This window comes from Cygnus atratus, chromosome 16, assembly GCF_013377495.2.
Source record: "Cygnus atratus isolate AKBS03 ecotype Queensland, Australia chromosome 16, CAtr_DNAZoo_HiC_assembly, whole genome shotgun sequence".
NCBI classification, from domain to species: Eukaryota; Metazoa; Chordata; class Aves; order Anseriformes; family Anatidae; genus Cygnus; species Cygnus atratus.
The window spans coordinates 1931190-1999346 of NC_066377.1; the positions used below are offsets into that span (position 1 = coordinate 1931190).

The following is a 68157-nucleotide window of genomic DNA, read 5'->3' on the forward strand; positions in this document are numbered from 1 at the left end:
CAGCCAAATCCTGCAGCCCTCCCTTGTGCACACCAGGAGGTGCCGATGGCAGGGCCGCCGGGCACCGGCTGCTCACCGGCAGCCCTGGGACAGAGGTGGGTGGAAGAGGAGGGCACGGAGCCTCTGGTGGGGCTGCTCTGCTGGAGAGGCACGGATGGAGCCTCCAATTTCTGGTGCATTAGGGGGACCTGTGCCACCAGCCGAGGTGTGGAGAAGTCCCTTGGCTCCCCAGAGGAGAAATCAGAAGATTCTGCATGTCAGAAATGCAAGCTACCATTTGGGCCAATTTCTCCAGATTTCCTAAATGTTTGGATGGAGAATTTTGGTTTCCAGGGTTAAATGTCCCCAGCATCAGGGCTAGACATCTGCAGCAAGGAGGGGACAAAAGGCAGGATCCCTGCCTCTAGTTTGGGGCTGGCACAAGCTCATGTCTAGGGGACTGGTTCCTCCATCTCTCTCCTCTTCCTCTCCCAAATGTGAGCTGCCCTGGGCTCGGGGAGGAATCACAGAGCCACTCTCTGCAGGGCACATTCCCAAAATCAGTGCTGTGTTGGTAAAGCCTCTAGCACCTGTTCCCATCTCCCCGCTGGTGCTCGCAGTGCTGGGTGAGGGCTTGGGATCTAACAGCTCCTTGCTGGGTGGTCATGACCCCAAGGCTGAGATCCCGCAGAGCCGGGAACACCTGAAGGAAGGGGTGTTCGGGGACAGGGCTTCCCTGCGGGTTTTGTAGGGGTAGGTGGGCATGGCTGGGCCCAGGAGGGGCTCATCTCCACCTTCTCCAAAAATGCATCAGACTGAGCCTCTGTGGGCTCTAACCAGATGGGGACACCATGGTCAGGAGCAATAGAAAAGGTGATTTTTGGCAGCTGATCTCCAAATGAGCGACGGTGACTTGAATCTAGAAGCAAGGAAAGCTCATCTGCCTTCAGCTGACCCACCCGCCAGGTCCGAAATCTGCTGAGAGTCACTCAGGAAATGCTGTAACCCAGTGGCAAAACCAGGTGAGGTATTGCAGGGTTTGCTTTTTGCAACAAATTCTTCCTCCGGGAGCCTGCAAGCGAGGCTCCACATGTGGAGACTCTCGGGGGACTCCCAGGCGTGCAGGGGTCAGCTCGAGCCCCCTCCCAGCCTCTCCCCCGAGCCCGGCTCCAGCGACAGGCTCGCCCCTGCTCTGTTTTTAGCGCATTGAAGTAGCTGCTTTCACAAGAGGTAAAGGAAAGTTCACGGATCCGTTGACAGATCAGCCCAAGCGGGAATTTCTCTGGGAATTCCTGCAATAGCAGGTTGGCTCCCGCGGAGGTGGAGTTTCCTCTGGATCTACCTCCACCCAGGCTCGGGGAGCGCTCCGGCCACCGGCTCGCGCTTGGAGGGCTGGGCTGAGCGACGCCACGCTGCTTCCCAGCCAAGGTCAGCCAGAAACCCTCCCCGCACCGCTAACGCCTGTCCTGTTAACCCTTGGGGAGAGCAGAGAGGAGGGTGGAAGGGTCAGGGCTCGGCTGCGGAGCTGGTCCGTGCCCTCCACGCGTGCGTTTTGCTCTCCCGCTCGGCGGGCAGAGGACGGGGCCGCCTGCATGCGAGCATTTCATGCAGTCGCATCCCTCCGGGCCCCGCTGCCATCAGGCAGCCGTGGAGGCTGGGTGAGGACGGCCACCGCGGTGGGAGGCCGGTGGGAGGCCGGTGTTTGCAGGCAGCAGGCTCCAGCGGGGTGACGGGCTTCTCGCTCCGAGGCGGGGAGCGACGGGGTGATGGCGCTCGGCGTGACTGAGCGCTCTGGAATCCGAGACACGTCCCGGGCCATACTTGTGGTCGGGAACCATGTTCGCCTTGCAGTGATACAAACCACATTTACAGTGGCAGCAGTGCCTCTCGAGTGCTCCGCTGACGCCAAGGACCGGCGTGACCCGACCTCACACAGGGGACAGGCAGCCGCCCGCTCCCAGGGACCTCCAGAGGGTCCCCTCGCCTCCTCCTCCCTAGCAGAGTTGGGCCTCTCCAAAATGGCACCCCCTCGCTCCGTGGCCAGACCCTGCCAAGGGATGGAGGCTTTCCAGATGCTGCAAAGGCTCCAGACTGTGGGTTGGAGCGCGTCTGCAAACATGGGGCCAAGCCAAGAAGTTTCAAGGTAGCGCCAAGCGTCACGCCAGGGAGAGGGCCTGTAGCTCAGGTTTGGTCCGGGGCCACCGCTGCTGGTTTGCGGACGAATCTAAACGTTCGTCTCGCACATCTGGGGAGCAGCTCTTGCTCGAGGGGCTCCCAGACATTTGTCCGACTCAGTGGGAGCTGCCATAAAGAACAGCAAAGCCAGTGGCTTTGGGTACCGAAAAGGCAGTTTTGGGGCACAGCCACCCAGCAGTTTTAGCACCAGCCTGTTCAGTGCTCCCCACCTTTGTGTGCTGACCTAAACTCCGTGACTTGCAGGGCTCAGGGAAGTGGTTGAGTCACCATCCCTGGAGCTTCTTTAAAAGACGTTTAGATGTAGAGCTTAGTGATATGGTTTAGTGGAGGACTCGTTAGGTCAGAGGTTGGACTCGGTGATCTTGGAGGTCTCTTCCAACCTAGATGATTCTGTGATTCTGTGGCTGGGGCTGAGCTCAGGGAGCCCTGGTTCCCAGCAGCTAATTCTGCAGTTTATGACCCTGTGGAACAAATATCTGTTCCTTTAGTCGATCCCAGCCAGCAGCTATTTACCAGTACAGGCAGCAGCAGGCAGGAACCGGCACCCAGCGCTCGCTGGGGCTCTTTGCATTGCTTCTCCTTTTTCCTTTCCCCTTGACCCCTCTCCAAAACCCCCTGCCCAGCTGTGCAGGAGGCAGGGAACTTCTCCTCCTGCCGGGAGCCGGCTGGGGACAGCGACAATGTTCTGCCGGCCCCAGGAGCCGGCTCCGCACCGCTCCCCCCGGGGCCACCCGGGCGCTGCGCAGCGTGCGAGTGCCACCTACAGGGGGGCTCCGGAGCCCGGCCTCGGCCCCCCCGGTGCCGTGCTGTGCCCTGAAGCCCCGAAATGTCTGTTTTTAAACATGGGATGGTGTTTACACGGCCCTGAGGGAGGGCAGCAGCGGGGTTTCAGCTTCGGGCGTTACTGGTGTGGTGGTGGAGGGGGTGACGGAGGGGGTGATGGAGGTGTAGGAGGTGTAGGACGTGGTGGTGGTGGAGGAGCTGTTGCCCACAGCCCCAAGGGACGCCTGAGGGCCGGGCCCACACCCGAGCCAGGCCAAGCGGCCGGCCCAGCCTGCGGCGCCCCCGACCCAAACGCGCTCGGTACCCGCCCGCTCGCTCAGCCCTGAAATGGCGGCGGGGGAGACACCGCGAGGCTCCCTCAGCTCCGGGACCTGCCTCAGCCCGCGGAGTGGGCGGACTACAACTCCCAGCGCGCCCCGCGCCCACCGCCCTGCGGGGGCATGCTGGGAGCTGTAGTCCCTTCGCACGGCCGCAAGCAGGGAAGAGGCGGGCGGGAGCCGCGAGGACTACAAGTCCCGGCGTACCCCGCGCGCCGCCCGCCCGCTCCGGACTGCGGTACCGGGGCTGAGGTGGGCACCGGGGCGCCGCCGCCAGCTCCCCCCCCCCCCCGCCCCCCGGTCCCCCCCCCCCCCCTCCCCGGTCCCGGCCGCCGCGGGGAGCGGAGCGATGGGCGGGGAGGAGGAGATCGTGCGCATCGCCCGGCGGCTGGACAAGATGGTGGCCAAGAAGAGCGCGGTGAGTGGAGGCGGCTGGCCCCGACCCTCAGCCTCGGGGAGGGGGCGCCTCCTCCCCCCCGCGGGTTTTGGGGCGGGGGGCGGCTGTCCTGAGGGGACCCCCCTCCACCCCGTCCCCGTTGCCTGAGGGCATCCCCCGTCCCCAACGGCCACGCCCCCGCTCGGTTTTGGGGGGCCATCCCTTTGCTGCGAGGCCCACGGTGATGATGGTGGGGGCACAGGCCCCCCCCTTACCCCATTACTATAGGGGCGCAGACCCCCCCCCATTACCCTGGGGGCACAGACCCGCTCCCACATTACCGTGGGGGTGCAGGACCCCCCTGTTACCCCATTACCATGGGGACGCAGACCCCTCCCCCCCATTACCCCATTACCCTGGGGGTGCAGATCCCCCCATTACCATAGGGGCACAGACCCCCCCCCCCCTCCTCGTTACCCCGTTACCCTGGGGGTGCAGGACCCCCCCCATTACCATAGGGATGCAGACCCCCCCATTCCCGTGGAGTTCCCCCTCCCCAGACTGGCTGCAGGGGGTGCCCCCCTCACCCCCATCTCTGCCACCGTGCTGTTCGCTGCCTGCTGCTGGGGGGGGGGGCTCCCTGCTCCCCCGTGCGGGGCTGTGGGAGCCCTTCGGCCCCACGTTGCACCCCCAGGTCTCGCCCACCCCCAGCTCAGCACCCTGGCGAGCATCCCCAGCCCTCCCTCCCCATCGCCTCGAGTGGGGGGGACCCTTGTGCATCCCCCCCCCCCCCCCTCCCCCCCCCTCCCGGGGCTCTTTGAGTTGTTCCCTGCAGGAAATCCCGAGATTTGGGATTAGGGAACGTGGTATTTGGGTTACGGGGCGCCGGGTGTGGCTGCGTTCAGGTGAGCTTCTGGATGCTGGGCTGCAGAGCAGGTGAGCAGTGGCACTTGAGTTGTAAGATCCCAGGGACACGTGCTGGGGCTCAAACACAGCCTGCGATGTCTGCTCCTGTCGATGGCTTCGCTGAGAAAGAGGCAGCTTCTTAAAACGAGCGGTATGCGATCTTTCCTCTTGGTTGGCATTTTATCTGGTGCCGAGCCACAGCGTGTTTACTGTCCGTCGGCTAATTTGCGAACTCTTCCTGCAGGACGGTTGCCTGGAGAACCCGTTTGTTGCTCTAGTTTTTGTGCGGACCCCCATTTGCTGCCGTTGGCCCAAGCGGCTCCGTTTCCGATAACGGGATCGGGAATCACCAGGTCGTTTTGGGCGTGAAGGGCTGGATTTAGTGCAGTCTGCCTCCTTCCTCTCGGGCAAAACTGAAAGGTGTGAAGCTGCCTGGGAGGGAAGCTCCTTGTTCTGGGTACTGTGCTGAGTGAGATGCTTGTGTGCACACCGACAGCTTTCCTTTTGCTTTGGCGTTCTCAGCCCTGCTCTGTAGGGTGGCTGGATGTCTTCCCCCAGTGAATTGGGAGCAGCCCTCCTGCGCAGGGAAGACAGTCTGGCTGTCAGTGGGGCTCCTTCGTGGCGCTACAGTCCCGGGCCCTGTAGGTCTTGTGCTGCAAACGGGCTTGGAGTGGTTGGCGTTTGAAATGAGCTGTTAAACGTGAACACTGGAAAGCCTTGTTTGATAGAAAGGGAACGAGGGGAAGGAGCCAGCTGCATGGAGACAGGCGTATTCCAGGCTGAACTGCTGCCGAAGGGAGTTTTGGCTGGTGGTTCTCTGCCGTTTGTCTCTGACTATCAATTTTAGGGATCCACAGATTGCCCGGTCGGGTACGTTCTGCATCTGGGTTCCTGGATGCAGAGCTGCTGCGAGGAAGCCTCGTGTGATGAGTTTCGAGTGAGCGGCTCCTTCGCTTTGCTGCTCGAGGGCTTTGCTCCCGGTATCACCTCTAGTGCTGAGCGGTGATCTATCAATATAACTACTAGGACGTGGCTACGCTGAGTTTTGTGTGGTAGAAAGAAGATTCCTGCTGCTCTGTCATGATTTTGAGGTTTAGGTGGGTTCTTGCAATTCTGCCCAACTGTTTTTGCAGACTGATATCATTAATCTAGGCCCACAAAGTAGTTTGTTAGTAGAATTGCTCGTGCAAACCAAGTGTGTGCTGAGGGGACGGCTCTGATTCGGAGTGTATTTTTCAGGTGTTAAAGAAAACAAACTTGTCGCGTAGAGGTAATGGCCTGATGCTCAGTAGTCTTGAAGGTGTTTTAAGGAAGGTTTTCTGGTTTTGCTTTGATTTCACCTTTCTGAATTTATTCCCATTGTGTTAAATTTCTTAATTAAAACCTGAGGCACTCATTCTCAGTATCTCTTTTCCTCTCCAGGATGGTGCAATGGATTTACTGAAAGAACTGAAAAGTATGCCCATGACTTTGGACTTGCTGCAGGTGAGTTGCACACTTAGGGTACAAAGCTGAAGTCTGTCTCTGGACAAGGACAGCATGCTGTTTACGTGGGCTTCCTAGATTTCCTCTGACTCTTTGCCTCTCTCAAAGCATCAAAATAAGCATTGCATCTAGAAAATAGTACTGAACCTGCGCTTTGGACTGGCAATTGAATAGCTTTGGGCCCCAACGTGCTGCCTGAATTTTGTGTGTAGTTGGTCAGACATGTGGGTAGCTGCTCAAATCCTTTCAGGGATCTCCAAAAGGGAAGATGAGATTAAAGTAGCAAACACAAAGGGCAGTCGGGGAAGTTCTGTAAGTCTTTGTGATGGTGATGTTCAGGACACTGGGGAGGTGTGAAGAGAATAACAATTCAGAGATTAAGATATGCATCTGGGATTTTTTCACTCTAAACTAGAATGCTACTTCCAGGTGTGTAGAGGAGGTATTTGTGAGTGATGCCTAGCTTGGGATCAGTTTTAGCAAGCCAGAGTCAGTCATCTTGTTCTTCCAGAGCTGCAAAGATCTAATCACTCTGGAAGTGCTCGGATGCTACATATCTCGGTCGTTGCTTTGACTATGTTATGGTTATTTCTGATTTCAGTTAGTAACAAATAACGAATCTGTTCTTGAATGATTCATCTGAATGTTCACTTGCAGTCCACCCGCATCGGCATGTCAGTAAATGCACTGAGAAAGCAGAGCACAGACGAAGAAGTGATAGCGCTTGCCAAATCGCTCATCAAGTCTTGGAAAAAACTTCTAGGTAAGAAAATCATCGTGTTCCTGTCAGATTCAACTTGCAGAGGCGCTGTTTTTCTCAGGAGAACTTATGGATTGATTTACATGGAACATTCTAGCAATTCAGCCTTTAGAATTGCACTGTCTTTTGAGTTTCACCTACAACCATGCATAGCTCTCGATTGCATTCCTGTTGTCAACCCAACGGCTAGCTTTTCCTGGAAAGAGCATTGAAAGCTTAGGGCTACCCTTAACGTGTACCTGATCATAATTAGAATTAGTTGTAGAAACAATGTCTGTACTCTGAACCCTCCACCCCGACTTGTGTGCTATGTGGTATTAGTGCAGCGTGCACTGTCAACCTCTGCATCAGCTTAGGAAGAGAAAAGCTGGAATGCGTTTTGGGTGATGAGTTGGGGAAGGATTTTAATTTTACAACTTGCAGACGAATTCACGTTGACTGTTCTCTGCAGAGGAGGCTTTCGTGGTGATTGACTCTGGTAAACAGAAGCTTGTAATTCTCTCTGAGTAATCCTGTGCTGATACGGCACCATATGTCAAAATTAGCGGTAGAGGGCTTACAATTATTGTCTTAATGATTACATTTGTGATAAAAGACTGAGGCATCGGCAGCGCTGAGTTTGGAAGGACAGCCATACATGTGTCCTGCTAGCAAAGCAATATTTTCCAGTCTATGCCAGTGGCAAAGTAGCCCGATGTGAAATTCAGACGCTCTTTACGCTGACTTCTTGGGCAGCAGTGTGTAACAGACACGTGATGAAGTGTTTGAGGCTAAGTGAAATGTATCTGCACCAGATAAAATGCTCCCCGTTTTAACAGACCGAATGAGTTAGCAGCAGTTTTCCTCTCCCGTCTGGGACTGTCCTTTCCACGCTGGGGCTGATGCATACTGCCTAGGCTGAGGCAGTTTACCTCTGCGTTGATCTTGTTCTGCAGTGTAATGGAAGTCCTCTCCAGGGCTGTGCTATTGGCAGCGCCTGAGACATGCGAGAAATTGTATTCCCAGAAGGACTAGCCCTTACTGGCCCTTCAGATGTCGTTGGCTTGAAACACTGCATTTAGTGACGCTTTGCAGAACTTGATCCAATACGTGCTCAGCAGCCAGGGTCTCTGAAAGGAACTTTTGTGATGAGGCATGTCTTGTGAGGAAGCTTATCTCTTAAGGAGGGAAGGTGATTGCTCGCTGCTCTCTGGTTTGATGGGGAACGCTTTTATTTGATTTAGTTTTCTACTTAGAGGCAAGTAAAAGGTCTGTCGGAAAGCATGGGAGGCCCTGAAGGCCTTCTCCTGATTCTTTTTGTAGATTAATAATTTACGTTAGGCCAGATCTGTGGTCTTAAGACACCGTTTAGTGCATGCGGGGTTGTGGGATAAAAAACGGTTCTGAACCCTTCAGCATCCGAGCTTGCTTTTTCTTTCTTTTGAATATAGATGCTTCTGAGGAGAAAAGTGAGGAGAAAAAGAAAAGCCTGTCCTTGCCAACTTCTTCCTCAAAGGACACTGGTAATTCAAAAGACCAAAGGTAAAGCTTCCCTTTAGCCAAAGATGATACCGTTACCTAACCTGAATTTTCTGTTGCCATCTTACATTAAGTTTTACTTTTAAGTGTCTGAGCTGGGGATTTTGTGTGTTCAAATTCCTGGTCAGAAGCGCCAGGAGTCTAGGCTGCTTCAGGGGTGAGCTGCATGGTGTTTTTAATAAACTGAACTGTAATGCAGAAATAAACATCAGAAAAGATGGTGGCTTTGGTGATTTTTTTTGCTTTTATTCATGACTTTTTGTTTTTCTATTGTTTTATGTTTATTTTTTATTAATAAAACATTTTTGTTGCATTTTTATATTTTTTTGCCTGTTTCTAACTTGGAGCTCTTTAGAATGAAGACTGTTTTTGGCCTTTGCAATATCAAGTGATGGATGGGATTGACTCATACATCGCTATTGTAAAACTTCCATTTCTTTGTCCTCTTCTCAGCAAGTCCCAGCAGAAGTCCTCTTTTCACTCTGGACTGGTGTCTGCCCCTCTTGCAGGTCTGCTGCATGCTTGTTCCTTGCCACGCGTTGAGTGTTGCATCCTGTTCCCACTGTCCTGTACATGCTAAGCTCTTGAGTGGAGGCCGTGTGATCAAAGGGGAGAGGGCAAATGCGATTTAAACCTTTGTCCTGGACCTCTTCCAGAGGCAAGAGGCTTCCCTCAGCCTCAGATCCCAGGAGGGTGGGTCCTTCGTAGGTTTGGCACTTAAAGATTTAGCTAGCTTCCTAAGTTTGCCAGAAGATTTAGAGTATTAAGGCTATAGTTTCTGGTTTGCAGACTTCCGTGTCTGCAGCCTGTCCCCTGCTGGTCGCTTTCTTGTCACTCTGTGCTTTGATCCTCCTCTGCTTTTTTGCTCACACCTCCCAAGGCTTGTTTTGGTGTGAGCCTTCTCACCCTTCACAGCTCTGCACGGGGCAGGTGACGGAGAAAGCTACTGATGCTGAGCTATGAAACTTTAATTTACGTGCATCTTTGGCTACCTCACCTCTGTAAAATGTGAAAAGGGATTTGCGAGGTGTTGCAACGAGCGTTTTAATAAAGGAGACTTCACAGCTGGAAGAACCGAGCCTTGTGATGACGTAGTGCAACGTGAGAGCAGGAGCTGTTTAGTTCTGTGTGCGTAATGCATCCAGTGGCAGTACCGAAATAAGAGCAGTAGGATGGGATTTCTTAGATGCTGTTTCCTCTCATCCTGTTGAGAGGACGCAAGGCTTGGAGGCCGCAAAGCAGCCAGTGATAGCTGAGAAGGGGTTGCTTTGTAAGCTAATTAGTCTGAGCAATGCCACCAGCTTTGTGATGCAAATCCCTTCTCTTTATGATCCTTATATCCCATAAAATTGCAGACTAGTGCTCCCTTCCCCAGGGTGCAGGCAGGAAAGATCTGTTGTGTGAGTAACCAGGGTGAAAACTGAGTCAGTTGCTGGGGTGAGAGCCTTTGAGCCTGTCCTTACTGGGAAGGGGAGGCAGCTCTCCCTCCAGCCTAAGGCCAGAAGCTGGGGTGGAAGCACTTGTGAGCTGTTCCTGCTGGGGAAAGGAAAGGGCAAGCATTACAAACTTGGCTGGTAGTGCTCGAGCCGGGAAGCAGTAGTGCACTTCAAAGAGAAAGGGAAGCTCCCGATTTAACCTTCGCAAGGTTGACCCTGGGGAGTGCGGAGCCAGGAGGGAAGGAAGGAAGCGCGGTGCATCCCCTGGGTGCAGTGGCAGCAGACACATCACGAGCGAAACGAGGTGGGTCTGCTGGGAGGCCTGAAGTAATTTTACTCAACGGGATCCTGGCTGTAGGCAGAGAGGCAAAAGCCCCACTCTTTTCCTAGGCAGACAGCGTGGGGGCTGTGGGGTGGAAGCAACAAGCTTTCTGGCTTGTGCTGCTACCCTTCCGCTGTGCCTCGAGGGTGTGCTGCAGCTGCTGCAGTTTTTCCCTTGATGCTTTCTACGTATTCATCCTCCAGCATCTTCTGAGTGGCAGAGCATCCCCGTGGTCGTGAAGGATAAACAGCAGCAAAGGGAGTAACTCAGTATGGATCCAGCAGAAGGGGCTAGTTCTGGTGCTAGGCTGAGCCAGGCTCTCTTCACAGCCCAAAGTGGTTATTCTCCAGTGCTGCAAAATGAACTGCTAATCTGCCTTGGAAAAAAAAAAAATATTAGCAGCAAAGCTTTTTGGCTTTGCTATAAAGTGCAGGCTGTGATGGGGAGGGGTCTGACCGGCTGCTCGGGGGATGCTTGCTGGTTCAGCTGAGGCTGCCATCGAGACAGCAACGAAATCAGTTTGCATTCGGATCCTACAGCCGCTGAGTCTGATAGATTTTGGCTGGGCCTTCCCCTTCTGTCAGGGAGGAGAAACTCGAATAGCTCTTGGCCTGAAATTTGTCTTTGCTTTCTGGAGCACAGATGCAGAAATCCCTCTGTAGAGGCTGGCGCTGCTAGACCTGAAGGCTCCGAACCCGCCAGTGCGGAGCTGGCACCTGTAAAATTATCTGCTGCACTAGTGTAATCCAAAGCATGCCCCGTTGGGCTCTAGTAGTTTAGACCATTAGCGTAGCCCGTTTTAATGGGCTGTGTCTAATGTCTCTGTGCCTGACAGCGGGAACTTTTCCTTTTCCAATGTTCTCTGAAGGTTTTATTAGGCGGTTTTGGATCCGTGGCCTGAATTCAGCTCCTTGGTGAGATTTTCTTCCAGTGCAGCCCTGAGTTCTGTTTGTAGTCCATGGCTCTCGCTCTGCCACCATTCTGTTCCAGCATTTTTATTTTATTTTTTTTGGTGTGTGTGCAATCTTTTGTTGTCTGGATAGATTTACAAGCTCCCTCTCTTGTCGAACAGGAGCAGTGTGAACCACAAGGATTTCCTGAAATAAGTCTTCTAGGTGTGTTTGAGGTCTATTTCCCAACGATTCTAATAATAAACTAACTTCTGAAACTTAATAAATAACTTTCAGTACAGTTGTTGGCATGTCTCAGGAGTCTTTCATCTAATTCATGAGTGATCGGTTGTCATCTCGGGGCACGTATGGGCATGGAGGCAAATTCCTTTACTCATCAGCTAACAGAAGTGGAATAACCATGCAACTGGTCTAGCTTTTTTTTTTTCTTCCTTCAGGGAATAAACATTTAATATTTAAATCAATATGGAATATTTAAGTCAGTAGCAGTTGCAGATGGAACCTTCCTGAAAGTCAAGTTGTACCTGTGTAAAGAGTGGTTTAAAAACCTGACTTTAAGTGTCGAAACTTAGTATCCTGGCTTTATTTTCCTGCATGTCAGAGTGCGGGCTGGTTATCGCTGCTTTTTTTAAACATTCATTGACCTTCACCCCGTGTTACTTCTGACACTTACGAGAGTTCACACCAGTATTTTACTCTGGCAGACCTTCGTGTCACTGCCTGGAAAATGGGACAAACTTAAAGCTGGAAGAGCTCTCAGGAAAGTTTCTTCTGCCACCCCTTCCTAGGACAACACGATCTCTGCCCAAGCTGCTCCCAGCAGCCCTTTTTCTAAGCTGTTTTTTTTTGACAGTCCCAAAAAATCATCAGGGTAAGGTATTTCCAGAGTTGCCTTTGGCAGGCTCTTCTAATTCATAACTCACCTTTACAGTTTGAAACTTACTCTTGATCAAAACCCATCTTGCTTAAGACCTTTGCTTCTTGTTAAATTTGTACGAATGCAGAGGGTTTTTCCTGCACTCCTCCTTTGGAACAAGCCTTCAAGTATTTCAGCACTTGTCTCCTCAGAGTCTTCCCTGCTGTAAACCACTCTAATCCTTTCAGCGTTTCCTTTTGTTGGAGGTGTTTTCTAGGCTTTTTGCCTTTGCCCTCGGGAAGTTTCATTTTTCCCAACTATTTTGTACGAGATCAGCCATCGTTTTCAGACGAGTCTTCCCGAGCTGTGTATGATTTGCTGCGTTCACCCCCCTGCGCACCGCCAGCCGTGAGCTGTGCGTAGTTCCCTAGGCACAAAAGTACCTGGCAGCAATTTGTACGAGCCAGACGAGATCAGCATCTAATTGATTATTTGCAAGCTAAGTTTACTTTTTTTTTTGTAATACATGTGATGTAAATCCTATTGAATGTTTTTAGCTGCTTGGACACCTCAGTAAATCTGTTCAATAGCCTCATGCAGAGCTGACCGGTAAAACTGGATGGTAACAAGCCTTCTTCGGCTGCTGGGCAAAGAGAAATGCAGCAAGCCCACGATGTAATCTCCCTTGGAGTCCTTCTCTTTCATCTGAGCACGAAATCAATCTTCTAGCTGTGGTCTGACCTGAGCAATTTGCTGAAGGTGCACTGCTGAATGCTCCTGCAAAGGGCCCGAGGAGGTTTTGAGCTGTGACAATCCAGTAGTGCTAACGATGATCTGAGGGCTTTGAGGCACCCCGGAGCCAGCCTGGATTTGAACTTGGCAGCAGCAGGGGCTCCTGGGCTGAGTCCCTGAAGTTGTCTGGCTCACTTCGTGCACCTGCACATTCAGAAGGCTTCCAGCTTAGCGCTGCTCTGCTGCGGGCTAGCTAATCCCTTCTGGGACGGTGCAGTGGAAGTCCCTGCTCATGGGAGATTTATTTTTGATGGCAAAAACTTGGAGGTGGTGCCCCAGCTTCACAGCAGCTGTAAAGCCACTTGTGTCTCAAGGAGATGTTGCCGCTATGGCATGTGTGAAAGAAATACCAGAGCTTCTTTCTTTTTCTCCCTGTTTGTCTCTTGCTGCATTGATGTTACCCAGACGTTGGCAATAAATAATGTGCATTTTATGGCCCGCACACCAAAGTCAGAGTAATCTCAGCTGAAAAATTGGCTGTTCTACTGCCTAGATTTAGGGGTGGGGGGGAAGGAAGGCTCCATAAAATCATCTGGGAATCATAACAGCCCAGATTTTTTTTATCTGCAGCAATTGCAGGGCTAACTAACCCGATGTGCAGATGTTAGGCTTTTACGGGCAGGATGTTTCAGCATCGTGGGTATTCACCAGGCTGAACTGCTCGGTGAAATTTCTCCTCCGGCATGCCAACCTGGGCCTGTGCTGCATCAACCTGCTGCATCACGCGGTGGCTGTGTGCCCTCTGTCTCTCCTGGCAGGTGACCCGAGCGATGCAGTCACAGCAGGCAATGATTGCGTTCCCCTGCCTGTGCCTACAAGTGCTTGCAGGCAGAAAATGAAGTTCTTTTTGCAAGGGAAGTAATATTTGTTAGTCCCGTGTTAGCCTGGCACCTGCGCGAGCTGCTTGTGGTTGTGTTGGGGGTGCTCCTCTGTGAGATGAGCAATCAGAGTCTTGCCAGATCACAGGAGAAAGGAAGATCCCCTGATGTGTTTTGCTGCGTTTCTTTTGGTGTATCAGAGCTGAAGAAGCCATTAGCTTTGCTTCCCTTTGCACAGAAGCCCCTTGTTCTGGAGAGGCTGGGGTAGGCTTCTCTGATTTCTGCCCCGAAGGCAGCATGCTGCCCTTCTTGGTGGTTAGAGAGAGCCAGGGTGTTTGTTCTCTTCTTCCTGCTGCTGACATTAATAGCGAAGGATGTGAGATGAGGAACCAGTTCTGGTACCTGCTGAGATTAACCTTAGGGTGGCTTCTGCTTGCTTTCTGCTGAAAGCATTTAAGGACGGGGTCCTGCAAAGCAAGAGGGGAATTCAGCACCGTGATCTGGGTGCTGCGGTCCGACTGAGGGCGTGCTGATGCTCTCAGGAGTCCCGAGCGCATTTGATTTACCGATGGTGTCCGATGGCTTCATAATGTTTTCACTTGATGCCCAGTGGTCTGGCAGACGTGGTCCGTGTTCAGTAACAGGAATTGGTTAGCAGGCCTGCTTCGTGGATTAAACCTCCAGTTACAGCCAGCAGATTCCACAGGAGAGCTCGTGTCTGGTTTGATGGCACTGACTGCTGTCTTGCGCTACGTGCTGGTTTGGGGCACGCATCTGCACTGTTTTCCTCTGACTGGTTTTGGGTTGTAATTAACAGGATGCTTGGCCACGTGCCTGCCGATCCCTTCTCTGCCCTCAGTGACCCGAGCCGAGGCATTCTGACAGGTGAAGTTTCTCTTTTAGCTCCAACAAAAGGCAGGAGCCTCCGAAGACCCCGACGACTCCCAAAATCACCACCTTCCCTCCGGCGCCCGTCACCTGCGATGCTGTCCGCAACAAATGCAGAGAGATGCTGACAACAGCTCTACAGGCTGATGGTGAGTGCTGGGGGAAACCCCGCGTTGCTTAACATACTTAAAATATTTCACAGCTCCTGGTGCGTTCTGCCAGAGACCTCTGCATGTAGGTCAGTGCCAAGTTCGGCACCTTTTAGATAGGCTCTTCTGGAGCAGCCTTGTCGAAGGATTATTGCTATCAGTTTGGTTTAGCCCCCCATCACCCTTCTGTCCGGCTGGCTGGCACCACAGCATCTGTAGATACGTGGATACGGACCTGGCTCGTGCCAGAGGCATGGTAATTAAGAACACGGGGTCATGTGTGGTCTTCTGTTCCGCAGCCTGCGGTGGGCGGGTCTGGCCAGAAGTTTGATCTCCAGGTGTGCAGGTATTTGCTTCCCTTTCCAGGTCTCAGTCTTGCCTGATTGCTGTAGAGTGAAGCTGTCATCTCTGCTTACCCCTGGGGCACAAAGCGAAGCCGTAACTCACTGTACGGAATTTGTCGGTAATGGTGCTCGTGCCAGTCGCCTCCTGCACTTAGATTCCCCCTGCCCGCGCAGACTGGAGCTGCTTAAATACTGGGGTCCTCTGTGGATCTGGGATGGAATAGGCTCTGCTTGCACTCGTGCTGTGCCATCTAAAACAGGCAGCTGCAGGTGCTCAGCATCTCTGACAGTCAGATTTTGAACACCTCGAGCTGAACACAGGCTTGAGTCCAAGCTGCAGATCCTTTTGGAAAAGGGGGATCTGCCTGAGCACTGCAGAGTTTTGTTAATTTGAAGCCAAGGAACGTAGACAGCAGATGGAGAAGTTCACAGAGTCGTTCTTTCTAGCCTTCCTCTGCGTGTGTGTTTGTATATGCTGCATTAAGTACTCTGTGTAACTCCTAGAAAAACCCTTTCCGTAGGAAGCCCGGGAAGTGGTCCCCTCAAGTCTGCTGCTAAGCTCAGCCCGGTTCTGCACCGCTTTCCTCTGCTTGGTGGTGGTGGTTACCATACCCAGTGTCCCAGCTCATAACAGTTTTCGCACTCTGATGCTGTTTAATTGGCAAGAAGCAGCATGTGAAAGAAAAGGGCAGGTGGAACCCTGAGCTGAGAAGAAAAACGAAGGCTTGATTTCGATGCTGCCTGTCAGGCTCTATCAGATTTGGTCTGAGTGGAGCTACTTCTCGTTGACACCAATATCTGAGGAGAATCAATTCCTTCCTTGTTGGTTGCAACTATGGCAAAAATACATTGGATATGGGAAAACTCCTTTTGTGGGGCAGGTTCTTGTTAGCTTTGTGTAGTCCTGGTAGAGAGGCGGAGGGCACAAACTGGCTGGATTTGCTTATTTTCATCACTGCTCTTTTCAAAAGGGTCGGAGGGTACCTAGAGCAAAGGCCACGATGCCATTTGATGGAAAGAGCACGTAAATCAAAATAGCAAACTGTCTAGATTTGTATCTCAGAAATGCTGAGCCCAGGGACCCCGTGCCTGGTTGGAAAGCGTTGACCTTCTGTTCCTCTTGTCTTACAGATGACTACGTTGCCATTGGCGCTGACTGCGAGCACATAGCAGCCCAGATTGAAGAATATATCCTTGCTGTACTGGGCTTCCTCAAGGGCCTGCGTGTCTCCAGGCCATGAATTGAACGAGCTGAGAGGAGAAACGGGGCAGTATGACTTTGTGTAAAGGTTCTGATGCAGCTCCGCTTGTCAGGGCTGTCAGGTTCCGGCTCTGCTTGGCTGTGTCCTGGGGCACGCAGGAGCCACCAGCAGTGCTGGGAGCTCAGGGCAGAGCCCTTGCTGGTGTGACTGACACAGAGATTTCCTTCCTGTTCACACCATCGTGGGCTTGCACGTCCCAAGTTCCCCTTCCTGTCAAAATACTATTTCCTGCTCCCAGCTCTGCTTCCAAAGACTTAACAGCTGTCCTGAGCCTCGCTCTTGAGAGCAGTGTGCTCATAGGGGGTAAAAGAAAGGGGGAAGACAGAGCAGCAAGTGTGGAGTTGGGTGTAGATTGGGATAATTGTGGAGCTTGCCTTGGCACGGTGGCTGTGGGGTGCAGCTGGGCTCTCTCAGTTGAGCATTTTGTGCCTGCCTTGCTGCGAGGAAGAGCAGGTTGAAGAACCAGAGCCTAACTAAAAATAAAGATTATTTCTAGCACAGTGTAAAAGCCCCTGGTCTCCGGGATCACGTAAGTCTGTGCTCAAATACAGTGTTAATTTCCCAGAGCAGAGACTGTCTTTTGCTTCCAGCACCATCGTCTGTGTCCTGGCAGCAGTAACGCTCCCTGTAGGTGTAGGGTGTGGTTGGAGGCTTCTGGGTTGGCTGGAAAGTCCTTGACTGCCGCGTACGCATATACCAAGACATCAAGAACACCGACATGAAGTACAAAAACCGTGTGAGGAGCCGCATCTCCAATCTGAAGGACTCCAAAAATCCTGAGCTGAAAAAGAACGTGCTGTGCGGGGCGATTACCCCTGAGCAGATTGCAGTGATGACCTCGGAGGTGAGGAAGCCCGAGCAGGGTTGGTTTCGGACAGGGAACGTGTCGCATGAATGAGCTTGAAGCAAGTGGCTGGTCTGCGCGCCAGGACTGCAGATTTCTCAGCAGCTGCTGCCCGAGTGCACGGGGAGGAAACTAGCCGTGGGGATTGCAATGTGGAGAGCAGTCTGTTGGGGTGTCAGCTCGTCACAGGGGTGGACCAGTAACCAAAACCGAAAGGCTTTCTGTCTTAACACCCATCTGTTAGGCCCTTCTGTCCCCTTGGTTCTTTCCACTGCGGCGGGTGTGGTGGTAAAACGGGACAGATGCGATTTTATTCCTTTTTTGAAAGGAAATGGCCAGTAACGAGCTGAAAGAGATCAGGAAAGCCATGACGAAAGAAGCAATTCGGGAGCATCAGATGGCCAAGACAGGAGGGACGCAGACTGACCTCTTCACCTGTGGGAAGTGCAAGAAGAAGAACTGCACCTACACCCAGGTTAGTCTTCCTGCTCCTACAGCCTCCACAGCACTGACCTCTGCACAGGACAAGATCTGTCACAGTCCTGAGCTCTTACTGCTCCTGGACAGGCCATGCAGCATGGCAGGAATTTTGCTGCTGATAGAGAGAAGCTTTTTGAATGCTTGGGGCCCTCTAAAATACAGTGCTGATGCTTTTGCATACATCTTTCGTTGGAACTTGTGTAACTTTCTTTGTTCATTTGAGCAGATGCTGCTTTGCATCTGGAAGAGCAGGGATTTGTGCAGCGCCAGGGAAGATTTCAAGAGCATGTCATGCTGCTTGCTGAGCAGCCTGGGAGAGCTGCGCGTTGAAAGCAGGTGCTGGGAATGTGACGGTTCAGAGAAGGAAGGAGTGGGTAGCACAGAGGAGAGAGACTGCAGAAACTGAGGCAGGCACGTTGGTGGTGTTAAAAGTGCAAATTAGGAATGTAGATAAGCTGCGGCTGGACAGACCCCAACTTATTTAAAATAAAACACGAAACAGGTGAAATATCAATAAAGAATAAATGAATCTGGTGTGAGCAGGCAGCGGCGATTCCTTCCCCTTGAGGGACAGCTGCTGGAAGCCTTGCACATTGCCAGTGCGTTTTAGTTCCCGTGTTCGTGCCAGGCATCTGGAGATAAATGTGCTTTTGCTGTGAGTCAGTGTTGCAGAATGTGCAGATACCCAAAAATGCACCAGCAACCACGCGATTGCTACTGCGTTTGCCGAGTGGGTGCGCCCAAAATGCGCGTGCAAGCGCCGAGTGAAACCCCTTGGTGTGCTTGGACGCGATGTGCAAACACAGAGGAGAGCCAGGCGGCTGACCGGGGTTTTTTCTTCGGCTGAACAAGCCGTCTTGCGTCCCAGTAAGTCCCTGCCTGAGCTGTGCTGCTCGCCTCGGCAGCACGTGGGCCCTGAGCTTTGCTTGTAGTGGGCTGGAGTCCGACTGCTCGGAGCTGGGGCAGGTCCCGACAGCATCTTCTCAGCAGAAATATCCGAAGAAAAAAATGCCTTTTTTTTATTAGTTTTCCAGAGAAGAAACAGTCACTGGTACTGACATGTTCTACATTTCAAGTAGGTGAACTGGCATTTGTGAAAGCGTTCAGAGCCAGGCAGTAACATCGGGTGAGAATTACAGAATTTAGCTATCCAGCGTGCTTGCAAAACATGTTTAGTTTGCATCATGCAAATGCTATGGCTCTTGCACACTGGGTAATTACACATGTAGATCACCATAATTACACTCGGCATAGTTCTGCTGTCTGATTTGCACAGGGAGTGCCAGTATTTTGTGTCCAGACCTGGTGTCTTGTGGTACTCAAATGCCATGAAAATCTGATTTTTAGCAAACCATGTGTTTCTGGCGAGAGCCAGCCAGAGGCAGCCGTCACATCTGGGTTAAATATCAGAGTTCCTTAACGGCTCAAACACAAACCAGACGAGAAATGTGCAGAACCTGGTAACCCAGAGTACGTTTCTGGGAGGCCAGGACAGAGGACTGGGTCTGTAAACGGGAATGGCTTGAGTGCTTTTTTATGTGTTCCTGTGGAGCGTGTGCTTGATGGGCTGAGGGGTTTGCAGTCTCCCAGCCAGCTGCATCCATCCCTGCTCGGGGCGCAGCACGGGGAGGGTCCGGCTGTGGGTACGTGCACCGCCAGAGCCACCCACAAAGAGCGGGCAGCGCAGGGCTGAGGAGGGAAGTTGCTGCCCCAGACGAGTCGCTCAGATAGCGTAGGGCTAGCGAGGGGTCTTGAGGCAAGAGTCTCCTCGAGCAGCTGCTGCTGAACGCCGGCGGGATCATTTTCGTGCTGCTGCCTTGGTCGCAACCCCAAAGAAAAGGTGGCTGTAAGGGGAGATCAGAGCCCGAGCTGCTCCGTTGTGCGATTCTTTGGGGAGATGTGGGGCTCTGGCAGCAGTGAAGTCCTTGAGGATGCTCCAGGCCAGGGGAGCAGTTTCTCTGCTGTAGGTGTATGTGCCGGTGCCCTTCATGGGTGCGTTTTTGTGCCTGGTGGGGCAGCCCTCTGGTTCCTACCAGTGGCCTTTCAGCGCCAGATGTTCAAACTGCTCTGGTCTGTACCCACCGTACCCTGGGCACGCTGGCAGGCAGCTGTTGATGACACTGGCTTAATAGGTTGTAATTTATACAGGCATTTGCAATAGAACGGGAAGCTTGGCTTAGCTGCAGGATTGGGAATTCTCCGAAGAGTCGGAGACCATGTGTGTATATGTGTAAATTTGTGTGTGAAACAATAACCAGATCCATTTTGCAGGGAGGCTCCTTGTGCTCTCCCAGGCCTTGGTGTCTCGATGATTTCTGACAATGTGACCAGATGGCCAGCATAAATCCTCGGTGGCTAGAGGGACAAGGAGCTGCTTTGTGAGCCCCGCACTGAGGCCACATGCGGTGCTCAGCTCTCATTTCCCTTGTGTCCTCCCCAGGTGCAGACCCGCAGCTCCGACGAGCCCATGACCACCTTCGTCGTGTGCAACGAGTGTGGGAATCGCTGGAAGGTAGCACACCAAGGATATTACTGGCACTGAGGGGTGTTAGGGTAGCTGTACCCACGATGCTGCAGATGCTTAGCTGCTGTCCTCAGAGGTGCTTGCCAAACGCTGACTGGCTCTAGCGAGTGATCTTTCCTCCCAGCACAGAGGCAAGAACTCCTGGGTTCATCCCATCTCTGCAGACCAGCTGGGGCCATGCCTCACTTCCACATTCCCCATCTCCTTCCTCACATCCCCGCTGCTGCCATGACCAACTTCACAGTGCTTTTCTCGCTCCCTCTGCCACCCAAGAGATGGTGGTGATGACATCGTGTAGGATTTTTTTTAAAAAAAAAATGCTTTTATACTGTGTGCAGAGCCTGGATGTGAGCAGAAATCTCCCCGTTGATGGTGAGCAGAATTGGCACCACTACAAAGTGCCAGAGCCACAGCTGAGAGATTCAAATGGGAGCTCTGTTTAGCCCCTGCTGCAGGGGCTGAGCCCTGCCTCCGCACAATCCCCAAGCCCTTGCCAGCTTCCGAAACAAGAACTGTCATCCGGATTCCTGTCTTCTAGGCAGCAAGCGCATGACCTGCAACTCCCCTTGGTAGTGAGGCTTTCTAATCAGGGTTTAAACTCCCTTCTCTTGCAGTTCTGCTGATATGTGCCATGGCCCAAGAGCGGCAGCCAAACGCAGATCAGAGTGCAACCTCCATACGCCAGCTCCCACGGCAATTGTGTATTGTGTCCCGAGTGAGTTTGCATTGTCACGCGCTGAGAGCAGCTGCGGGGAGGCCTGCCTCTCTGCTCGGGCCTTGCTGGAAAGCCGCTGTTGTGGGCTGACGGCGTGGCAGGAGAGCTCACTAAACACACTTAGTTGTTATTTTCTCATCTTAAGCGAGTATGGTCACTTTTTCTTCAAAACTAATATTAAACATTTGTCAGTTTCTGACTTTTTATTTCAACCGCGTGTGTGCAGCGCTTTGCATTCGCGACGTGGAGCCGCATGGAAGCTTGGAGTCAGGGAGTCGGTGTCCGGATGGCTGGGAACTGCTCGTTGCCTGGAGCACCAGAAAGCAAGAAGCTGCTCGTGGGTGTACCCTCACTGCACCAAAGGTAGCTTCTAGTCAGCCCATAAAACCATTGAGCCAAATCCCGGGGCACTGGGTGGCGGTACTGGCCTTCCTCACCTGGCTGAGGAGGAGATCGTTGATGGAACAGAGCTTTTGGGGCAGCGATGAGGTGCAGCTCTCCAGCTCCGCTGGACATCTGTTGCCTTCATGTGATTATGCACGGTGATGCAGACCTTGTGATCTCATGCCTTTAAATGCCAACGGCATGGGATTGCTGCACAGAGGAGATCGAGAACATCGCTCTCCACATTGCAGCAGCCTGAAAGCATGGACGCCAGCCACCAGAAGGAACACGTTGTTGGTTTGGAGGAGCAGGAAAGGGAGGAAGGTGTGCCCGGCCCAGCAAAGGTTCGCATTTTCTAGAGCTCCATCCCTCTGTGGAAGGGAGACTCGTAGCCAAGAGCTCCCTTGGCACCCAGCTGGGCAGGAAGGGCCCAGCAGCTCGTTGCTGTTCCTGCTGACTGAGCTGCTCCCCTGCTCCCGATTGCTGTCATGCGGGGAACCTGGGAGCAATCCGTTTTACACAGGGAGAAGCCTTCAGTAAAGGAGGTGGAGGGAATCCACAGGCCAGGGGGAGCGTTGTGACCTTGCGGGGACCTGCAGGATCGGGCTGTTGGTGGGGGGTAACCACAACCTGCTGGGGAGACTCTTCCCTCACAATAGCTTTTGGTCTGAGACTTAATTCCTCTTCCCTTCTCTTCTTTCCTGGGTTTCCTCGCCTTTGGCTGGGGTGGTGCAGCATTCAGGGGACCCCCGCAAGATCTCTGAGCACGAGGCTGCTGGGGAGCTCCCCTCTGCGCTTCAGCTCGTTGTGCTCACGAGCAGTAACGGAGCATTTGCAGTAACATCTCCTACAGCATCGCTCCCCCGTTCCGGAGTGAAAAACAAGTATTTCCACTGGCTTTTCAGCATGCCAGACAGCAGACATTCACCAGAGACCTTGGAGATGCTTAGAGGGGAGTAAGCAGCCACATGAAAGCAATGGAAAACGTGCTCGCAGGCCCTTTGAGGGCTGTGTTCCTCTCGAGGCAGTGATCCCAACAGGATCCTTTGCTCAGGGCTTTCACTTTACGGGGTGCAGCCAAGTCTCCCAAGAAGGAAAAGATTCAAAGACGCTGACAACTTGTTAAGCCTCACGAGTCTTGCGGCGGATGGGATTATTCGAGCCAGGCTTGTGAGGGAACAGTGTCCTCACAGTAATGCTTAAAAAAAGCTTCAGGATCTAAACCCAAAGCTGGCCAAGGCACTCTGGCTCGTGCACTGTGAACAGGAGCCAGCTAATTACCAGTTGCTGTTGCTTTTCTTCTTGTATTACTGTAAGGAGGGGAGTTAAGCTCGGGTGCAATTTGCTGACAGTCCCGAATTGCATGTGGAGATGCAGAAACAGGAGCTCCTCAAAAGCTGGGGAACAGAATCTGGTCCCGTGGCATCTTCCTGTGCCTTTTGCTCTAGCTTCTGGGACAGGAACAGCTACACACCGATGGCAGTCCGGGAGGGGGAAGACCTTGGGTAAAGAGGTGTCTCAGCGGGAAAGGTTCCCTTACAAGAAACGTAAAAGCAGCAGGATTGTGAGCAGGAGACGAACTGGGGTCTCTGCTGGGCTGAGACCTGCAGTGAGCAGAGAGGGTCCGACCCCCTGCCGTGCTCTTGAACGGCTTCAGGGATGCTCAGCCTCCAAACCCTGCACCAAGCAGGTTCTGAGAACGTTCTGCAAGTAAGGAAATGAGGCAAACCCAGACTCAGAGGTAAAATCTCTCCAGTGCGGGGTCCGAGCTCTGCCCTGCTGCACTCGCTTGGCCGAGCCCCTCGTTTGGCATCGCTCGTTGGCGCTGCCCCGCTCGCATCACTCCCGAGCACGAGCAGGGAGAGCGCCCCAGGCAGCGAGGCTGTTGCTTTGCTGCTTTTGTACCCACCACAAACATTACCTTGGGTTTTAAGCGGCTGCTGGGAGCAGGATTTGAGCTGCCGCCCGCTGTGGGAGCCCGGCTGCTGGGGCTCGCAGCCTGCCATCGCCTCACGTGTTGGTAAGGACCGAATAATAAAAAGACCGACATTCCTGAGCAAACGAACTATCCCTGGTCTCTCTCAAAAATACATTTGCCTGAACTGCATTTCCAGCTTGGCACACAGAGCCAAGTTTACTGACATGAATTTCCACACAGTCACACCACTAGGAAGGAAGGAAACAAAAAAAAAAAAAACCAAAAAAAAAAAAGCTGGGAATTTTTTTGTTTGCTTAAAGAATATCTTCAATAAAAAGAACCAGTGCTTTTTTTTTTTTTTTTTTTTTTTAAGGGGTGAAGAGAGAAAAGGGAGGGGGATGAACGTGGAGCCCTGGGGCTCTTCTTGGCCGGGAGGAGCCAGGGCTGTCGTGGCGTGACTCCCCGAAGGGCTCGCGGGTCCGTGGCCAGCCGGGGCTGCGGCGCTGGCTTCGGTTCAGCGTGGAGGGCAGAAACGTCGCGGTGCTGGGAGCCGGGGCTCCAGTAAACAACTCCTCATGCCGTACAGAAATACACAGATCTTACATATCTTCCCCGTGACACTTCCCATCGCACGTGGAGCCCTGCCTGGCCGCTGCTGCGTGCCCAGCGCCAAGCTCCTCCCGCGGGACGAGGGCAGACCCCCGTTTGTTGTGCTGGGGGAGGCGCGGGATGGGCACAGCCTTCGTGTTTGGGGTCCTGGTGCCTGCGGGTTTCTGCAGGAGGGCAAATTCACCCGCAGCCCGCACGGATCTTGGCCCTGGGCTCGCTGAAGCGAGGACGTGGGGTGCTCAGGGCTTGGGGTGACGTGGGTGAGCCCCGGTGCTGGGGTGTTGGATGGGGACGGGCTGGCAGAGGGGGCAGCTCCGGGACACCCCCTCCTCACGCTTTGAGTGCATCCTTGGGGCCAAATCCCTACTGCTGGGGCCCTTCTGGAGGCTGAGCCCCTCAGGCTGCCTCCCTCTGCCCCCTCGGAGCGGCTCTCCCCCAGCAGGACGTGGGACGTGGTCCTCTCCTGTCCCCACTCCAGCCCTGGGATGTCCCCCAGACCTTTTGGGCGACACAAACGGGCTGCAGGACTGCTCCCCCCCCCCCCCCCCCCGTCGGCCACTTCAAACAGACGGAGCGATGTAAACCTGACAAGTTTTTATATGTACACAGACGTTTGTCAAACCCCCCCCTCCCGCCCCTCGAGACGACCCCCCCCCGTAAAAGCCAACGAAAAAAGCATTTAAAATAAAAAGATTAAAAAAAACAAACAACCAACGATTGACCTTCCCCCCGCCCCCCCCCAAACCCCCCCAAGGAAAAAAAACCAAAAACAGTCCCCAAATGGGTCTCAGGTGGGAAACGGGGATGTGCTGTGTCCCCAGGTGCGGTGGAGAGGGGATAAAGTGACCTCTTCAAAATGGGGTGCGGGGGGAGCCGGGGAGGGGGGGGGGGGCGGCGAGCCCCGGGCGCTCCCCAGCTCGCTCCGGCCGGCGGCGGGGACGGGGCAGGGTTCAGTAGTACGGAGCCACCCCGGGCTGCGGTGCCACCAGCCCCGGGGACAATCCTGGAGGGTGGCCGTGGGGGGGGGGGCCAGCGCTGCCCGGCGGCCCAGAAACCGGCCTGAGGGTTCGTAGGTAAAAAGCTAAAAACTCGGGGGGCTGGCGGGGGGGGGGGGGGGGGTGAGGACGGGCCGTGTGTCCCCCTCCCCGGGTGCCGCGTCCCCGCTGGGCGTCCCCGTGGCCGGCGGGTGCCCTTAGGACTCCGAGGAGGAGCGGGAGACGCTCTGGAGCAGCGATTTGTATATGGCAGAGTTCAGGAAGCGAGGGTAGGAGTCTCTGTGCATGAGCGTGTAGATCTGGAGCTGCGCGTCGTCGAAGGTGTGCGAGGACGGCTCCTGCATCTTGCGGTTGATGACCTCCCGCACCCGCGAGTCCAGGCTCACCTGGGCGGCACGGAGAGAAATCGGGGTTGGGGCGGGGGTGGGGAGCCCAGCGCCGAGCCCTCCCGGCCCCGACACCCACCCCCGGGCAAAAGCCTCGCGGGACCAGTGCCAAATGCTGGCCCCGTGGCTCCGAGGGGAGGAACTGGGGACCACCCCGGTGCCACGCACAAACGGGGCACCGCGGCGTGCCGGCAGGACTGCTCCATCCCTGGCAAGGGGCTGGGGAAAGGGTTTCAAATGGGCTCGCACGGGGCTGTTTGGTTTTTTTTTTGGGGAGGGGGGGTGCTGTCGCCCTGTCCCCTCGCTGGGCGCAGGGCTGCGGCTCGGGGTGTCCCCACCCGGGGATGCTGCAGCATCTCCTCGGCCCGCTGGTGCCCTCGTGAGGTTTCGGCCCCGCAGCACAGCCCTGCTGAGCCACGGCCCAGCGCGGCGAGGAGCTTGGGGATGGGGACGGGGATGGGGACGGGGATTGGGACACTGCTGTGCACGAGCAAGGGGCAAAGCCTTTACCCTGTGCTGTCCCGGGGGGGTTGGCACGATCCCTCCGCATCCCTGCTCTCCTCCAGCTGAGCCAGGGTCCCCAGCGTGTCCCCGACACCCCAAACAGCCACGTGGGTGCCCTTTCCCTAACGAACCACCCCCAAAGCCTCACTTGCAGCCCGCGCGACCCCTGCCCGAGCTCAGGAGGGGCCCTGCCCCCTACCTCCTTGGGCGAGAGGATGGAGATGTAGTCCTCGTAGATCATCCTGGCCTTCTCGTCGATGGTGTGTTTGTTGCACTCGGTTTTGAGCTCCTCGCACGCCAGCCAGAAGAGCATGTTCTCCTCGCTGTACTCAGTCCGCAAGAACTCCCGGAAGACGTTGCGGCCCGCCGGGCTCTTCATCAGCTTGTCGAAGGACTGTGCCCAGCCCCGCACCTCCTCGGGCGTGGGTTTGGCGCTGCGGGGTCGCCGGGGGCGGGGGAGGCAAGGGGAAAGGGTTACCGCAGGAGCGGGACACGGGATGGGACGGGAGGGCTGTGGATTCCCCACTGCATCCCCACCCGTGACTCCGTGCACATCCCCTAGAACAGGGATGGTCCCAGGACACCCCCCTCCCCCCCCCCCCCCGAGCCATCCCAAATGCACCCCCTGAGCTCCTGCTCAGGCTCTGCTCATTGCGGAGCTCCCGGGGGTCCCCAGAAGCACTCACGGGGTTTGTCCTGCCTCCGTTCGGCCAGGCCGGACCCCGGGCTTGGTTTAAACCGAATTTCCCCAAATGAGACCCGTTTTGCTGCCGGCCTTGCACAAAGACAGGAGGGAGCACAGCCCCTGCCCGTGCCGAGCTGCGCTGCGGGCAGGGCGAGGAGGCAGGGCTGCTCCCCGCAAACAACCCTCGCTACAGCAAGGCAGGGGCAATAATTGCTGCTGGCTAATTAAGACACCTGACCCCCGGCAACGCCGCGCCTGGTGCTGCACAGGGCACCCGTGGGTGGGCTGTGTGCGGGGGGGGGGTCCGTCCCGTGCCCGAGGGAGCAGACGTTTGGTGCTGGCACCCCGGTCCCGCTCCTCGTAGGTGCCGCAGGAGGCTCGGCGCGTGGTTCCCCGTGCCGTGCCACGCCAAGCTGTGCTGTGCCATGCCAAGCCATGCCGTGCCATGCCCCCGGCGCTGCCCCTGCACTCACCACGCTTCACAGTTTGGGATGGTCTCCAGTTTGGTCTCCCGAGACGCCCTCCATGCTCGCTCCCGGTCCTCGTTCCTAACGGGGAGACGGAAAGGTAGAAACGGGCGGCGGGGGCCGGGGCTGCTGCCCCCACCCCATCCCCGGTAACTCCTGGCCGACAAATTTCCTCCGTGGGCACCCACATCCCGCACCCCCGGCTCTCCCCCGGGTGCAGCAGCACCCTGCCCGCGCCCAGCACCCCGTCTCCCTTCTTGTGCAACTTCACCCCGGTCGTGCAATGGTGTTTCCTGCGCTCGGGGCGCCGCTGTGCCGGGGCTGAACCGGGGCCAGCACCGGGGCTGGGCAGCAGCAGCAGCAGCCGCAGAGGTCGGCAGCCAGGTGCAGCCGGCGTGCACCGCGCCACCCATCGCCAATAAATGGCTGCAGGATGCTGCGGGCCGGGCGCTGGGCCGGGTTATCGCCCTCTCCAGCTGCCAGCGGGTCCCGGCTCGTGCAGGAAGAGCGCGGCTGGGATAAATTTGGGAAGGCAAAGGGCTGAACCCTGCACCCTTGGTGCACCAGGGATGCCCCAACCCGGAGCCGGAGCGCACGACGGAGACACCGGGGCACCGGCATCCCCCGCTCCCCCCGATCCTCGCCCCCACGGTGCAAGAGGAAAGCGGCCTCCAGCCAACTTCCCCCCGGGGCCCGCGAATTTCGGAGCCCGGCGCCAACCACAGCGCTTCCTGCTTGCGACACTGCCCCTCGGCGCTCGCACACCATCGGCCCTGCAAACTTCTTCCCCCCGGCAGCGGGCGGGTGGGCGAAGCCGCCGCGCGGTGGCTGCGGCTGCGGGCACGTCCCTGCCCACGCTGTCCCCAAAGGGTTTGTCACCCGGCCCTGCCGAGCCCGGGGATGGCTCGCGCCGGTCCTCGCTCGCTTTCTGCGAGGCTTTTCTGTCCCGCCTCTGCTCGTGAGCTCTTGCAGACACCGAGGAGGGAGGCAGGGAGGTGGCACGCTGCCCGTGCCCGAGTGTCGCCGAGCCTGGGGCTGGCTGCGAGGGGAGCTGCTCTGGGGCCTCGCTGCGTTGCAAATTGGAGGAAACGAAGCTGGTGAGGAGATGGGGCCCCAAGGACACAGCAGAGGCTTGCGGGGCCGCGGTGTGGCAGTGCTGAGGAGGCGCCGGGGGTTTGCAGAGGACTGCCACACCAGCGCTGGGGTGTGCCGTGGGGCTGCCCGGCGCTCAGCTCCGGGTCTGGATGCTCTCAGTGGCCACAAAGCCTGAAGCTGCCGCGAAGTCATCAGGGATCTCAGTGGGCTGACGCGGAGGACGGAGAAGAGCAGACGGGCTCCCCAAAATCCGGTCATCCAGCGACAAAAGGGAGCCGGGAATCCTCGGAGAGGAGGGGAGGCGCAGCCGAAGGCGAGCAGCTGGTGGTGGCCTGGCTTCGGGCAGCACCGGGGCCCAGCTCTGCACGGCACCACGCACAGAGGTCCCTCTGCCCGGCTGTGAGACCTGCCCAGAGCAGCCGGGTGCCCTGGGGCGGGGGGGGGACCCAGGTTTGGGATGAAGCAGGAGGGCAGCAGGGCCCAGCTCCTCGCTCTGCTGCCGCCTGCTTCCCACGCGCAGCCCGGCCGGGGCCTTCCAGCCCCAGCAGCGCCCTTAATGCAGCGCAGGACGAGGGTTCCCGATGCTGCTTTCCGCTCTAGATATTTTAAAAGCCTTGGCTGAAGGGAAGGAGTCGTGGTGCGCCGAGGCTTGGCTCCGCAGCGCGAGCTCCCCGGGCTCTGCGCAGAGGCGAGCGACGTGTGCTCCCCGCTACAGCCCCGCGGATTTCCCGGTCCCCTCCAGGTACCAACACCGCCTACAAACCCTGTGCACATCCTTTCTGGTCGCAGCACCCGCTCGGCTTTCAGCTGCCAGCCGAACACGAGCACACAAACATCCCGGAGGTGAGAGGGCCTGGCTCCATCCCGGCCGCGCTCCCGCACCCGCTGCCCACGGGGCTGCGACCAAAAGGCTGCTGAGCACCCCGGGGTGGGGGCTGCTAGGGGAACCTGTCCCCCCCCCCGTGATCCTGTCCCCCATATCCCGCGCACCTCCTTGGGCAGGGGCCGCATCCAAGCCCTTGGTGCTGCACGAACCACGGAGGACCAGGAGCGACCCCCCTCGCACCTCCCGCGCGCACGGCCAGGCCGCCGCCGTCGCGTTTCGGACCACGTGGGGACGGGGGGGGGGGGCACGGCGGGCGGGGATGGGGGGGGGACGTACCACGAGCAACTGCAGCAGCAGCACCAGCAGAAGCAGCAGGCGTTGGGGCGGTGGTTGCTGGCGGGTTGCACCGTTGTCGGAGAAGTCTCATGCCGGGACATCGGAAGGGGTGTCTCTGCGGACGCGGGTCCTGCGTACTGGAAGGCAGAGGAGGGCGCGGGGCGGGTGAGCGAGCTGCGGGCAGGACACCGGCACCAGCTTCCCCCAGCCCAAAAAGCAGCTTTTGGGCCCGCGCTGTGGGCAACGACACCTCGGAGCTCAAACGCATCCGAGGGGCAGCCCCAGGGCAGCTCCCCGCTGCAAGCAGGAGGCCCCAAACCCTCTGCTCACGGGCGAACCGCTGTCCCCATCGCTCCCACCAAGCACTGTGAAGGCTCGGGCTCTTCCTCCCCGTACGAACACGGAGGTGAACGCGGGACCCCAGCACCGTGACTTACATTTTGGGCTCCCCCTTGCCATCCACAGCCGTCAGCCAGCCCCGAGCCTTCGCCCCCGCCGCCTCCCCCCCCCGCCTCCCCCAGCCCCGGTCTCCGTCTCACCTGCGTCCCAGCCTCATACACGGTGGACGTGGGGGGGTCGTGCTGCGGGGGCCCTTCTGCTGCTCGCCGCTCCTCCCAGGCTGCGGGTCGTGACCCGTGGCGCCGACACAGCCCCGCTAGCGTCCCTGCAGCCTCCTGGATGGAGCCTGCGGGAAGCGAGGGGGGGGGCACCGCGTTACCCCCGCGGCGAGCGCCGATCCTGCCGGGGAGCAGCTCGGGCAGGGCTGCTCCATGCTGGGAAGGGCCCGTCGCAGGCTGCGGGCTGGGGCACGGCAGGCAGGCAGAAACGGTGCGAGAAAAGGAAGTGAAAAGGAAAGGAGGAGGGGAAAGCAAGGCAGCGGGCGCTCCGGCTGCCCCACGCCGCGCTGCGACCCCCTCTCGTGCGTTGCTGGCAGGGTGACGGCAGCTGCGCCCTGCCGGGCACCCATGGGTGCGGGGCTCCTGGGGGCTGCTCTGGGCTGGCCCCAGGTTCGATGCCCCCAAATCTTGGCTCTGCCCTGCTGTGTTTGGCTACACAAAGCGGGTCGGGGGTGCCGAGCCCTGCACGCAGCAGCGGGGCCGGGCGGGCAGCGGGGTTGAGCCCTGCATGCCCCCGGCCGTGCCCCGTGCCACGGCTGTGCCCCGGGGAGCCGCGGCCGGACCCCGGCGGCGCATTTTGGGGATGGGGAAGTCGGAGCCGCTCCGCGGCATCATGTGAGTGGAAGGAACCGGGGGGGAAGTTCTCCGAGCTCCCGGCACTAAACCAGACCCGACGGGTGCCAAGCAGCGGCCGAGCCCCGAGCTCTCCATTGCGGCTCACCCCGCTCGCCTGCCCCACGGCCCCCGGCAGCCCTGGCCCGAAGCAGCCCCGACCCCACCGCCCCTTGTCCCATCACCCAGGGTCAACATCCTGCCACAGCCCCAGGTCCGGGGTGCAGGACAGGGCTGTCCCCAGGTTTTGGGGACAGGCTGAGCGGGGGGATGCTGGTGGCGGGCGCTCGGAGCCGTGCACCAAGGCTGCAAGGGCCGGGGGCTGCGGTCGCCCCCTCCCCGGGCACGGCCACCCCATGGCAGAGCCTTCAGCGAGCTCCTGGCCCCGGCCCTTGAAACCCTCCCGCTGGCTCCCCTCGCTCCCACAGGAACTAAAAAGGAGCGAGGCTGTGTTTCTCTCCCAATTGTCCCTATTTATAGACCCGAGTGCTGGCAGGACGGCTGTGACCTTGTCACCCGGCTCGGCAGCGGGCTCTGCGCCCTCAGACAGGCGCTGCTGTCAGGTGCATTTAAAAATCCTCGTTTGTTTTGTTTTGTTTTTTTTTCCCCTTTGCTTTGCTTCTCCCAGACCGAGGCCCCCTTCGCTCCCACCAGCCGCTCTCCCCCCCTGCCCGCAGGCAGCAAAATCCCACAGCGAACCGGCAGGGACTGGGGGTGCGAATTACAGCAACGGGGCTGCGGGAACGGGGCAAACGTGGGGGAAAGCTGGGTGCTGGGAACACCCCGCTGCAGGCGGCCCCGGGGCAAAGAGCAGGAGGCCGTGGGGTGGCCGAGGGCTGGGGACAGGGGGACGGGGCCGCAGGGATGGGGCCAGCGGGGCCGGCGGATCAGGAAGCGGGGCCGCGCGGTGCGAGAGCCTACGGGCGCCGGAGGGGAGGCGCGGGTGCGCACGAGGCTGCGAAAAGAGGAAGGCGGACGAAAAAGGGGACGTTTCCCAAGCAGAGGCGAGAGACGCCCCGACAGCCACCCTCGTCCCCACCCTGGCAGCTCCCCGAGCTCCCTGGGGGCTTCGCCGGTGCTGCCCCTTGCCCGGTGAGGCAGCCGCGGCACCCGGCCTCGGGGTCCCTGCGTGCTGGGTGTCTCCAAACCATGGCATCTTGTGCCCCCATGACGTCCTCGCTGAGCCCAGTGCTGCCCCGCAGCTCTCCCCATCCCAACGCAGAGCGTGACGAGGACGGGGCCGTGCCGCCCCGGTGCCTTTCACCGCTCCAAGCCCCCATTCGGCTGCGCATGACGGAAGCTACCCAAAATCGCTTTGGAAGGGAAAAGTCCCCTTCCCCAGCCTGGCTGCCTCCTTACGGGGGCCGCCATGGTGTCAGCTCGGCCCCCAGGCACCATGTGCACGGCTGGCCCTGGGCGAAGGCACCAAAATCGCCCCGCACCGGCTGCAAGAGGCCCCGCGCACCCTGACACCGCGCAGCAAAGCCACGGCGAGCGCTGACCCAAGCGATGGGGGCGATGCCCCCGCACGCACCCCGTGCTCCCCGAGCTGGGCACGGTGCCTGGAGCCACCCTGGCAGCGCCGGGGCATCCTCCTCCTCCTCCTCCTCCTCCTCCTCCTTCTCCTCCTCCTCCGGCCACAAATCGGGGCACAACCGAGCGCCGCGCCCCGCGCCCGCCCCGGCCCCGCCTCGCCGAGCCCCCCTGCACCCACCCGGCCCCCGTCAGGGACGTCCCAGGGGCAGCCCCAGCGTCCCCAAGGGGCCACCACAGCAGCGCATCCGTCCGCGTACCTGCGCTCCGGCCATCGCCACGCCGCCGCCGGCACCCGGCTGGGCTCGGCCCGGCAGCCTCAGCGGGAGCGCGGCATCGCCCGGCTCGGCGGGCAGGGAGACGGGAGAGAAAAGAAGAAAGTAAGAGAAAAGAAAAGAAGCCGAACACATCCTCTCACAGGAAAGGGAGTGGTAAGGGAAGTGGCAAACTCAAACGAAGAGTTCAGACCTTTTTTGGGAAAGCCCCGCCAAGGCCCGGCTGCTCGCCCCGCCGCTGCTCCGCGCCGGCCAAGAGCCGCGGGCGCCCGCTCGGGTGGCACGGGAGGGCAGCGCCACGGGCACCGGGCAGCCCGGGGGCACGAGGAGCCCTGGTGGCGGCAGCGGCGGGGCCGTGCTTTCTTCCTGCTTCCTCCCCTCGGCTGCCTCCTGCCGATGCCGTAAGCGTGAGAGCAGCGTGGGGACAGGGCTGTCCCGGCGGTGCCGGGAGCCCATCGCGGTGCCGGGCGTTTTGGGCATGGTGGGGACGGTCAGGGCGCGCCGGCGGTGGAGCAGCCCCGCAGCCGAGGAAGCGGCCACCACGAGGATCCGAGTGATCCTAAGTGACGCGAGGATCCGTCCCGAGCACTTCGAAGAGCCCGCGGTTTCCACCGCGCCGCGCCCCAGGATTTTTCGGGTCTCCGGAGCCTCCCAGGGCTCTGCCCGCGGGGCGAGGAATTCGGCGGCGGGCGAGCGGGGCCGGTGAATCCGGGCGGGCTGAGTCAGAGCCTCGCACGGTGCCTTCTAGCAGCATCTGCGCGGAACAGGGATGCGCCAGCCTGCTTGACATGCAGAGTAGAGCTGTACTCCCTCGGCCAAGAGTGACTCACAAACAAAGTTGTTTGTTTTTTTTTTTTTTTTTTCCTCTTTAGAAAAAAAAAAAAAAAACACGAGAGAGAAAAATCAGACGCACGACCTCAGCTTCCTTGATTGAATTTGCCCTCGGCAGCGCTGCGGGCGGAGGGGGCTCCACCCCCGGCTCCGGGTGCAGGCACCGGGCACGGCCCCGCTGCTGCCACGAGAAGAGCCAAGGGGCCGTGGCGATGGCAGCGTGCCCTGCTCGGCCACCCCAGGGCAGCTCCGAGCCCCGGCCGCAGCACGTGCCCGTTATCAGCCCGGCCCAGCGCCCTGCTCGCTGCCTCGCCTCCCCCGGGGGATGCCGGCTGTCACCTCCTCCCGACGCCGTGCACCCCAGCACCCAAAAACAAAGCGGCCGCATCGGCACCATCCCAGGGCCGAGCACGCACCGCAGCGGGGGGGAAGCCCCCTGCGAAGTCCCCCCGCGTTTTAGCAGCTTTTTTTCCTGCACCTTGGCCCCACGGTGGGGTACGGCACCGGGTGGGGATGCTGCGGGGCCGGGACTCCCACCAGGCACCCGCATTTCCCACTGCGCCCAGACAGCGCCTGGGGAGCCGGAGCTGGGGCTTCGCCGCCGGGCCTCATCCTGCACCGCCTGCGGGGACCGGAGCAGCTGAGCAGCGCCGCTCTCCTGGAGGCTATCGGGGCTCCTTGGATGGGGACGTTTTGTTTCTCCGGGCGCAGAGTGCCTCGCACCCGAAGCTCGTTTATTTTCCATGGGGTTTCCCTTTCCAGCTCCCGGACCCGCGTGGGAGCCCCCAGCACCCCCAGCTCGCTGGGCACCGCCTGGCACCGCAGGTATTTTTATTTTGCACCGCGGCGGTTAGCTTTCTGCCAAAGGAGGGAGCATCCCTGTGTATTTTAGGGGTCAAAGAGGTAAGGCCAGGCTGGACCCGCAGCCATATGAGCTCTGCTGCCTCTCCGTGCCCCAGAGGGGCTGCAAAACACCCGGAGGTCGTGCCCCCCACTGCCACCCGTGGAACCGTCCCCACGGGACGGTGCGGGGACACCGCAGGGCTCGTCCTCACCATGCCTCCCGCAGCCCTCCCAGCTTCTGGCATCCACAACCTCAGCACCTCCGACCTCTGCCAAACCTGCCAAATCCATCTGGAATCGGCCACCGGGCCCGGAGAGCCGTGGGCCAGCCCCGTGGGCAGCCCCAGAGGGTGGCAGCGGGGCCGGGACCCCCGGGACCCCCTCTCCCAGGGCTGCCCCATGGGCACACGGCGCCGCCGAGCCCCACAGCTGCCTCCCGCCCCCGCAGCCTGCCCCAGCCACCTGCCGGCGCACAGGAAGTTTTAGGAGCTATTCTTAGACACTGTTTTTTTGTGTTTTTTTTTTTTTTTTCTCCCTTCAACAATTAGAAAAGGACTAAAAAGGCTGGGCTCGAGCCCCCGCACCGGCCTGGTGTCCTACGGGCACAGGGCAAGGCTGACCCCGGACGCTACCGGGAGGTGCCAGCGCTGCCCACGACCGCAGCCGGGCACCGGCCGGATCTGGGGACCCGTGGCCCCATGGGGACGAGGGTGGAGGTGACGCTCCCACATCTGCACCTCCCCACCGCCCTGCCCAGCGCCAGCACCGCCAGCACCCGCAGAGGCACCCGCGCACGTGGCGGAGGCGGCGGCAGCGAGCGGATGCCTCCGGGGGAGCCCGGCTGTGATTTTTCTGCCACCCGCTACGGCGGGGGAGAGGCAGGGCCTGCCGACAGGAAGGAGGAGATGCTGCACGCGGCGCTTGGTTTGTCCCAGCACCTCCCTCGTCTTTAGCACCGGGTATTTCTGCAGCGAGCACCCTCCGAGCCAAAACCCGTCGCTATTCCCCTCAAAACACCCCAGCGAACACGCCCCGAGCGGACGCGCGGCCGGCAGCCTCCCCTTCGGCCCCGGCTCCTGCACAGAAACGTGGTTAATTATTTCACGGCGTTAAAAATAGCACCCGCGACAATCAGCTGGGGGATTTAATAAGGCAAGCCCTGACAATTATGTTTCTATTAGGAGAGGTACCGTGGCGTTGTTAAGGCAGGCTCCCGTTAAGCACTCGGTAATGAGCCATGCGAAAGGAGAAAGATCCCGGTAATCAATACCCGGCGGGGGCTAAAACGCACGGACCGAGCCCGGAGGCTCGCAGGAGAGAGGGAACGAGGGAAGGGAGGGAAGAAGCGTCGGCGTGGCCGCAGCTCCAGCCCCGGAATTGCAGCGGGAGGCGGCAGGACTGGTCGGGCACCTCGAGCAGGCAGAGCCGGGCAGGCAGCACCCGGTGCCGAGCATCCCCGGCCCCAGCGCCTGCACCGTGCACCGAGACGCCAGCATCGGTGGGAGCCGGCCATGGGTAACCCCCCCCCCCACCCCCCGTGAGAGGAGAGCGCGGCGAGGATCTGCTCCCGCCTGGCTTTGTCCTGCAGGAACCCAGGTGGGGTGCGGGGGGGACACCGCCCGACCCTATCCACACGCACCCGGGAGCGCGTGGCACGGCTCCGCCGGGATTCGGAGTCATCTGGGGGCTTGGGGAGTGCAAGAGAAGAAGGGGAAGAAGAGGAGGAATTGACCTTTCCGAGGAAATGAGGAACCAGGAGGAGGATAAACCCCGGAGCGAGGTGAAAGGATGGGGAAAACCCCTGCGTGCCGGGGAGTGCTGGATCAAAGGGCTCGCTTACCGCGGCTCCGAGCGCTCGCCGATGGGCGACGTTCCCCCCAGCCCCGGGATGAGACCAAACCCCTGCTGGGAAGCTGCTGGCTGATTCTGGGGACCCGCACCCGGTGGTTTGGGATCCTGAGCTGGCACGGGCGGGAGGTGGCTCCGGACGCACCGAGGACGCGTCCGGCCCCGCTCTCATTGATGTGGTCAGGGCAGGGCTGTGCTCAGCAGCCGCTCGCCTGGCACAGGGACCGGCCGGGGCCACGCCACCCCCATGGCCGGGGGCTCAGGGGAACACCTCCCAAATGCTGCACACGGGAGGCGTCGGCTCAGCTTGGCTGCTAGAGCCCAGCAGGCCCCTGCCCTGCGGACGCCTGCCAGCCCCTCTGCTGCCCCCATCCACGGGGCATCCCCCAGGAGAGCGTCCCGCGGGCTGACACCCCGGGCAGGGGAGATTTGGTGACCTGACTCCTTGTCCCAGCTCTGGAGCACCCCAGGGGACACAGGCGACCCCCGCGCTGCCAGCACAGCGGTGATGCTCTGCCCTGCCCTGCCCTGCCCTGGCCCTGCTGAGCACCGGGGAGCTCTGCGCGCGGCTCGCATCCTCCGAGAGCAGCCCCGGGGGTTATTTAAAAACCCAAACCAAAGGGGAAGAAAGGCTGCGGGGTTCGGCTCGGCCACCCCCGGGGAGGAGCTGGCAGCGGCAGAGGAAGGAAGCGCTGTCACCCTGCACGGCCCCTGCGCCACGGGGACAGCCCACGGCCGCTGCTTTCTGCGCAGGCACCTCCGGCACCGGCGCAGCCGCTGGATGCATCCTGCTCCGGCTGGGGCAGCCCGGGCACGGCGGGGTGCTCACTGCGGCTCCCTGGGCCGTGGCATCGCAGGGGTGGCCCTCGCTGGGGACCTCAGTGAGTCCCCTGGTGTGAGAGGCCACGCCGGTCCCCTTTTGGAGCCCTGGAGGCCAGGGAGGCCCAGGGGATGCTGCAGGGCTCGGCTGTGCCTGTTGGAGGACACGGGTGCTCGCCCGCCACCGCTGCCACGGCAATGCCCAGCACCAAATCCCCTCTGCCAGCTCCCTCCTCGTGAAGAAAGCCACGCCGGGCTCACGAGCGGTGTCTTTCCCCATTTCTTCTTTGTTTTCCAAGGCTGGCACGAAGCTCTCCCTTCCTTTTCCGGGGTTGCTGCCCGCTAATGCCAATATGCGGCTGTTTGCTCTTCTCCTGCCCTTTGCACTGACACGCTGCTGGGGCATTCCTCCTCCTGCTCGAGGAAACTCCCCAAGCCCCCATCGGCTTCACGTCTGCAGGAGGGGGAGCAATGGGAAAAAACTCAAACCCTCAGCCCCAAACAGTTTTGCCGGCTCCCCGAGTCCCCTCTATATAGGGCCAGCAGCAAATTCGGCTCCGGGAGGGCTCCCGGCCGCCGGCGCCCATCCCGCCGGCCGCAGCCTCCCCTGCCTTGTGCCCGGGCGAGTGCTGACAAGCGAGGCAGGAGCGTGGAAAAGCTCCGTCCCCAAAGCGAGCGGATCCTCGCAGTCTGAGCAAGGAGCCCTCAGAAGGTCAGCTGAGAGCAGGCGAGGCTGTTTCCAAGGGTGGTTAGAGAACTGGAAGGGCGGCTTGTTCTGAAACGCTCCCATGCGTTTCCCCGCCGTCAGGAAACCCCCTTTTTTCCATGCCCGAGATGAATATTCAAGCTGAACCCCAAAGGACTTTGTAGTTCTCCTTGCTGGTGCTGCTCCGCCCTCCCCGGGGTTGCAGCCCTGCTTCCACAGACGGCCGGGGGCAGGAGGCCGTGCAGGACCAGGACGGGGGGAGGCAGAGCGACCCCCGCTTCGATGCTGAGCTCCATGGTCCTGTGCACCCGACGGAGCCGACAGCGTGGGCTGGGGGCTCTCCCCTCCCCGTGTGCCTCTGCATTCACCTGGATCCAGCAGGAGCCCAGCTTTTGTTTTCTCTTCGGTTTTACCCCAAAGCCACCAGCTGCTGGGTCCCCGGGTGCCACGCGGCACCTGGGTGGCTGCACAGGGGACGCATCCAGGCCACGGGCACGCTCGTCCCCAGCACGCACGCACAGCTGGATTGGAGGCATCTGATCCCTCCGGGAGGTTGTGGCTGTCCCGAAAAGGCTCACGGGCTGTTCGCCACAAGCAACTCCACGGCTCTGCACGGCTCAGCACCACCACGGCAAGCGGGATTTGAGGCTTTCTGCGGGTCAAGCTCCCCGTGGAGCACCCCCGGCCGGCACGGAGGGCGGCCCCGGCCCCGTGGGCTGCCACGAACAGGCTCACTGCAACAGCTAAAAAGCACAGGTGTCCCCAGCGCTGGCCGGGCCCGGCTTGCAGTGAGGGATAACGGAAGAAAACAGGGAAATTAAAACTGCTCGGGTGCCGCCTGATGATAGGGAGGGGAGCAGGAGGGACTGCAGCATGGGGTGGCACGTGGTGAAGTAGACGGGGGAAATAAATGGACTGGGCAAGCCCAGCTGTGATGGAAATGAGCTGGAAGAGGCTCACGGAGCGCTCAGCGGCTGGGGCACAGGGCGAGATGCTTGTGGGGCTGACGCCTGCACGCTGAGCTTTCTCGAGCAGGGACGGCGATGTCCCCACGGAGCTGCCAGGTCGGGGCTGTGACGGGGCTGCCGGCGGGCTCAGCACCTTCCCCTCTTGCACCACACAAGGTGTTGGTCGCCGTTCCCCTGTCTTTTCCTCCCCACACGGCTGAAAATCATTGTTGGAACAAGTTGGAGGGCAAAAAAATAACCGGTGGCGACATCCAATCTCATTTCTTCCCCCAAATTAAGAAGTAGCGATTAAATAACGTCCATAAACAACTGGCTTTAGATCCTCCCCCCCCCTCTGAACAGCTTCTGTAATGGAAACGCACAGAGATGTGCAGAGACGAACGAGGAACTGAGTAATAGGAAGTCTCGGCGAGGCCGCGGGCACGGGGTAACCCGGAAGCGTCTGCGATCCCAGCCGAAGCCCGAAGCGCTGCGCCCCGCGGCGATGCCGCCTCTGGCACGGCCCGTCCGTGGTGGTTGCTCTGTTTTTGGGGTGCTGACTCCTGGCCGGGGGGGTTCGGTGCAAGAAACCAGCCCGAGGAGCAGCAGGCGCTGGCGGGGAAGGCGCGGCGCAGGGTCCCCTCCGGGATGGCTGAGGAACGGAGCCAGAAGCGCGCGGGGCGATCCCACCTCCTCTGGAGCTGCCTTTCCAAAGTCATTTTCTATCCAGAGGATAAAAGCTTGGAGGAAAGGAGGAAAAGCCATGGCAGCCGCTGCTCGTTCCCTGCAGAGGTCGAGGAGCTTCTGGCCTGGATGGGTCAAAAGCGCCAGCGAGTGCCAGGGGCACGGCGCTGCTCCGCCACTCCGTACCTGGGGGTCGCCGGAGTGCAGAGAAGCGCTGTGAGCGTGGAGCTCCCTGTGCCCTTTGCATGGGCCCAGTTGAAACTCAAGATGCTGTAGCCCGAGTCGAGCCTAAAAGTGAGGTTAGAACCAAAGAGCAGCAAAGACAGGAGAGGATGCACTTTGGGAGGTGGCAGAGACATGCTACTCCTGTACCGTGGGCAGCTCAGCATTAACTACCCCGCCGAGGTATTTTTCTCCCTTGCTCTCCCTGGGTTTGAGTAGCATTATCAGATTATCTCCCTTTGGTTCCTTTTTTTTTTGTTGTTGCTTAATAACAGTATCAAAACGGGCACACAGACCCTGATTGAAATATATTCGAGTCACTAAATTCCTTCTTCTCCACTATAATCTTATGAGGTGGAGTTTGTTTAATTGCCGAAGAACACGACTGTATTTTGATTAGCGGCTTGAGTCATTTGTGGGGAAGGGCTGACGCGGAGGAGCTAAAATCCTTGTAGGGAAATCTGATGTGGCGCTCTCCCCTGGGAGACATTCTGAAATATGTGCCCACTGGGGCGACCCGTGTTCCCAACGAGCACGATATCCACCAGGACAGCAAACACCACGGGCTCGGCGCATCCGGCGCGCCACGGGACGAGCGTCTCTATCGACCGGGACGGTGGCGACGCATCCGGAGGGGAACGAACTCCCCTCGCAGCGGGGGAAATCCCTCCCACTCACTTAACACTTTGTTGTTGTTGTTGTTTAGTTTCTTAAACAAGGCCACGGATCCGTGCAGCGGCGGGGAGAGAGAGGGAGCTTCCCGGGGCGGGGGGGGGGGGGGGGGGGGGAACCTCTCCGCGCCCCGCCATGTGCCGCCAGCCGCCCGCGGCGCAGCTCCGCCGGCCGCGCCTGGCCCTCTCCATCCCTCGGCCACGGGGACGCGGCGCCAAGCGGCGGCACCACCCCGCTGCCACGGCGCCCACGTGATGGGCTCGTGTTGGGCGACGGGCAGATGTCACATCCCCATGGGGGGGACATGTCCCGGGCACCGCCGAGCCAGGTCCCCCTGCCCAGCGCTCCTCCGGCGGTGCTGGTGCTGGGGGGGACCCGCTGGGGACCGGAGCCCGCGGTCGCCCTGACCTCAGCCAACCTCCCCGAGCCGTGGCCCCAGCCGGCGAGGTCGGGGCTCCCCGGTGCTGCTGCTCGTAGCGGTGGGGCACAGCGCCCCTTCCGAATCAGGGACCACGCAGGGACCCGGGCGTCCTGCCCAGGATGCTCCAGCGCTGCTTTGGTGCACACCTGTGGGTGCAGCGAGGCCGGGGAGGCCTCCAAGGGGGGGGGGGGGGGGGGCGAAACCCAAGGCAAGCAGCCCCCCCCCCCCCTCCAAGGCTGGGCAAGCCCTGATGCAGCCGGCCCTGCGGCTGGCTGGGGGCCCCCTCCTTCCTCCTTCCTCCTCCATCCTCCTCTTCCTCGCAGGGGCCCTGCCCTCCCCCGGGGGCGATGCGGCGGGGAAGCCCCCCCCCCCCCCCCCCCTTTTGCTCGGTGCGCCGGGTCCCCACGGAGCATCCCGCTACGGGCTGCAGCCCCCTCGGCCCCGGGGGGGGCGTTTGGTGACAGCCGGACACCCGGACAGCAGGACAGATGGACACAGGGCCAGCAGGACGCACGGCCAGCAGCCCGACCCCTCCATCAGCCCCCAGCGCCCCGCCGTGCATGTGGCCGGGGCTGGGGAGGAGGAGGAGGAGGAGGAGGAGGAGGAGGAAGAGGAGGAGAAGGGAGGATGCACGTTAAGGGGGGAGCGCGCACGGAGGGGCGGCGTGGAGAAGGGAGGGATGGGGGGGGGGGGGGGGTCACCGATTTTTGGAGCCCGGGGGGGGGGGGTCCACGGCAATACGCGAGGGAGGGGAGGGCGGCGGGCCCGTGCGCGTGTGTCCGCGCCCCCCCCCCCCCTTTTTTTTTTTTTTCCAGCCTCCCCCCCCCCCCAAAAAAAAAAAAAAAAAAAAAAAAAAAAAAGCCCCAAACCCAGCCCGGGGCGGGGGGGGGGGGGGGCGGGGGGGGGGGGTACTCACGGGCCGGGCATCCGCGCTGCCGCCGCCCAGCAGCGCCGTCCGCTGCCGCCGCTGCCCCGCTGCCCCCGGCCGCCGCCGCTGCGCTGCCGCCGGGCTCGGCACCGGGGGTGGGGGGGGGGGGTGGGGGTTGAGGGGTGGGGGGGGGGGGGGGGAGAGAGGGAGAGGGAGAGGCAACGGGAGCGGAGCGGAGCCGAGCCGAGCCGAGGCACTGCGCACGCGTTTCCCGGCCCCTGCGATCGACTTCCTAAAGCGATTGCGGCTCCTCCGCTTCCTCGCGTCAAAACACAGCGGCGCGGACACGCGGGGACGGAGCGGGCGGCGGTGCTCGGGGCTGGGTTCTGCTCCCGACCGGTGCCCGGGGCGGGGGGGGGGGGGGGATGGTCCTGGGTGTGCAGGCGGTCCCGGCAGCTAGCACCCAGCACCCAGCTCCCAGTACGCACCAGTGCGCAGCGGCAGCGGTGTGCACCCGTGCTGGCGTCCTGCACGAGCGGCCGGGCTGGGATCCTGCACCGGTATCGTGCACCCGGTACCCTGCGCCAGCACCCAGCAGCACACACCCAGTGCTGGTGTCCTGAGGCAGCACACGGTGCTGGGACCCTGCACCGGTATCCTGAGCACGATGCCCTCACCGGCACCCGGCACATTTGCACCAGCACCCAGCACCACGATCCCAAAACCCTAGCCGGCACTGCGGTCCCAAAACTGGCACCCTACCACTCACCGTGATCCCCAAACTGGAACCCTACCCGGCACTATAATCCCCAAACTGGCACCCTACGCAGCACCGTGATCCCAAAACTGGCACCCCACCCAGCACTGTGATCCCCAAACTGGCAGCCTGCACCAGCAATCAATACCAGCACCCTGCACCAGCACCCGCCACATGCACCCAGCACCCAGTGCTCTGCACCAGCACCGAGTGTCTCGCACGCTGTACCCAGTGTTGCCCCAGCACCCTGCAAGCTGCATCAGCGCCCAGTATTGGTGCCCTGCACCAGCACCCAGCCGGCCCCGCACTGTGCCTCTCCATGGGGGCACAAGGAGGGAGGTGTCCCCTCTGCACTCTCCTGCTGAGGCTTCCCCCAAATGTGTGGGGATGGGAAAGTGCTGGAGGTCCCCCTGCCTCTGTGGGGTCCTGTGGGGTCCCCGTAGCATGGGGCTGCTGGGAGCGGAGCTGCCCCAGAGGCTGCTTCCCTGGCTGAGTCCCTGCCAAGGAGCGGCTTTCCCTAAATCAGTGGTTTCTCTGCTTTTTTTTTTTTTTTTCTATTTTTTTTTAAGGGGGATTATGCATCGCTAAAAATAAAGTGTGATAAAACTTTGGGAGAGAAAAGAGGCATAAAAATTTCATGATCGTGCCAGCCAGGGAAATTATCCCACTTTATTATTTAAAACCTCATTAAAACCCATTTCCCTGGGAGAGACAATGATCAAACCACCGTCTATTTCAATCCCTGAGACGTGCACTCTGCTACGTGGAGAAAGCATTTAAAATAGGCCTTCACATGTGACTGCTGAGCTGAAAACCCCAATCCCGACCCCTTCCCGTGCGAGCAGCATCTCGGAGCCGAGACCCCTGCCCCGTGCAGGCGGGTCACACAGTCCCGCTGTGCCTCCTGCCATTTCAGCATACTCTTTGGACTTTCCTGTTTTCACCCCTGCAGCACACTCGCTACAAAGAGTTTGCTCAGGGCAGACCTGGGCAAGGGCCCTTCCAGCTGTAACTTTCCCAAATCTTCGTTCTGAGCAGCTCCAGTGCCGGGTGGCTGCTCCCTCATGCTGCGTGGGGCTGCCAGCTCCCGGCTTTGCTTTAGCGGTTCATTTAGCTGGGAGCTTGCAAGCGCCTGTAAAGCCTCCCACGTCTCCAAGAACTGCTTTATAGTGTGTGTTTGGGATTTTTAGAAATCCCCGTGCATATTTGGGCTTGCGAGTCTTTGTGATTCTTGGGCCAGACATCCCTTCAGATGGTGACAAAGCCAGGAGCGTTCGATGTGAAGGAGGTAGCCTGAGAAAGCGTGAATGGGGAGAAGGTGTGCGGAGCTCCCAGATCACCGGCAAAGTATCCTGGTCAATGAATAGCCCTGTGCTCACAGTGCCAGGGCCTGGCCCAGACACCTCCTCCTTAAACACACACAGGGAAGGGGAAACGCATCTTTTCCAGCAATTGCCAAAGCTCCAACAAACAACCAGGATTCCCATTTGGATTCAGCTCCGAGTTTCTTCCCCCAGCACCAGCCGGGGCTGTGGAGCGGGGATGGGAGCAGGGGAAGGCAGAAGCGGGGATGGGAGCAGGGGAAGGCCACCAGCGTCCTGGGGAAGGCTGCCCAGAGAGGCTGTGGATGCCCCATCCCTGGAGGCATTCAAGACCAGGCTGGACGAGGCCCTGAGCAACCTGATGTAGCGGGTGGCATCCCTGCTACGGCAGGGGGGTTGGAACTGGGAGATCTTTACGCTCCCCTCCAACCCGAGCCAGCTCTTAAGTTACAACAAGGCCTCGCTCCAGCCCTTCCCGTGCCCGGTGCCTGCCGGTGGCAGTGCCGCTGCTGGCGGCCGCAGCCCCGAGTGCGGCCCCGGGGGACTCCGGTGCATCCCCCGGCCGTGCCCCAGCCCCGGGCAGTGCCCCCCAAACCCCGCAGCTTTTTCCCTCTCCCCCCTCCGGGGCTCCCCGGGGGCGGCCCGGCCGCTGCAGTAGCGGGGCCCGCCCGCAGGTGCCGCCCGACTCCGCCGGGAGCGGCTCCGCGGGGCGGCGGGGCCCGGGCCTGGGCCCTCGGAGGCGGCTGGGCCCGGAGCAGGGCCCCGCGGGCGGCCGGGCTGGGGCTGAGGTGTCCCGGCCTGGGGCTGAGCTACCTCGACCCCGGGGCTGAGCTGTCCCGGCCCCAGGGTGCTCGGGCAGCCACCTCACGGTCCCCTTCTCCCAGCCATGGGAGGCCCTTGGGTGCTGGCGGAGGGAGAGAGCGTGTCCCCAAAGCACAGAGCGGGGTCTTTTGGTGGGCCTGCCTCTGGTTTTTGGCATTGCCGATGGGATTCCTGCCGGGCAGTGCGGGGTGAACGTTGGGTGATCGCTGCCCAGAGAGCAGGGGCAGTGGGGACTGCAAGCGGGGCACAAAGCAAGCACCTGCAAAGTCCGTTTTCCACCCCAAAAAGCAGAGCTCTGGTACCTCCAGGCAGGGTGCTAGGGATCTCTTTTGATGAATATCTGAGAGGAGTCAGCCTGTGTCAGGACTGAGATACAGCAAGGCTCCCCGGTGGGTTTGCAAAGCACCATTTGATGGAGCAATCCTGTCAACGGTTGCTCAATACCCATCTCCAAAGCACTCCGCAGTACCAGCCTCGCTGGAGCTGCGGAGTGGGCCGATCCCTCCCGTGGTGTTTCCAGCTTCTGCGCGCCCCAAGAGGCTGGCAGGCAACGGGATGGGACGTGTGGAGGCTGCTCGGCGAGGCTTTGTGTTGGAAAGGCCTCCTTCTCCCACCCCACCTGGGCTTTGCAGGCGGCAGAGGGAAGTTTGAGTGGAGGGACCAAAAAAGGCACCTGGGACGGGAGCTCCGAGGGATCAATAGAGTTGATCAAGCTGTCACTGCAGCCCGAGGTGGTGCTGTGGGCAGGAGGAGGCAGAGCTGCCCTGAGAGCACCCCTGCCCTGGGGCAGAAACCTTCCCTGGATGTCTTGGTTCCCCAGCTGTCTTTGCAGAACACCTGGCTCAGGCTGTGCAGTGTCAGCACAGTTAATTTATTCCCTTCTCAGAAATACCCTGGGCACCCTTCACAGCCGTTGTGCTCTTTTAAGGTCCCAGAGCTTGAAGATAAAGCAGCAACATGAAGTTCTGGGCTGTGGCTCTCCTCAGGTTACAGAGCAAAGTTTAAAAGGGGCTTTTGCACCACCAAGAGCAACACAACTATAAATTCTATCATATTTAGGGGAAATAAAAGGGGCTGATTAGTTTGATTTCTTAATGTAACAGAGCTTATGCAATCACATTGTATATCAGTGCATTCGTTTTCTTCCAAATTCCTCGCTTTAAAAAACTTGTTAACCCTTTGGCCAGTTTGAGCCCAAACCAGCAGCGGCACAGAGCTCAACTCCTCCATTTACAATCAGCTGGGTAAAGAGTGACCCTGCCAGGGCTGCAGCTGTGAGAAAGACCAACACACGCTGTCAGCCCCTATTAGACAACAGAGAATCCGCGCGGCTCTGACATTTGATTGATGCCCGAGCCGTGGGAAAAGCTTCAGTCGGAGTTTGTGCCCTCTCAGGCACCCAGGTCGGTCCCCCAAGAGACGCCAGCCCGCTGAAAGCCAGACTCTGTGAGTTCTGCTGCTCGCAGGGCTGTTTGTTTGCTTTTTAGTGCCGAGCTTCAGGAGGAGGGGGAAGCAAGCTTGGCAGAAGCCACGGCCAGAGGGACAGCGCTGCTGCTCAGCGATGGGACCAAAGCAGCGCTGGGGCTGCAGCCCCAAAGGCTTTGGCATTGCAGAGATGTTCTCCTTGGAGGAATCGCTGCGAATTGTCAGCTTTGCTAACAGGGGGCACGAATACTTCTTAAGGGCCCTGAGTAGCCTCACCTGGGGCCTCCATCCACGCCCCTTGCTCACAGGCCAGGAACTCTATTTAAGCTCAGCCCAGAGCATTCAGCTCTTGTTTGGGCCATGCTGCAGCAGTGCTGGAGTCCAGCTCAGCAGGGCCCACGGGTGGGCAGGACCCAAATCTGGAAGGTGGCTTCATGACCACAGCCCTGCCTTGCCTCTGTGGAGCTGTTTAGCAGTCATCGGACCTGATCCTGACCTGGGGACTGATTTCTTGGCTTGACTTCTGCTGGCCTGCCTCATCGCGGATCTGTCTGATGACCTGGACTCGTGGATGGATGTGGCTGTGAGCTCTGGAGCTGCCTTGCTTGGCTGGACCCTGGCTGGTGAGGCCCTTGCTGCTTCCTGACGTGGTCAAGGCTGGAAGAAACAGTTCTGTATTGTGACTGGCTAACCCCACTGTAGTCTTGTTTGTAATGTGAAGTCATGGAAGGTATGGAAACCAGGCATGAGCCTTTTTACAGAGCAGTACTCGCTTAGTTGTTGACTTTACTACTTGTTGTAGTATTGGTGAATAGTGTTGCATATTAGCATTACAATTTCCACCTGTGCCAGCCAATGACAGACTTTCTTTCAAGCTCTCATCACTGCTTGAGAGATAGCTGCATGGTTGTAATGCAGAGCCCCAGAAAGAAGTGGGAAGTGGCAACAGCGGGGACGAAGCTGAGGCAGATGCATTCTTGTGCCGCTTCTTCTGGCTGGAATCAAGGCAGGCAGAAGGCACCTGGGTGTCTGTGCCCTTTTCTTGACTACAAGGCAGAAAAGTTGGACCACATCAGGCCTGTTCCAACCTGTCCACTGTGGTAGTTCAAAAACTTTTAATATGTGGGAGGAATTGAAAGCCACCGTGGAAATCTTTCATCTGTGTCCAGGAGCATGGTTTGGTCTGGTGTCTGTGGAAGTCCACAGATGGATGGAGCAGCTCCCGCAGGTGTGTTGGAGAGCTGGTGGGAGTTCTCTGCTCTTTGGTTGGAGGGGGAGATGATGGAGATGATCAGCGATGGGAAGGGTGTCCTTGGGGTGAAGGCCAAGTGCCTACAATCACAATGAAATATTTAGCAAAAGATGGAAAGGTAAAGATATTCCTGGCTGTGTAATCTAGTCCACTAAAAGTACTCTGATTTTTATTCTACTTGTGTGAAAAGCACCTCTCCCCATTGCTTCCTCATCTCTAAGTTATGTGGTAGATGCATTTCATTAGAAATCTACCCTGCTGCATAACAAACTAATGAGTCTTTGTGCTTTCCATTTCCTCCATCTGAACTGGAAAGTGTCTTTCTCATACAAACCGGGTCTTGAGCAGTAATAACAAAACCACAGCTTCTGTTGCAGTTCTTTATTTGTAGGTTGGATTCCCACGTGGACACATCTAAACAAGTGTGCGTGAGCTGCTGGCTACAAGGCAGCAGACAAAGCAGATGACGGCTGATGACTCGAAGTATCATTCTGATATTTCTGTTTTGACATAGCAAGGTCCAGGGCTCACTGTCAGGAGGAGCACTCATGACCTTGCGGTTTCTCACATGTGCCAAGCTGACAACTCTTACATGCAGAGCAGCTGTTCCTGTACATGATTTTTGGCTTTGCGCTGCACAATCCCTATTTCTAACTGATCAGGCGATACCGAAACGGGGAAGTTTTGACTATGGCCTGACTTATGCATGTGCAATTCCAGAGCAAACAAGCCACAGGATTTGCTTTAAGGCATCGTGGGCTAGCTCGTGTGGCCAACCTGCCTGTTCCTCTAGCTCAGGTGCTCGGGTCCCAAGTTGTATGCCAGTGGTAGCCACCTCTGTCCAGGACAGTGAAGGCAACAAGTAGAGTATGGATTTTTTTCCCCTCTTTCTGTAGTGGATGTGGGACAGTGGATAGGTACTGCTTGATGTCCCTGCACTCTAAAGATGTTTGTCAATACAGAAGTGACACAAAAGCAGGGGCCCCATGTGAAATGTTTGCACCTTAGAAATGTAAAATGCTCGCACAAGTTCTGCTTGTGGCAGAGCTCCCATCAGCTTCTCCCGCTGGAAGTGGGTGCTGCAGGGCCGAGGCCACCCAGTCTGAGCATGGTGCGAGCAGAGAGCTTTGTTTCCCAGGAGCTGTGCTGGGGCAGAGGTAAAAGCATCTCTAGAAGGAATTCACCAAGGCATCCTCTGTTGGATGTGCTCCGGGATAAGACAGGGTGAGTTGTTTGCTCCTGCCCTGTTTCTCAGTGGTGCAGATGTAGCAGCTCTTCCTCTGCCTTGGTGAAGGGAGGGGCAGTTTCCTGTTTTTATGCGGCTGTAATTGCTGCAATTAATCCGGGATGCCTTTGTTCTGCTGCTGCTCCCCCCCCCCCCGCTGCGTGGAGGGGCTAGCGGTGCATGTGGGTGCTTGGCTTGCTGCAGCGTTGCCCATGTGCCCGGAGCCACCCCTCCAGCTGAGCAGGAGGCTGCGAAGCCCCGCTACGAGGCTTAGAGAAATGAGTTTTGCTTTTTCTGGGCCCCCAGCTGGGTGTTCGCAGGTGCCTGGAGCAGCAGCACAGCTCCATCCTGCTCCAGCCATGGCACTGCCCGTCCAAGGCCGGGGCTGTATCTGGCACTGACATCCCAGGAATCTGCTCTGGGCAGGCAGGAATCAAGTGGAGAGAGATGTTTACAACTGCTGGTGGAGGGGGCAGGGAGTGTGGGCAGGGGAGCAGACACAGCCCTCCCAATCTAGCTGTCGCTGTCAAGGAACTGGTCTTGAACAAGGAGAAATGGAGACCAAGCCGCAATTTGGCTTTGCTCAGTGCTTCGGCCACAATTAATAAGGAGGGAATTGGGCAGAGATAATGTATAATTAAGTTGGCTGATAGCAGAGCTCCGTCCAGAGCAGGAATGTGTTGTACGCTGTCATGCTATAATTAGCAACGTTTTGTTATAGTGCTTTTCCTTTCTTTGACGGATCCCAAAAAGCTTCACAAAATGCACTCGGTTAAATCTGTCAGCTTCCCCCGGGGGGGGAGAGGCACCACCGTGCCCTGACCCTGCGTGGAGGGGATGGCCTGGGGCTGATGGAGGGAGCAGGACGAGGCTTTTCCTCCAAAGACACCCAGCTGGGAGCAGCTGGGCCCTTCTACCTGGGGTGCCCTGTGCAGTGGGTGATTTTTCTCTTTGAGAAGGCTGGAGCAGGGAGAGGTGAAGTGGCTTTCCAAGGTCACCAAGTGAGTCATGGGTAAAGCTGGGAATAGAAGCCAGAAGCCAGGCTCCCAGCTGCTCTACCTATGGTTATTTCTATTTATGCTCTTCACTTCTCCTGTCCATGGTTTACTGAGCGCATTCCAAGAGTAACTTGGCTGCCAAACTTCCTCTCCTTCAAAACCAGAAATGGACAGATAAGATAGTGGAAGAAATCAGTTTAACTGCTGGTATGTGCACAAACATACCTGAATCCTGTCCAAGTTATCAGCTTTTTTTAAAGCTCTTTTGGGGCAGGAGAAATGCCTCTGGTCTCAAAATGCCTATGGCAGTTTGCTGGCAGGATATCAGATGATTTATTTCCTTTGCCTGTGGTCAAAAGAAGAAAAATTAAAAACAAAAAAGAGCAAAAAATAAAGGCGGCAATCGCGTTAGACATAGCAAAACCCAGTCAAGTGACTCCAGTGTAAATTCCGTGAGGGCAATGGGAGAATCGTGGCTCTGGGAATCAGAGCTTTAGGCTGTAAAACAAAAAAATGAGATACCAAAGAAATGCTGTTGCCCCCCAAGTAAATTTTCCTGGAATGCCTTATCTACCTCTCAGTGAAGCCCTTAAGAGTTTCTTCTGTTGACTTCAGTTGTAAATGGGATTGGACCCAGGTCAGAGTATCTGAGAAGCCCTAACCCATGGGGTAGGGATTTGGCTTCTCATTATTCCTGGGGCGAACAGAAGGGCTGCTGTGCCAACTGGTGCTCAAAGAAAGGCATTGAAAGGTTGCTCCAGGTAGCAGAACTGACATGAAGTCATTGCTCCATCCGGCAGAACCACAGCAGTGGTGTGGCTGAGGGGGCCAGGCTTTGTTACAGGTGATGCCTAAATTCCCTCCAGCTGCCCTTTGTTGTGGATCAAGCGATGGACTGATACCCTTGTACGCTTGCTTCCCAGCACAGCATCCCGTCACTTCTTCATACTGCTTGTCTCTCATTTCTCCTTTCTTTTTTTTAATTTTATTTCACCTTTTATTTTTCTGCTTGCAGTGTTTTTATCATGATCTTGTTTTATGGGCCTCTGACTTGTGAGGTGATTTGCTGTGTAGGGCGTGCAGAAGCTGGTGAAGATACCCCAAGGGAGCACAGGTGCCCTGGTCTCTGGGCTGTCGTACGAAGCTGGGAGCTGTTCTTTCCGTGATCTGCCTTGTGGAAGCAGGGAGCTGCCTGATTTTTGACCGGGAGAGACTCATCACTCTGTGGCTTTCTGCATTTCTGTTCTTCTCTGCTTTGCTGGACTCTTCCCCACCTGCTCTGGGATCTTTGCGGAGGGATCAGACAGGAATAACGTTGGTCTGGTTCCCAGTAGCTTGTATACAGAGGCTATCAGTTTCTCCGAGGCGACTATTGCAGTGTCCCCAGGCACAAAAGCTGACCTCTCCTCTTCGCCTTCGCGGTGATTCCCTGAGCTTAGAGCTGCTGAGCAGCGGTCAGCCGAGCTCTCCCTGCTGCTGCCAGGCCTGGCTCTGCCCGCGGCAGCCCCAGGTCCCTCCGTGGAAATTAACATTTACTTTAAGAACTAAAATAAACAAAACCAGATAAATCCCCCAAGAAAATAAGATCAATAAAAGCACAGCCAAGTGTTTTGTTTTTGTTTAGGAGATGCGTCTTTGTGCATACCCAGCTGTGTGTTGCCAAGTTTTGGGGATCAGCGGAGGCTGACATTGTTTACCGCAAATTAAAGACCCTCTGGAGACACCCGGTCTTGCTTTCCAGTGTAGCCTGGGGCTGGGGGAGGGAGGCAGTTGGACAGTAGCATAGAAGAAACCCTGTTCCAGTGTTGCTAACTATAGCATTAATTTCAGTCATAAATAACTTCAGTACCATGGTTACAGCACTAGGCCAAGTATGATATCATTTAGTTTGGGATTAGGGAAAAATATCTTCCTTGAGGCTGTGGCTTCTAAAATAAGCAACTTTTCCAGAGTGGGTTTTCTTCCAAAGAGAAGCTCCAGGCTGTAGTTGTGAGAAGGATTACTTTGGTAAAACTGGCTGGATGAGAAGCGTCAGCAGGTAAAGCAGCACAGAGGGTGAATTCTTCAAAGTTTCTCAGTGAGTGACAGCCCGGTGCTCTTGGTTGCCTCAGAAAACGGCACCCTCTGTGAATGAAACCAAGCATAGTCTTTTCCAGCCCAAGTCCAGCACCGTGGAGCCATGCGGAAGCACAGGTCCTTTCAGAAATCAGACGCTGCTAATGACCATTAGAAAGATGGATTGAGAGATCAGCAGTGACAGTTCCCATGGCTGCATGGGCAGCGGTATAGTAACTGCGCAAGCAAATGACAGTGTGCATCCATCCAGTCGAACAAACAACTGTGATATTTGTATTAGAAAATTTACACACAACTGTATGCACCCACAATTCTGCAGGATGCTGGGAGCAACAGTAGAAGGCTGTTGTGTTTAGAGATGGATCCTAAATACTTGTTATTTATATCTATGGTGCTATAATGGACTACAACAATAACCTCAAATGGGACAAGGGGCTTATGTGGAGGCATAATAAGAGGAAAAAAATATGGAGAAACTGTCAATGCTGTGAAAAGGGCCATAGATTGCTGGCAGAAGGAAATCTGGCCCTAGGGCTCCTGGTTATAAAATATTTGTCCATACAACCCAAAGCACTGATCCCATACAAAATCGTTCAAAAAAGTTGTGGCATTAAATCTGTATTGGCAGGCTTTGTGCCAGGTTAGATATTGTCTTTCTTCCTGCTGCTGGCATAAAGCCAGCATAACACCAGGTTATGTACTCTGGCTAATTCAACAGAAACATAATTGTGTGCCCAGGATCTGGATCGAATTTGTCATGCTAAATGATCCAGTAGTGCTCAAACCTGGTATAAATGACCATAGAACTGTGGTCCAAGCTTCCAGTCCAAATTTCACATCTAATGTAAGGCAAGAGAAGTTTGCCACATGCAGATGTCTGTGATAATTTTTGGAATGCTTTCCTTCAGCTTAATGCCATTTCACAGCACAGATCAGAGGGTGCCCTGTGAAAAACAGAGGAGAAACTCAAATGCATGGAGGAAAAAAAAAAGTACTTTTTATTTCTTCTCTTCCTGGTTCTAATCATAGAGAAAACAGCTGAAAAGTGACATTTCAGGACAGGCTGAACAAGGCTGATACACTGCATTCATTAGCCCTGCCTCACACTGCTTTGGCCTGATCCCTGCTGAGAGATCTACTGGTGGTTAACGTACCCTCGGCTCCTGATAGTGCAGTCTCAGGTTTTGAAATGATTGCAGGTTTCTGCAGCCCTGATCAGCCTGAAGACCCTGGCCTCTTTCTTTTGCTCTTTGTCTATGCTAGGCTTGGCTTCCTTGAAGTAGCTGTTATCCATCATGAAGACATAGGAGGCCAGTGAGGTTTTCATTTTCTTATCAATGGGCTGGCTCGGGGAATACCAGGCACTTTGTCCTCTCTTGGGCTGCATTAAATGGAGGGATGCCTCTGGTCTGAGGAATAATCTTTGGTGTGTATGAATCTCTCTGTCTTGAAGTCATCTTTCTTTCAGCTGTGAATTGCAAAGCAACCTACAGGGGGAAAAGAGGAAGAATGCAGGAGAATTATATTTGTTCCTTATATACATGGGGTTCCTTGTGTTAGCTGGTATACTTTACATGAAAAAACATAGAGGCCATCTGGACAAGGGAGTGGTTAGAGCAGATCTCACTGACATTAGCACTCATTTATGGCACCACAGGTTTCTTCAGTGTGGCTCAGAAGGTACACAGCTTGCTTGCAGCTTTGATGCTGACCTGTCCTTTAACCCTAGCAAGCTCAAATCCTTGTTAGTTCTCATAATGCACCCATTTTCTTCACCTTGATTCCAGGGCATCTGTGCATTGCCTTATCATACAGGATCCTGAACTATACGTGGATTTCTAAGTACTACCACAGCATAGCGCATCACTCTTACTGTAAAATGACCCCTGGTTTGGTATTTAATCATGGTTATTTATCATGGTTTTTTATAGCTTCACTGTTTTCTTCAAATCTTCAGCTGTCAGGGAAAAGATTCAGGTCTGGGCCATTTCAGAGCTTTTGCAGGTCTCTGAGCTGCAATGTGCCAAACGGTCGGGTCTATATTTGGGATGGGGCCTGGCTAGTCCAAGGAGCCATCTCTCCTGTAAAGAGAAACCATCTGTCAGAGTGTGTATGCATCTCTGCCTGGAAGCTCCTGGAAGCTGTTCTCAAGTATAGTTTAGAAACATGCAGACAATTGCATATCATTGCTGTTGCACGAAGTCTGCCAACTGTGGGGTCAGGTTGTCCCCTTTGTTTTCCAGTAATTACTATTTTTAGTTCAGTTTTCATTCGAGTGTAGTGTTTTTAGATGAGCCCAAAGGTCTTCTGGCTGCGCTCTGTACAGCTTCTTAGAAGACAGATGGGGCATTACAGACACCGTGCTTAGTCCCTGCCACTTCACAAGGTTCAACGTCCAATTCAGCTGATTAAAGAATGATATTTTCAAGTCCTCAGAAAAGATGTCTCTGGATGGAAGCAGAACAGCTGCCAGAGAAACACAACAGGGAATCGTTTTTACCTGCACAGTAAAACAGGAAGATTGTAAATATCTGGAGATCCCAGGGAGAAGTCTGTCACGGCCGGTGGTTTTCTTAGTAGCTCAGGCCGTGTCAGCCTGTCAAGTGTGTTTTGAGAGACTCTCAGCCCTCCTCAGCTCCGAGGCAGCCTGCGAACAAACCGAAATGAAAGGCAGGAGTGAGATGGCCGGGCACAGGCCAGAGCAAGCCAGAGTGGCTCCAACGAAGAGCTGGAGCACCCCCAGCTCGCATCAGCAGGGGAGCGGGGCCCGGCGGCCTTCCTGGAACCGCTCTTGGGGCTCAGTCCGAGCGCCGAGGCCTGCAGCAGCCGCCCCAGCTGCAGTGGGAGCTGAGGGCACGAGGCAAGGCCGTGAAAGGCTCCTGTGGCCTTGCCAAGTATAAAAAGCGCAAAGATGCTCGATACTGCCTTGCATCTGCTATGCTGGTTACTTTTGTCTGAAAGCGATGAAGAAGGTACAAGCCTCTGGACACCAAATAGTCGGGTGACTGGGAAATCTCAATACCTCTGTCGTGCAGAAAGCATCAGACATATTCTAACCTTCCATGTACACTAACCAACTGATCCTTATGAGGCCTGGGAAGGTCCCAAGTAGCACAGCCTTCATTTTCCTGAGGCCACAAGAGGGTAATTAGCTGACTAAGGATTGCAGACATCAGCTCCCCTGTTAAAATTGGGACTTGAGAGCTCTAACACCCAACATTTGCTGCTGCTGATAGGTACCTGTAGCATGCACGGCGGCTGGGTAATGCTGGCCAGAATCCCGATTTTGAAAAGCCACAGCTCTCAAATAAAGGACGGCCACACAAACAAGGGGCTCTCACGGTTGAGATGTCGTCATGACAGAGAAGCCCAGGCAGGCGGGGTTAGGTCAAAAACTTCTGAAAACAGCCTGCATAAAACAGAAACTACTGTTGAATTTAGTTTGTTGCTACCGCAACAGGTTCCTTGGAGTCATACCAGTGTTCTGAAATGAAACCCGAAGTCTAGCTCCTGGTTTCAGCCCCCAGTGTAAAACATAGCTGACTGCAGAATCAACACGAGGTGGTTAATGGCTGCAGGTGAAAATTACACTAAAGGTGGATTACACACAGATATTATGGGTGAAATGCTGCAAGCTGCTTGCCGGAGCTGAAAGGCCTGGGGAGAATGAGTACAAGCCCATGGACAAGCTACGGGAGTCGAGATCATTCTCACCAAGCTGTGTGAACCAAACCTGTCAAGTTTCACACGAAGGGCAGCCCAAGGCACGCTGGTTTAGTTCTCAGAAACTGGAATTTGTGCATAAGTATGTGACAGCCTGTGGTAACCAGAAACTATTCTTATCACAGGAAACGCTGGTGGTCAGGAGCGACAAACGCGTTTGGTCCCCACAACGCTAACAAGTCTTAGGCTTCATGAGTGCTACACAGATCCTTGGGTTTAGTTCATTGAGTGTTCTTAAAAACAAAAGAGATCAAGTAAAGTGGCTCAAGTTTAAGCAGACAAGCCAACAAGACATGGAAAAAACACACTCAGAGCAGAGGGATATGGTGGAGTATTATCAGCCTGCCTTTGCCTCAGCTGGGTTCTCCCTAGATTAATTTGTACCCAGATGAAGATGACTAGCAGGAAGGTAAATTGATTTAATTTACATGTTAATACAAAAGAAGAAAGTTTAGGGTGTTAGGAGGGTTTATAACACACGATGGAAGGTGGGTGGCAGTTTAAGTGAGACTAGAAAAATCTAATTGAGTATAAAGGAGGTTAAATTTCTGCGAAAGCTCAGTTTTGGGAGCTGCCAGAAGATGCCAACTTACCTCAATTTAGAATCCATCAAAGTAGTATTAGAGTTTGGCCTTAAGCACTGAGTAAGCAGCTTTAGTGTCTGTGGGAGGGAGTGATATCCTAACAATAGTAGGAATGGTGCACGGTGCATGCAAATTACTCTGAATACATTTGCTCTTCACAGTGGATTTTGGATGGGGATGGAAGGGAAATTAATTTCTTTACGAAACAAAGCCCAAGACATTTGTAGCTATTAAGATCACTAAGTGATTTAAGTGAAAAATTAGCTCTTGTGCATGCAGTATAAACTTTGCTGTGCTGTATCTCAGTAAATACATTTTGTAACAGAAATAGTAAGTTTTGAGGTCTCTATGTTAATCTTAACTGTATTAAAAAAAAAAAAGTCTGGAAAAGGATTTTGGCTGTAGAGAGAGACTGTGAATTTAAAAAAAAAAAGAAAAGAAAACCAACGTGTTAGGAAATTGTTTTAAAAAGGGATTTTGTAAGTAGAATTGAAAAAAGAGCTGCTAAAGACAGAAAATGGCTTTCTGTAAGCGAGGAATCCTTTCATTTGTACTGCTCTTACAAAACAAGGCAGGAAATCACACAGGATGCTGCTGACGAAAAGGAGGAAGTGGTTTTAAGGATGACATTGGACTCTGCAAGCGGGATGTCAGGCATATCACAGCACACGTCTTTCTACTGGCTGGTACACCACGACTGCTTCTGCTTTCTCCGCTCCGGCTGCCAGGGGAGCCGGGCATGTCACGATCAGCTGCTGGGCTAGCTCTGCTCGAAGCGTCTCAGGCTTGTGTCTGAACACACCCAAACCGTACTCTCTGGCTTCAGGGTGTTCTTACAAAACCTGCCCAGGAACCGAAACTTGTGAAGCCGCCCGGAGCTGCCTGGTGGAGCCCCACATCCACGGGGCCCTGTTTGCCTCCCTTCGGCCCCGTCGTGCGGGAAGCAGGCAACGCGTGAGCAGGCCTTGTTATAGAAACAGGGCAAAGTACTCGGCAGCTGCAGAACCCAGGGCTGCCTTTTAGCGGTTACAGTCAACAAGATAATCCATGTTTACTGAGGTCCTTGGCGTGTCGTTTTCCTCTCGCCGTTGATGTGGCGTACAGGTTCAAAGGCAGCAGCGCGACACCTCCTTGCCTCGCCAGGAACAGCGCGAGGCAGTTTCGAAGAAGGCTGCCTGCCTGTGCACAGCCTCGCGTGATGGCTGCGATAGCGCCTGCATCCCCTGTAGCTGCGGATGAAAACAGTTTCAGTTCTAGCTAGTCATTTGCTACGGTTTTGAATGTGCTCGAAAATAACTGCACGCACAAATAATGCATGCGGTTGCGCCTACAGGTTTTGTGTGTGTGTTTGTATATATATAAATATGTTTAGCATATTTTCAGTGGAGGTGCCTGTCTATTTCTGCATGGATTCAGTGTACATAGATCTTTTACTACACAGGAAATGGAGTTCTGATTACTTTCAGCTAGTCTATATGGCTTTTAAGTGTGTAATGTTCAGGTCAATAGCTTAAAAAATCTTAATTTTCTGTCGGTGCCCTTAAATAAATCCAAACTCAGAGTAAAATAGCCGTTCATAAGGCTCGCTCAGAAATGGTTAGTTAAAATACAATATTGGTTATAGCAACCTGAGCCTGTAACAAGACACAGGCTTTCACCTCCGTGCTATTTGTTCCCAGCAAACAGCAATTCAGGAGACTGCCTCCACAGCCCTTAATCTAATCAGAGGCAGTGCAGATCTGGCTGTCTGTTCGTGTGTCTTAACTCTCCAAAAGCAGCACCAGTGCTGTCAACTCCTGCTTTAAGACTGTATTTTCCTGCTAAGTGTCCCCAGATTGCCAGAGGGATGTTATCTGAGTCAAAGAGGGAGAAGCCCCACTCTGGTGCGTGGCTCAAAAAGTCCCTTGCTTCATTGGTATCTGCCCCTACCTGTCCTCATGCATGGGAAATGTGCTGCATGCCTTTGTCTTCCATGTGAACCGTGGCTTCATTTCCTGACCTCTGTTGTGAAGAAATATCCTAAGATTGAGAAAAAAAGCTCTTGCATCATTAAGAAAATATGATGGAAAAGATGTATAGGATTAAATATAGTCACCTCTTAAATTTGCAATTTGTAAAACAATTTCAACTCTGCTGAGAAGAAAAAAGTATCCCTGCCCAATAAACAAGGACCACCTGCAGTTTGGCCTTTTAGTTTCAAGGTTCCTCTCTGCTGATGGAAGTGGCCTTGGTGTGGGTTAAAGCCCTATAAACGGTCGTGCATTGAGGTTTAGAGCTTATCCAGTTTCTCAGGAGGAGCTCAGCCCTGGTGTTAGTGTGGTCCAAGGTAAAACAGCATTGGTTTCCATGATGGTAGAAATGAGACAATTTCTAGGGAATTACAGGGATGAGAATATCACCATCCCTGGAGCAGGAAGACCCCTGGCTAAGGCTATTCCGACTGATGCCTTTCCTGAGCGAGATCCATCCCCTGCTACTGCCTGGGCAGAAGGGTCCAGAGCAAGGCTCATTTCAGTGCACTGTGCTCCCAGATGACAACTGCTATGTTGATTGAAGGAAAGGCTGATTTCACCTAGCACGGTATCACCATGCGAGGCCCGGCGTATTGCCTGAGTGGGTGGCAGCCCTGCACGGACCTTGATTTTCAGAAAAACTCAGCTGCCATCTGCATGCTGGCTTCAGCTTCGGAAACAGCTCAGCTCTTCAGAGATTGAACTGTCGAAAATCTGGTCAGTTGTGTAACAAAAGAAGCTCCCACACGCTAAATCGTAGTCATTCAATCTCTAAGAAAAGCCACTTAGCAGATATGGACGAGGGCTGAAGCTGATAAGGAAAGACCTCATTAAATTGATAGAATTAGAGATCTCTTTATCCTTCTCCTCAGCCTGTCATTTGCCACGGTTGTTTCTGTAACTCAGAACGGCAGGTTTTGGGGGCAGAGATTGTGTCTTCCTACATCTTCTGCTTCAGGTTCTTTAAGCATTACGTAATTACCAGTAAAACAAAGGGAATAGGGTATGAGAAGAGAGCTGCAGAGACAGAGTTTTTGTGATGTTGCCCTTGACAGCAAAAAGCCCCTTCTAGCTCAAGAAACTTTTGGAGTAAGTGCGTCTAAATAAAACATGATAAAACTCAACAATTCTCAAATTAAAAAAAAAAAAAAGGCAAACAAAAAACCCACCACACCACAGCAAAGCTCTCTGTAACCAGCACATTGCTGAGCCGGCCTGCTGGGCCTGCCCATGGGCTCGGGCGGTGCCGGCTCTGGATCAGAGGTGCCCCAATACCACGCATTCAGGTTCAGACACCATGAGTCTGATTTTCATTGGACGCAGAAGATGTTTTATTATTATTACTATTATTATTACCATTTCCCCAGGAGGCCCGAGGAGACAGCACAGGCGGAGGAATGCAGCCTGGCAAGAAGTCTGCAGGGAATTGCCTTTTGCATCCTGACACCCCCAAGCTCAGTGTCCTGCAGATGCCACCCTAGGGACCTCTCCCTGCCGCCAGAGCTGGGCTGAGGCACTGCAGCATGGCCTCACAGGCCCTTCCCTGCCCTCGTGAGGACGATGAGAGACAAATATGAAGCTCGTGGAGCACCGGGGCTGGGGCACAGGACCTGTGCCACCCATCGCAGCACCCACAGCCCATCCCCTGCCGGGATCCCCTCCTGGCCACTCTGTCACCCTCTCAGCTCTGGGTTTGGCCTGCACCAGGCGGCACAGCCCGCTGCGGCTCCCCTCGCCCTGCCCTTCCCACACTCAGATTTGGGGTTTCCTTTGAGGTCGAGGCGCGGCAGCAGCGCTAGCGCCTTCCTGACCAGCCTGCCGCCGGCCATGGAGGTGTCAGCAGCCCTAGCGAGCAGCCTGGCAGCCCGGGGCCCCAACGAGGCCGTTTTTCAGCCAGCATTTTCTCTGCTCCCTTCCTCGTTCCCCCCATGCTCCATTGCTTCTTCATCATCATCATCATCATCATCATCATCATCAGTGGGGCTGCACAAGCAAGCCCCAGGGCTTCAGGGGTGGCAGCACGATGTGCCAGGCGGGCTCCCAGCCCCTGGCTGAGGCTGCTGCCCCGCTGCCGGCCCCCCATTTCGAGCTCGGGGTGCCCAGACCCCCCTGCGCCCCGCGGTCGCCATTCCCCGTCCCCCTTCCCCTTCCCTCAGGCCCGTTCCCGCCGCCCGCGTGCGGCCGTCGCCATGGCGACGGCGCTGCCAGGCAACGCGGCCACGTGACAGCGGCCTGAGCCCGGGGAGAGGGCACGGCGCCGAGCGGCGCGGGGGTGGGGCTAAACGGGGGGGGCGTGGCGGAACGGGGGAGGGGGCGTGACTTGAGAAAGGGGCGTGGCTGTACGTTGCTAAGGGGCGGTTGCTAGGGGCACGGGGGGAAAATGGCGGCCGCCAGTGGTGGTGGAGGGTGGGCCCTGGCCCTGGCCCTGGCCCTGGCCGTCCAGCTCTGTCCCCAACACCCCAGCCCAGGCCCTGTGCTCCCCCAGAGCCCTGCCATCACCCCAATAACAGCAACGAACACCTCAATAACAGTAACAAACAGAATCACAGACTCACCTGCCTGCCCCTCAGCACTAAACAGGCCCCAGCGTGGCGGCCCTGCTCCCCACGGGCCTCTCGGCACTTCGCAGCAGTAATAATTCATAAGCGTCAGCGTTCTCGCAGGCAAACGTGTTTGAATTTTTCTCATCTTTTCCTCTCAGCACCAGCAGAGATAGGAGCTGCTCCGCGTGATTTAATTTACTGCTTGCTGGAGTTTTTTTAGAGAGTTTTCCATGAGTGACCTGCACGTAGGGCTGGGCTTATTTTGTGGTCTTGGCCCCACGCTGTGCCCAGCCCTGGGGTCCCTGCGTGAGCGGGGTCCCTGCGTGAGCAGGCTCCAGAGCAGAGGGGCTGTGGCAGGCACCCCTTGTGCCCTTTTGGGCAATTCACAGCCATCTTGTGTTTGTTTATTTTTTCTTTGAATGTTATGGTTGCAAGCAAAGGGCTCGTCTAGAAGAATTAAGCTTTTTATGCTAGTTAACATTATTTTTTTGGTGTAGAGTGAAATCTCTGTAAACAGGTACTCAACACTGCTTCATATGCATTTTTTAAATTTTTTTTAAGACAAATACATTCAGTAACTCCATTTTTATTTCCCAGCATCTTTCATTTCTTTTGGCTGGCCATCATCAGCCAAGTAGGTGTAATAAAACCTTGGAAGAAAGCAAATGTACAACAACCTGTTTCACTTGAGCAGATGTAAAATTGCACTCATTAAGGAAGTACATTTAGGCATAAAATGCAGCTCTAAAAATCTCTATAAGAGCCTCCACTAGGGAAAAAGATTGCTTTGACCTTCAGGGATTGACGTAAAGTGCAATGTTTATTAATAGTTTTAGCAAGAAAGTGTCTATATGGGGGGATGGCTTGCCTTTTATTTGGCTGATTTTAAGAGCGTTCTTACCATTTCCTAACTTTCCTACTGAATAGGGTTGATGAAAAACTCCCCTACTTTTAGGTTAATGACTTGGCTGCTGGCTTATGCTCATGTCCATCAAAAGATTTCTCTGCTGCTCTGATGATGAAAGTAGCACTGTAAATGCTGCAAGACCCTGGGCTTAATCCCATTCATGGCATTTCCAGAAAGGGGAGGCGGCACCGAGGGCTTTATAGCTGTTCCATGTGTGAGAAACGGTCTCTGAAGCGGAAGGGATTTTCTTGCGCCGGGCTTCACTCAAGTTATCAAAGAAAACAGGACCCCACAGGAAAACAGGATGCTGCGGGGTCATTTTTAGGGTAGCATAATGCTGTGAGCCTAAGGCTGAATGAGCCCCTGGGCAGGTTTTGACCCCTCGGGTCCTGTGCCGTCTCCCAGATATCTGTTAATCCTCTGGCAGGTTTTCTAACGCTCCCCATGTGCGCAGCTTTGAGCTGCGGCAGTGCCCCCGGCAGCACCGCTGCCTGCAGTGGCCATGAGCCGGCCGGGCCACGTCGGGGCCTGTTTCATGGCTGTCTGTCAGGCGCACGAAGCAAGGAAACACAAATGCAGACAGAAGGTGGGGAACACCCCATTAAAATTCTGCTTGGGAGCAGGTTTCCTGGTGCTGGGCTCAGAAGGCGCGCTGCTGAAGCATCTCCTTGCTTCTCTTCAGGTGATGCTTCCTGTCCTTTTCTACAGTCAAGACTGTCAAGATCTGCTTTCATGTTTTTGCTCACAATTTGTCACGGGTGTAATTGCTGATGCCGAGGGTTGAGCCGGTACTCTGTTGAAAACCACAGCTCAAAACCATCAGCAGCAAGACACGCCTGCCTTGCTGCTGTGGACGTGACTTTCAAGTCTAAGAGCGTCTCCATCTAAAGCACGGATTACTTGAGTTTTACCAAGCCCCACATTTCTTTTTTTGTTGACAAGACTCAGAATAGCCAGGCCGTGAGGAAGAAAGCTGGCAGGATAAGGCCAGTCTCAGCTCCTATGCTCAGACCAAGCCAAGGCAGGGCCTGGGAAGGGTTGCGGTGTGGCTTCTGGCGGGCAGTTCGGAGCAGGAGCTGCTTTTCCCCTTCCCCAGCAGCCTTTCCCACAGCCCAAGTGAGCCTGCCAGCAGAGGGAGCGCAGCACACGGGCTCACAAAAACAGGAGCTTGCTGAAACAACCCAAACAAACCCAAACAATTAGCAAGATGATTATGGTCTTTAGCAGAATAAACAGAGTAGTCAGAAGTCACAAGCCTTTCCCTGGCAACGAGATCCAGCTGCAGGCTGGATGGGGAGCGAGCGCTGCATCTGGCAGCGATCACGTTCCTCCGGCAGGGATGTCCCCATGGCCAGGGTGTCCCCATGGGCCACCCAGGGCAGTCCTGGTGGCAGCGGTGGACCCTGTCCCTTTTTTCACCCTCCTTGGTAGGTCCATCTCTGTATTTCCCCATCAGAGCGTGGGAGTTTTAGGCTGGAGCTTCCTCTCCCACGGCGCAGCACGAAGAGAAGGGTGTGCGAGTGATGGGCAGGGTGCTGCTCCCAGAGCCGCCGTGGTGTCGTGCTTGCTCATGCTCGGGCCGTTTTTGGTTTTGGGCCAGAAGTAGGGGAATTTGGGGCTTGTCTGCAAAGCAGTGCAGTTCCTGTGGTCAGCGGGCTGTGCTCAGCATGGGAAGGTGAAAGCTGAACTGTCTGTCTTAAAGAGGATGATAAATAAAGGTTAACGAGAACTGAACTCCCCCGGACCTTTTGTAGTCTGTGGGTTCTGCTACGAGTGGGCTTTTCCGAGGGCTTGGGCTGGTGATGCCCTTGGGGAACCTGTATTGTCTGCAGTGTCCTCCTCATGTCTGGGTGCAGGGGGGGCAAAATCTGCCTTGGAGAGCTGAAGACCCCTCTGTCCCAGCCCCGACTGCACCCCGACAGCGCTGGGCATCTCAGCAGGCTGCCGCGGGTCTGGGTAGGAGAAGCAGGGCACATGGGATGCATTTCTTGGTGGGCAGCAGCAGCTCGCCCTGCTGCAAATATTTAGCTCTCTGTTTCCTTGGAGGCAATTCGGCACAGACGTGATGTAGCTGGGGTCTGAGTCTGGCACCAAACCCCTTCTGTAACAGGTTGGTCATTAGGAGGAGCTCAGCGTTCGCAGGGTATTTCCACGAGAGCTCAGCAGCCCTTAAAATACAGCGTGCAGCTTTCATTGTGGATTACAAATGTAGTATCCGGCCAAGCTTTGTTAGTTTAGTTTTTAACAGGGATTTAAGCATTTTAAATCCTTTCAAAGCTGTAAGTAAGACTCATAATTTAAACTCTTGCAGACAGATGTCATGGGAAAAATATGAAGAGCATTTAAAAGGCTGCCTGCCTGCCTGTCCGTCTATCTATCCCCCTCTAATCTGCCTGACACATGCAATTGGCTTTCTCTTTCAAAACACTGCAAGGCCAGGTCTGCAGAGGCGCTTGCGGCGTGACCTGAGCCCCCCAGGGACCACCCTGTTGTAAGGGGGCCACCTCGAGCCCATCCCAGAGCAGATCCCAGCAAATCGCACGGAGGAACGCACTGAAATGAGCGGCAGAAGGGATGGCCTTTAACTCGCCACCAATTTCTCCCCTATTTTGTCTGGGGATAAGCCTGACGTTTGCAGAAACTCGAGCATCCTTTGGAAACGAGCGGCACAGGATGATATTTTGCTTTTTTAGGTGACCCACTAATATTCTGCCTTCACCCCCCCACCCTTCCCCCCCCCACCCCGTTGTAGGGAATTAAATGATGCTCAGCCAAATAAACCTCTTACTTGGTCAAACATTTCCAGCTGTCCTTCGCTGGCCGGGGAGCGGTTGCCTTGTATGGGAGCCACGGCTTCCATAGAAACCCGCTGCCGCCCTTGCAGATGTTTGTGGGGAGCAGGAGGGATGGGGCTGGCACACACACGTCTAATTCGGGCACTGCAGGGGAGGTCAAAGGCGACGAACGACGCGGGAATGGCACATCTGACTTCCAAGGCTGGATCTAAACGAGTGAAAAAAAATGCGGTCGGATTGCTCGTCTGAAGAAGTCTGGGAAAATTGTATTTAAGGGGTTTTTATAGATAAATTAATGGGACCTAATTCTGTCCGGAGAAAACCATGCTGGGGCTGACTGCTGAAATGCCCTTCGTGTCAGCAGTGGTTTGCACAAGAACCTGAGTTTATTTGGTGCGTTTAATGAGGGACTGGGGAATGTGAACGAGAAAATTTGTTCCAGAAATTGCCGAGGCTCCGTCTGTGCGAGCTGCTGGGGCCTGAGGAGCATTTCCAGCGCCGAGTCTGGTGTCTGCCTGCAACAAAAGATGGAAATGCCCTTTGATTTTAGCTTATCAGTGACTATGTGACTATGGCGTGGGAATGAAGTTGCAGAAGGGTAGGTGTAGAAACGTGGTGGCTGGGGTTGGAAGGGACCTAAAATATCACCTAATCCCAACGCCCTGCTGTAGGTACTGCTCTAAGGTGGCACAGGAGGGCTTAGCACGGGCCAACATCTGGATGTCAAGTGCAAGAGAGTTCAAATTAGAAACAAGGCAAGCATTTTGGGTAGAGATTTACCCACCGCAGCACTCTGCCGAGGGGAGCGGGGCATTTTTCCCCTCTCCATAGCTCGGAGCTGAGGCTGAACCCTTCTGGAGGGGCTTTTATCCATCACACGTGCCTGGGCTCAGCGCAAAAATAACCCTGAAGGGGGAAACCTGCTGAGAAAATGCCGTGGTGTCTTTTGGCCTCCAGGTCTCAGAAAGGTTGGGAAGGGCGAGCTGCTCTGTAAATTTGCCTCGTGAGACCATCAGAGGAGAGAAGAGTGATCGCCGGCTGGGCTTTGCTCTGCCTCGCTGCCGGGCTCCTGCCGCTTGGGCTGAGCGGTCCTCGGGGCGTCGGGAGGGTTAACGGGGCTGCAGAGCGCCGGGTGAGTGCCTTGGTGAGGAGGGAGGGCATCATTTACTGCTGCAGAGATTGGAAACTCCCCGATGTGATTATAACGTGTAGTGATGGAGGCTATTTTTGTTGTATGTTGTGAATATTTCCTTGTATGGAATAACAAGGAGCTCGCTTGTGACTTGGAGCTCTGTTGAAAGCTCCGGCGATGAGGTTCCCAATGTCTTTGGCATTCCCAAGGCAGTGATATATGCAGCAGTGTTAATTAGCCTTGGGAGCAAGGCGATAGTGAGATGATAAAGAGTAACTGAAAGATGCAAGGATTCGTGCCATCCCTCCTTGCAAGGGGAGGGAGCAGAGTGTCACGGTCTGCTCGGCCTCCGAGGACCTGGTGTCTTCTGCCCGGAGGAGAAATCCCCACTGAAGCGGGAGGAAACTCCTCTTTCTTGCTAGCAATCCAGCCTGCTGCTCGGCAAATCCCCTTGCCGTTGGAGCTGCAGATCTGTAGCTGCTAACGAGTTGAAATGGCATTAAAGAGGAAGTCAACCTTTTGCACAGTTTCCTCTTGGAAAGTGAGTGTTACTTCTAATTATAGCGATTGCAGTTTTTCAAATGCTCTCCCAGGGACCTGAACGCAGGGGGTGGGGAGCCGCGGCTGGAAATGCAGGCGTGTTTCTCCCCTCTCCATTGATTCATGTTATTTATCTGAAACGGGAGCGGAGAGAAACCGTCTCCTACGATACCAGCTTGGCTCTTCTCCTCGCTCCAGCCCCGGCGTTGAGCGTGGCTTTGTCCCTGATACGCATCGGCCTCGATTGCAGAAATGCCTCTGCCAAGCTGTGGTTGCTTCTCAGAGAAGCTCAAACGGTCTCCTTTCCTCCTCTTCCTCCAGTGCTTCGGTGCTCTGGCTTCCTTTTGAGGTGATGGGTTAGAACTGCATTACCAGCGATTTTGTCCCAAGGCCAGACCCTCCGAAGAGCCATGGTCCATGGACGAGTTGAGCCTGCCACCTTCTGGTCAGATTTTCCAGCACCGAGCACGGCTCGGGGCGTGATGCTGGGGGCAAAATGCTCGGGGTGCGATGCCTGGGCTGCTGTGTGCACCCTCTGTCCTCCCCCAGCCTCCCGCCTGCGGGAGGGGAGGAGATGGCTGCAGGTCCTGGAGATCGGGGAGGAGGCACTGGGGGGGGGTCTTGGTGCCTCCATCGGCTCTGCTCCACGAGGGGTTTCTGTTCCTGGACACCCGGGGATGGAGGCTCCTCTTTGGCTCTGTGAGACCTCCCCGAGGTCTCTCTCGCCCCCCCACCCCGACCCCAGGGTGGAGATGCCGAGCACTTCACTGTCCTGGGGGTCCTCGCGGTGGGGTGCGAGTGTGGGGACCCCCGTGTTGCAGAGGGAGGGCTGAAGCTCTGCTCTCTCCTCGTGGAAATGCACGAGGCTCTCAGGGACCCAGATCTGAGTGTCTGATGGAGGAGAGACGGGCATCTCCTGGGGATGGGCCAGACCTCCACCGGCAGGCCGGTGGCTCGGAGCCTTGCCTTCATGCCCCCCGTTTTTGCCACCCGCTCTCCCCTCGTTGCAGCGGGGCTGTCGGAGGCTTTCTTGCTGCGGGAGCTCGGAGCCGTGTCCCTCCTGCGCTGTCCCTGGGTAATCTCATTGCAGCTACGCTCAAATACCATCGCTATGGCGATGACTCAGAGGCACGCATCCCTACTCCGGGCTCTCCTCTCCCTGTCCAAATTCATATCTCTGAAGAGCTCCGACATCTCCCGAATGTCTCACCACCCGCTCAAGCACGGCGTGGCGATATCGGAGCTTTTAACCTCTCCGTCTCAGCTCGGCGTTTCCCTGAGCTCAGCAGCACCAGGACACGGCTCCTCTGCCAGCATCCCCGTGCTGTCCTCGTCTCCTGCCTCCTCCTGTGCCTTCACATCCCAGCCACCTCCAGGGCTTGTGTGACCACCACCACCGCTGCCTCCCCTGCTTCCCGCGGGTGCCCTGTGGCTGCAGCCCTGCTAGCTCTCAGGTCTTGGTGCCACCCGGCTGTTTCTTGCCGTCTTTTGCTCATTTTATCTCTCAGTTGTACACTTGCGGGGCCAGAGGTGGCTTTCTTTATCCCTCGTCTCAGCAGCCCTAGAAGAACAGAGCTTCCTCGGACATCTTCAGAAGCCACCTGGGCAACCTGCTCTGGGTGGGCTCGGACCAGAAGGACCCAGAGCTCCCTTCCCAACCTCAGCCGTGCTGGGATTCTGCGATCAGGCTGCTGGCATTAGAGCCAAAGTCCTAAGAACTATCCCAGTGGGAAACCATCTCACTTTCAAGCAGGGGGGATGCTGGAGGCTGGAGGGGGCAGAGCCTTTCCCCGGTCCTGCCTGGGGCTTGGCTCCGAGGCTGCCCGGCGGTACCCCAGAAGGCTTAAATAAGCCTCTAAATGGGGCCTGGCAGTGGGAGACCGCTTCTGCAAGGCAAGCAGGGGGTGAAGCCTTTCCTGGGAACTGAACGAGGCTGGGGAGGAGGCTTCTGCCCCGGGGTCCGTGCCGTCAGCGGGGGAAGGCTCTGGCTCGCTGTGCTGATGGGCGTTAACAGGGTGCTGGGGACCCAGAGCTGGCTGGAGCCCAGTGTGTGCGTGCAGGACAGAGCCGTGGCATCCCAGAAAGGTGTCGGCAGAGCCCGTCTTTGCCCTTGCCCTGCTGGCTGAATGCTTTCATTTAGGCAACAGCGGAGCTGCCATGGGCGTGCTGAGATCCGCGGTGCCTCTGTTCAAAAGCGAAGCTCTCTTCCCGTTCATTGCTTGATGCTGGGCTCCAGCCTCAGCTCCGCTCACGCAGAAGGATAAAAGCTGCTCCGTTTTCTCCTCCGGCAGGTGCGTGTCAGTGGCGTTAGGTAGAGATGTGAAGAGCTTATTTCCGAAGCAACTCGCGCCGGGCGCGCGGTGCCGTGTGCCTCCGTGCAGCTCCTGTGAGCTGCCTGTCCCAGCAGCAATCCGGGATGGCCTCGGTGTGGCAGGCACGTCTGCACCTCCTGCTGCGAGCCTTTCGGTTCCCTCCTGCTGAAGGCTCTGAAGGTCTCATTAATTTCTCTGGGATTTTAAGATGGAAGTGGTAGCACGCCCTCACTGCTGCCTAGCCTTGTGCTTTCTTCATTCCCCCAGGTCCCCCCGGCCAGGATTTCTCCACTTTTGCTCTGTCCTGGGTGGGTTTTAGCTATGGCACAGCAAAAGCAGCGCCGGGTGTTTGTCTTTCCCGGGAACCCACCCGATGGACATGGTCTGCCCTGGGTTAAAAAATCTCCGCCAGGCCCTGGGCAGCTCGCTTTGCCGCACAGCTGCTGGGAGACACAAATCGGTGATGCAATCCCAATTTTGGAGACCTTGGCTTTGGGCTATGTGACGCCTCCCCAGAAATCAGTAAAAGTGTTGGCCGGGGAATCCCCGCACGTCCCTGGGTGCTGCGGGCAGGCTTGTCTCGGCCGGGTGCCGGTGATGCTCAGCCACATGTGGATGGGATGTCCAGGGCTTTCTGATGTGCTGCGCTCTCACCAGGCTGAGTGATGCTCTGAATCAACAAGGTCCCCTGGTTGTGCCTCGAAACATTTACCTCTTCTCCTCCGACGAGCCCCCAGCCACCCTTTTTCTCTCTCAGGTGAAGCAGAATTGGGCTAATGGGCTCTCATTTCTGTCCCAGCCTGTCAAGGCTCTTCCCTTGCTGGAGAAAACAGTAGGGAAGTTTCTGCTAATGTTCCCCAACTTCCTAATGCACAATTTGCTGCAGGATTTTGCTTCGCATTAGCACCTCATCCACAGATGTGAGCACTAAGCAGGAAATATTCATCAGCCACAAGAGCCGGTTCTGA

The 68157-nt window shown here is 56.5% G+C and overlaps 2 protein-coding genes across 5 annotated transcripts; one reads left to right on the plus strand and one right to left on the minus strand.

Moving 5' to 3' along the window:
• The first annotated feature begins 1332 nt into the window (after window positions 1–1332).
• Window positions 1333–20847, plus strand: TCEA2 (transcription elongation factor A2). 3 transcript variants are annotated; one of them, XM_035548162.2, is made up of 10 exons: window positions 1333–1407; window positions 5980–6042; window positions 6700–6805; window positions 8233–8323; window positions 14359–14492; window positions 15968–16024; window positions 16788–16942; window positions 17271–17417; window positions 19863–19934; window positions 20561–20847. In XM_035548162.2, exons 2-10 carry the CDS (start codon window positions 5989–5991, stop codon window positions 20567–20569), a joined length of 825 nt encoding a protein of 274 aa, XP_035404055.1. In that variant the 5' UTR covers window positions 1333–1407; window positions 5980–5988; the 3' UTR covers window positions 20570–20847. The 3 variants fall into 3 exon arrangements, with proteins under 3 accessions (XP_035404055.1, XP_035404053.1, XP_035404056.1); XM_035548160.2 differs by lacking the exon at window positions 1333–1407 and adding an exon at window positions 3598–3693; XM_035548163.2 differs by lacking the exon at window positions 1333–1407 and adding an exon at window positions 4915–4977.
• Window positions 20848–24748: 3901 nt separating this feature from the next.
• RGS19 (regulator of G protein signaling 19) lies at window positions 24749–40890 on the minus strand. 2 transcript variants are annotated; one of them, XM_035548315.2, is made up of 6 exons: window positions 40813–40890; window positions 29406–29551; window positions 28867–29003; window positions 26616–26690; window positions 25657–25891; window positions 24749–24953 (listed from the first exon to the last, which is right to left on the minus strand). In XM_035548315.2, the coding sequence occupies exons 3-6, from the start codon at window positions 28965–28967 to the stop codon at window positions 24765–24767; spliced, it is 600 nt and encodes a 199-aa protein (XP_035404208.1). In that variant the 5' UTR covers window positions 28968–29003; window positions 29406–29551; window positions 40813–40890; the 3' UTR covers window positions 24749–24764. The 2 variants fall into 2 exon arrangements, with proteins under 2 accessions (XP_035404208.1, XP_050569965.1); XM_050714008.1 differs by lacking the exon at window positions 40813–40890 and adding an exon at window positions 31889–31988.
• Between the last annotated feature and the right edge of the window lie 27267 nt (window positions 40891–68157).

Excerpts from the sequence above, each read along its gene's own strand:
- TCEA2 (XM_035548160.2), top strand. The coding sequence starts at position 3,625 with ATGGGCGGGGAGGAGGAGATCGTGCGCATCGCCCGGCGGCTGGACAAG. Across the intron at positions 6,806-8,232 it reads GTCTTGGAAAAAACTTCTAG|ATGCTTCTGAGGAGAAAAGT; the intron begins GTAAGAAAATCA and ends TTTTGAATATAG. Across the intron at positions 8,324-14,358 it reads GGTAATTCAAAAGACCAAAG|CTCCAACAAAAGGCAGGAGC; the intron begins GTAAAGCTTCCC and ends TTTCTCTTTTAG.
- RGS19 (XM_035548315.2), bottom strand. The coding sequence starts at position 28,967 with ATGTCCCGGCATGAGACTTCTCCGACAACGGTGCAACCCGCCAGCAAC. Across the intron at positions 26,691-28,866 it reads TGCTGCTGCAGTTGCTCGTG|GAACGAGGACCGGGAGCGAG; the intron begins GTACGTCCCCCC and ends TCTCCCCGTTAG. Across the intron at positions 24,954-25,656 it reads CCATCCTCTCGCCCAAGGAG|GTGAGCCTGGACTCGCGGGT; the intron begins GTAGGGGGCAGG and ends CGTGCCGCCCAG.